Source organism: Eleutherodactylus coqui, chromosome 7, assembly GCF_035609145.1.
Source record: "Eleutherodactylus coqui strain aEleCoq1 chromosome 7, aEleCoq1.hap1, whole genome shotgun sequence".
Taxonomy (NCBI): domain Eukaryota; kingdom Metazoa; phylum Chordata; class Amphibia; order Anura; family Eleutherodactylidae; genus Eleutherodactylus; species Eleutherodactylus coqui.
Genome location: NC_089843.1, coordinates 210,447,391 through 210,519,479, shown reverse-complemented (window position 1 = coordinate 210,519,479; position 72,089 = coordinate 210,447,391).

Here is a 72,089-nt window from a genome sequence, read left to right as displayed (position 1 = left end):
TGTTGCATAGGGCAGTAATGTGATATGTAGGTGACGTTTCAGCAATTGTATACCCTTGTTGCTCTCCATAAGTATTACCCCAACGTTACTATAATTGTATTGTAATAAGTGTTGGTGTTACAGATGTTTACAAACAACTTGCTAATTATAGATAGATATTGGCAGTAGTTCTTCAAACACAAATTACAGTCCAGTCTTAGGTCTGTCACTTCTTGTTGGTATGAGGACTTTCTGACAGCAGCTGCTTTCAGAACTAATCATTTCTTACTTGCTTTCATTAATCTAATGGACAACAAATTATCACATCCGATGGTGTACTTCATAATGTATCTTGGTACAAGTTTTACCGTGCTGAACATTACATAGCTACAGTGTACAGATGTAGCAAAGTTTAAATTGACACTGAATGTGGTAAGAAAAAGCTATGTGCCATAGCTTAATTGCCCTGTTCAATAGCTTTTCAGTGGCTTTCATTGTGTTAAGATAACTTTTTGCAGCAAGTCGCCACATTCAGCTTTTCTACATTGGTAGATATGTACAGATCAAAAGTTTTCAATCCCATAAATAGTCAACTGATCTGTCTGGATAAACAATGACGACACGCACACAGATGGTTTCGGCCAGTGATATGAATGACAAACCAGTACATTTTCAAAATCACTGTTCATCATTTGTTAGCCAATTGGTTTTCACTAGAGATGAGCGAACGTACTCGTTTCGAGTACTTACGCACCCGAGTACCGCCATTTTCGAGTACTTCAGTACTCGGGTGAAAAGATTCGGGGGGCGCCGGGGGGCGGGGAGAGGCGTGGCGGCGCGGGGGGTAGCAGCGGGGAACAGGGGGGAGCCCTCTCTCTCTCCCTCTCCCCCTCACTCCCCACTGCTACCCCCCGTGCCGCCACGGCGCCCCCCGAATTTTTTCGCCCGAGTACGGAAGTACTCGGAAATCGCGGTATTCGGGCGAAAAAGGGGCGTGGCCGAGCACGTTCGCTCATCTCTAGTTTTCACCAGTTCTGACTGACCATAGACTATAAGGCCTCTTTCACTCGGGCGACAATGATATCGCCAGGAGAAAATCGCAGCAATATCGCATCTGTGTTCTGTGTGATTTTGCTGCATTTTCTCATGGTGATATTACAATTTTGTGCATGGTGCTGCAAAGTCATGCCATTTTATAACCGGAATTTTGGGGGGCACTTGAAACATAAGCTCTATCTCGAAAATAAGCCCTAGCTGCAGTAACAAAATTCAAAAAACTCAATATATATTACCTAAGAGGCACTGTGAAACTCGGCCACACATCTCCTTTGCAGTTCTGGCAGACATGCTTGTAGTTTTCACCCAGCACTTCCTGCTTTGGAGGTTCAAAATCCCCACCTCCAGAAAGGGCTGGCTCCGATTGGTTCTCGAGCACCGTGGCTCAGTTTATCACTGCAGCGCTTAATGTACCAATCACAGCCATCACATTGAATGGCTGTGATTGGTTCATCGAACGTTTGCTCTGATTGCTTGAGCTGCAGCATTTGAGAACCAATCACAGCCATCACATTGAATCGCTGTGATTGGTTCATCGAACGCTGGTTCTGATTGCCTAAGCCACGGCGCTCAAGAACCAATCAGAGCCAGCGCTTTTTGGAGGTGGGGATTTTAAACCCTTGACCAGGAAGCGCTGGATAAAAACTACAAGCAAGTCTGCTGGAGCTTCAAGAGAAGACGTGCGGCAGAGCCGGACAGCGGCTCTTATGCGATGCATTGTTGTTTTTTTTATGTATCTGGGGGTTATTTTAGGGACAAACAGTAGAATACCCTACTGTAAAAGTCGCATTACTCCACACGAAAATGGTATTTTCGTGCGATGCAACACATTGGAAGGCTCCATAGGGAAACACGGGCTACAAAATATCACAAATCGTGGCAAAACGCAGCATTTTTTTGTATTGCAATGTAGCAGCCTACAAAACATAGCTAATGTGAAGGAACCCATTGGAAAGCATGGGCTTCACATACATGTGATTTGCAGCGCTGTCGCATCGCGAGAAAATCGTGTGAAATGAAAGCAGCCTAAATGTCCAGGTGGTTCTTGCCTCCTAATGAAAGGAAATGAAGTTTCTTGCAAGAAATGAAAAAAATATATGTATACTGTTTGCACTCAACCCCTTCAATGAGTGCTTGATAACACAGTAACATAATACGTAAGGCCGAAAAAAAGATGTATGTCCATCCAGTGTAGCCTATTTCCCCCTTTAACCCCTTAAGGACCAGGCTGTTTTGTACCTAAAGGACCAGGCACCACTGTGGCGGTTTTACTTCCCTATTTTGTTTCCTTTAGCTACCTGCATTTTTTTCCGTGACATATAGGGCGATTTTTAAAATATCTTTTTCACAGATTTTTTTTTCTGTTTTTTAGTTTTATTGGGGATAAAATGGTAAAGAAAATGATTTCTTTAACATTTATAGTTATTTTTTTAATTTTGTAATATATTTATGCTAAAATAAATTATGGGAACAGGTTCCTCTATTTGTTTCGGACGTTTTGATATATAGTATGTATGGTTTTAGATTACAGGGCGCTTATAGCGACGGTTTTGGTTGACATCGGCTTTGTGTTATTCTCTTTTTTATGTATGTATTGTTGTTTTATTCTGTAATGTTGTTTTACTTATGTATGTAATTGTGTTTTTTACTATCTATGTCCCCCATGATGTCATATAGGACCTCTGGAGAACATTCATTTTTTTTTTGTTTTTTTTATTTGACACTTTCCCACAGTAGCTGGAGCATCCATAGAAGCCCCAGTTACAGGGGAAAGCAACCCCTGCAGTGACATTAGTACCTGGCAGAGCTGTTCAGGGTCTAGTATGACCTTCCAACTCTGCTGTGGCAGGGAACCCCGGTGGTCACATGACCCCCTGGGTCCCTTAGTGAAATCTACACTTATGCTTTCACTTCCTAGTTCAGAGCGCTCAATGAGCGCTGTGTAATCGGGGAAGGAAAAGGCGGGAAAGGTTAAATACCCCCTCCTGCCTTCTCCTCCGGGTTATCAGCTGTCACTAACAGCTGATAACCCGGAGGAGAAGGCAGCTGATAACCCGGAGGACCATGTCCTGCCTATAATTGATTGCAGAGCAGGAGGCTTAAAGCGCCTGGTCCTTAATGGGTTAATAGTGATCCAGAGGTAGTTAAAAAAAAACAATGAGGTAGAAGCCAATTTTCCCTATTTGAGGGGAAAAAATCCAATCTGGCAGATTAGACTCAAGAAGGAAACACCTACTGAACTGCTGCAATACGTTTAATGTGTGTTGCAGCTTCTAGCAGCTCTCCATCATGTTATTTCAGAGTGATTTCCGCCCATTCTCCCCAGCAGGTTACTCAGGTTGTGTGGATGGCACTTGGATTGCAATTTTCAAATAGGAACACAGATTCTCAATTTGTGTTCCTCTGCCACTTCTTTGTTGCTTTGGCCTTATGTTTATTGTCTTGCGGAAAGGTGAAAAATCTACCAAGTTTTGTGGGTTTTTTGTAGACTAAGGCCAGTTTCCCATGCGTATTTATGGGTGCATTTATGTATTCATAATACCAATGAGTGTCTTGGCCCGACCAGAATTTAGAACATCATAGATTGTGGGCATGCCAGGATATAAATGCACTCATAAAATAAATAGATATGACTGTAGACCAAAGATGGCAAAAATGTGATAAATATAATAAAACGTGATAGAAAATAATAAGGAAAGGTAGACTCAACTAGTGTGGGCGACCCATCTGGATGACAGGTCTCCACACCGCTGGTCCAAGTGCACCTTCAATACAATTGCTGCAACAAGTACCACATCCCTGTATTGTTCTAGGAGTACAAGGAGAGCGTCATCGGAATTGCCCAGGGTACAAAACCTCGGTCATGTATGAGACACGGATACAAATGTAGACAAGTGTAAATAAATCTTGCACTACTTGGTAGGCTTGTAGATTAAATAAATCCAACATTATAATGAAAGAACTGGTTACTTACTTTAGAGAGGAGACCATAAAATCCAATAGGTCTCACCTGTATCCCAGTGTGCTAAAAGAAAATCGAAAAAAAGGGTTTGGTACCGTGTTTGCCAGCAGAGCAAAATATGATTGTTCTCAGTAAGAACATCCAAGTAATCTTGTAGATATGACACTTTTTAATGGCTAACAAAAATACATTATGTTATTAGGAGCTTTCGAACCTCTCAGGGTTCTTCCTTAGACATAATGAAACAGATCTGTACAAATGTACACATATGAAATGTCAATAACAATATGATACATCTAGTGGTCCAGTACAACGGGGCGCCTCCATAACTGTATGCATGCATTTGTCTTGTCAGTGTCTTCTGTGTTGCAAGAATGATGTGTATTGCCTAGCAGTAGTACTGAAAGAGTTAACTGTCTGGCATGTGCGCTGACTGTCTGGGAAATGTATCTGTTTGTTTGTCATGTGACCTTGTGAAATATATGGGCTTGCAAGGTATGTGCAAGGGGTTCTGTCTAGGAAACTACTGAGCTATATTTGCTGCTAAAGGTGAGTAAAATGACTAAAGATGAGCGAGCACCAAAATGCTCGAGTGCTCGTTACTCAAGTCGAACTTTCAGTGATGCTCAAGAGTTCGTTTCGAGTAACGAACCCCATTGAAGTCAATGGGCGACTACAGCATTTTTGTATATGACTGGTGCTCCGCTAAGGTTTTCATTTGTGAAAATCTTAGCAAATCACCAAAGTCATGTAAAAAACACAGAAATGGATAGGGCAGGCGAGGAGCAACATGCAGGGCTGCATTTCGGGCTCTGAGGTCTCACTATTAAGCCACAATAGTGGCAAGAGTGAGACCCCCCCCCCCCCTGTCAGCATAACGATCGTTCTCCTCTGCCACAGCTGTAACAGCTGGGCAGAGAAGAACGATGTTAGCCCATTGAATTCAATGGAGCCGGCAATACAGCCGGCTCCATTGAAAGCAATGGGCTGCCAGCGAGCGCGGGATGAATTTTCGGGAAGGGCTTAAAAATATAAGCCCTTACCTGAAAATCATCCTAAAATGTGTAAAAAAAAAAAATATATATTATGTCAGCATTAAGATCGTTCTCCTCTGCCACAGCTGTAACAGCTGTGGCAGAGAAGAATGATGGTAGCCCATTGAAAGCAATGGGCTGCCGGCGAGCGCGGGATGAATTTTCGGGAAGGGCTTAAAAATATAAGCTCTTACCTGAAAAAGAAAGATTTTAGTGTAAAAAAGAATAAAAATGCAGGCATTCTCTTCAATGGAGCCGCTGCTGCTGCCGGCGACTCCATTGAAGACAATGGTCCGCTGGCACACCTGAATTCTTTTTCAGGGAAGGGCTTTACATATAAGCCATTCCCTGGAAATGAATTAAAAGTGATTTAAAAAACAAAAAAGAATAGATACTCCCCTCCCTTCAGCTGCCGAAACACAGCCGCGTCTTCTCCTGCTGTCCCCTGCACTGTGGTGCTGAACTGCCGTCATTCAGCTGAGAGCTGCGCTGAGCCAATCAGAGGCAGCATTCACTCACCCATTCATGAATTCATGAATGGGTGTGAGTGAGATCTGCCTCTGATTGGTCAGGCTGTGACCAATCAGAGGCAGCTCATTCAGCAGGCAGGGATTTTAAATCCCTGGCTGCTGAATACTACAGAGAGCAGTTCAGGAGAACTGCCAGCTGGCCGCAGCTGAACTCCGTCTGCCGGGACTAGGTGAGTATATATATTTTTTTTATTTTTACACATTTCTGGATGAATTGCAGGGAAGGGCTTATATATTTAAGCCCTTCCCGAAAATTCATTGTGCGATCACCGGCAGCCCATTGCTTTCAATGGAGCTGGCTGTATTGCCGGCTCCATTGAATTCAATGGGGTAACATCGTTCTGCTGGGACAAGGTGAGTATATTTTTTTTTTTTACTTTTTACACATTTTAGGATGATTTCCAGGTAAGGGCTTATATTTTTAAGCCCTTTCCGAAAATTCATTGCGCGCTAGCCGGCAGCCCATTGCTTTCAATGGAGCCGGCTGTATTGCCGGCTCCATTGAATTCAATGGTCAGTACTCGTTTAATCAAGACGAGCACCGCGTGGTGCTCGTCTCGAGTAACGAGCATCTTGAGCACCCTAATACTCGAACGAGCATCAAGCTCGGACGAGTATGCTCGCTCATCTCTAAAAACGACCAGTCACCTGTCCGCTTCCAGAGGCCGTGTCTTAAAAAGTCCCAGTGTATGTGTGTGGATTTACTTCAACAACAAGGAATTCCCCCACAGAAGCTGCGAGAGAGAGAATTTACTCCACCATCTAGAAATTCCCCACTGCAGAAGAAACGGTGGCGTCACAGGTGACTAAAAGGACTCAGGTGATCCCTGAGTGGGTTCACTGTTTATTATCCTACACTCGGCCCTGGGATGTGTCACAGGTTAGCTTCTGGGTGGGAGACGATAGAGCCACCATGACAAGGCCCAAATTCTACCTAAGCCATGACCTGCTTCTCGAACGCTGCATAAACAGTGTGACAAAATAATTATGAGATCATAGTGCTTATTGAAGTTTTGATTAATTGGATTCTAAATCAGATTTACTTGCAGTATCTCGCTGCATTTTATACTTTTTACCATCCATAGGCTTTTTTCACACAAGCGCATATACGCTATGTTGTGGGTGAAAAAACTGGTGAAAGAGCACACAAATCAAACGTTCGTGTGCCCGTTCATATGGCCTGGTGAGGCCATCGCAAATGTGCCGAGCTCACCAGGCCATTGCTCACATCCCCCACCTCCTCATCGCAGGCTCACCTCTCCTCCCCGATCGGTCTCTGCAATGGAAAGGGCGGGGTGGGGGTGGATCTAAGTGCTGGTCAGCCCCGCCTTCTCCCATTGATGGCAATGAACAAGGGGTGTGGACAGGGCGTCTGTTTAGCTCCGCCCATGCCCCACCCCTTGTTCATAGCCATCAATGGGAGGAGGTGTGGCAGATCCATTGCAAGAACCGAGCAGGAAGGAGAGCTAAGCCTGCACGGGAAGGGGAGGAGAACAGAGGGAGGTAGTTTAACAGCCACGCTGCTAAACTCCCTCCCACCTACGGCCGCTACCATGGGCTTCCAGAACTATGTTTTGGGCTCGACGTAAAAATGCCTGGCGCTATATTGGCCGGGCGTTTTTACATCTAGCAAATACGCCCATGTGATCTGATGCATTGGAATCCAGTGCATCAGATCACAGCGCATATCGGCCAGCCATGAAATGGCCAGCCGATATGCGCTCATGTGAAAGAAGCCATATAAACCAGTTGTCTCTACTGCTTAAGGTACCCCACAACATGAAGCTGTCACCCACATACTTCACTGTCGGTATGGTACATGTTGAGGAACAGGCAGTGCTAGGTTCATGCTTCACAAAGCATTTTAAACTTTAGCAATGCTAACGAGTTATAGAATAATGAATGAAATTGGTAATTATTGGCAGCTAATGAACTTTGGCCAAAAAGCAAAATGTTGTCTTGATCTGACCATAAAACCTTACGGTGCCTTGGTGCGCAAATGCATTTAATTTTTTTTAAAATGCGCCGGAAGAAGCAAAAGTGAGTATGAACCTATTGAAAACAACGGTCTCTATTCTTCTGCGCATTGCGCACGCAATGGCGCTCATGTGAGCTTTAGTAATAAAAATAAAGGCCAGTACCGTAAGAGAAGAATGATAAAAACTCCACCATGGTGCTCATAAAATGACAATCTTTTGTTCCTGTAATGGTGTCTGCTCATCTTTGCTGGAATTACTGATTAAATTTAAATTTCTAGATGGAATAGAAGAATAAAATATATTTTGTGATGTATCGTTGCAATAACACTACAAAGCACAGTGAAGCATTTAAAGGTACATAAAAACAACCGCAAATTGATAGTAATCCTGTCCTCAGTATGATACACTTGAATAATAAACTTTTAATGCATGGTAATCAGTTCAGCAATTGTATGAATAAGCATTGTGCAATCACTACACTTTATGTAGAGCCATTACATTTTATGTTGTTTAATTAACAGTTTACTTTAATGTGATCATTAAGTAATTAGTTAAGTGATTAGCGGAGAATTAGAGAACTTCTATTCCAACCTCTCTCTTGATAACTTGAAAGTACTATGCCAGATACAATGCGCTAGGCTTCATATATTACATATATATTTCATACGCTGTAGATATGCCTGCTTGATTATTAACTAAATGATTAGTCAAAGAGTACAGAAGAAACTAGGAAACAACAAAGTTGCAAAAGCGCATCTGTTACATATGACCAGAGTATTGAAAAGGGACAATGAGATGGCATGTCCTGCGAATTACTGGTGGCCAAAGCCAGAGGCATAACTTGAAGCTTCTGGGCCCCGGTGCACAATCTGTAACAGGGCCCCCAACTATAATGCTTTTTTCATAGTACTAGGCTCCCTATATGGAGAAGAGAGGTCTTATGGGCCCCCTAAGGCTCCTGGGCCCAGGTGCAACCGCATCCCCTGCACCCCCTATATTTACGCCCTTGGCCAAAGCTACTGTATCTTACTACACAAATGAACACTTCAGACTTTGGAATCAATAGTGGAGTCAATGCATGAAGAGGGGTAGACTTTAATAAGTTTCATAGTTTCACATCTGCGTTTGAACCTGGGAGGTTCCGTCGCAAATCCAGCTCTAAATACTGGAAGAAAACACACTGCATGCAGAACTATTTCTTCCATCCAAAAGCCGGATAGCGGGGCGGAAACCGAATAGACCCCATTATAGTCACTGGGGTCTATTTGGTGTGGTTCGGTTCCGTCTTGAAACAGAGATGTTCGGCTGAGGGGGTTCCCCTTTCTTGCTCCCCGAACAGAGCAGGAAAGCGGAAAGCCGGGTGCAAGTGTGAAAGATTAACACAGCTAGTCCTAAACTTGGCGGAATGAGACACGAATTTTGAAACTGTGGATTCAACTGTCCAAACTATATATTGGGAGTCAGCAGCTGCCTGTTAAAAGGGATTTTGTCATCAGCTTCATGCTGATTGAGACAAGGGCAGTATGAGCCCCGACAGGGACACATGTTGTCCTTGTGGGTGTTTTATTCTACAACTCCGCCCCATTTCAGACTAAATACACTTTGAAGTTTGACTCTGAGTCATGGGGTGGACCGTGTCAGCCTCTTCCCACCTGCTGCATGAAAAGTAAGAGCTCCTCTCCCTGCCTATGCATTGGGAGAGAGCTGTCACTTTGCATGCAGCGGGCAGGGAGAGGCTGGCGCGGCCAACCCCTGTGACTTGAAGCTCAGCTCTGAGTCAAAAGTGTAGGTATTCTGAAATACCACAGTGTTGCAGAAGAAAATACCCTAGGAGGCAACAGGTATCCCTGTCCCAGGTTCATGCCGCCCATGTATTCGGGTCTCAGCTTCTTATTGGGGCCACCGTTGTCTTCGCAATGCTATGGCTGTGCCAAATTCCTCATCTGCTTCTGCCATGGCCTCATGGTCCTCAGAAGTTCAGCTTGGAATGGCTATTCAGAGATAAAGGGAAGGTAGGCTTATCGGCTCTGTGCCTGTCGTGGTACAGTCACTGCTGGAAAGAGCGGCCATTATGTGGAGCTGTGGGTTGGTTTATTAGAAAAAAGATAGTTAAGGGGCGACCAAATAATGATGTATAAATACATTAGGGAACAATACAAGGATCTCTCCCATGATCTGTTTATACCCAGGACTGCGACAATAACAAGAGGGCATCCGCTACATCTAGAGGAAAGAAGGTTTCATCACCAACACAGAAGGGGGTTCTTTACTGTAAGAGCAGTGAGACTGTGGAGCTATTTGCCTGAGGACATGATGATGGCAAAATCCATAGAGGAGTTCAAGATGGGACTAAATGCCTTTTTAGAGTGCTATGATTTTATACGCTATAGACATTAAATAGCCAGAAGGGTGCTTGATCCGGGGATCTTCCGACTGCGGGACTTGGAGTTAGGTAGAAACTTTTCAAATGTTGATCCTGGGATTATTCTGACTGCCATTATGGATTCAGGAAGAATTTTTTTCCCCCAAATTGGGTAAATTGGCTTCTACCTCATTGATTTTTTTTGCCTTCCTCTGGATCAACAGGGGGGCTGAAAACAGGCTAACCTGGGTGGACATTTGTCTTTTTTTTAGCCTAGCATACTATGTTACTAGAGAAGTGACAGCATCAGAAGTTCAGTCCCCTATCCAGGTCAACAGGGTCAGTCAGGAGAGAATGGACCTTAACATCTACTGGGAGGACCAGCCAGGGGTAAAACATGCCCTCTCCACCCCATTCCAGCCAACTCCTGTTGGGAGTTTAGTCACAGTCAACATGCCAGTAATAGAAATAGAAAACTAGGAGAATGTTCACAAGTAGAAGTTGCTGTAACTTTTTACCACACAACAGATTGGTATTTCTAAAACTCTCTTCACATGTTGCAGCAACAATCCCATCTACATGTGTGCAATGAATTTTCAAATCTTTCTGCAACAAATCTGCCTAGTGTGAACAATCACACCACCATTTGCCAGTCTGTCAAGAAAACATTTTCTAAAATATCTAAATATTTAAAATGTGTCTCTAAATATCTACAATATTTTTGAATAAAAATTTAAATCTCAAAGCAAATAACACATTCTACATACAAAGTAGCGCCGCACGTGTTTTTCCATGTGCAAAATTTGCGCAAGCAGCGCATAGAGAATAGAACTAGAGATGAGCGAGCGTACTTGGAAAAGCACTACTCGCTCGAGTAATTTGCTTTATCCGAGTATCGCTGTGCTCGTCCCTGAAGATTCGGGTGCCGCTGCGGCTGACAGGTGAGTCGCAGCGGGGAGCAGGGGAGAGCGGGCGGGAGAGAGGGAGAGAAAGATCTCCCCTCCGTTCCTCCCCGCTCTCCCCTGCAGCTCCCCGCTCCGTGCCGGCACCCGAATCTTCAGGGACGAGCACAGCGATACTCGGATAAAGCACATTACTCGAGCGAGTAGTGCTTTTCCGAGTACGCTCGCTCATCCCTAAATAGAACCCATTGATTACAATGGTTCCATTCACATACGCATAGATTTTGTGCGCACGTTGAAAAGAATGTATAGTAAAATATGTCGATATGAGTGTAAAAAAGGCTTGTTCCTAGCACAAACATGTTTCGTTGAGGTGTGCACAAAAACGCGTGTGAAGGAGCCCTTACTAACAACATGCTATTAGGATTGTTTGACCAAGTCTACACAGGCACTATATGTAGACCTGGTCAGACTATATACTCCCTGTATTGGTGCTATTGGTGCTTGTATAATGGAAATGTGCACTTAGGGCTCTTTCACACGAGCGTATATGTCTTTAAGTTTTCTTGGCTTAACCATAAAATTGCGTGAACGGACGTTTTTCCATGTTTTTCAGTAAAAAAAAATGTCGCACACCGGAAAACCTTCACTCTGCCAAAATCCTCGGGGTGCCTTCCAATGCCTAAATAGAGGCATTTTTGGGGTTTGAAAGGTTAATGAGTAGAGATGAGCAAGTATACTCGCTAAGGCACATTACTCGAGCGAGTAGTGCCTTAGCCGAGTATCTCCCCGCTCGTCTCTAAAGATTCGGGGGCCGGCGCGGGTGACAGGTGAGTTGCGGCGGGGAGCGGGGGGGGGGGAGAGAAAGATCTCCCCTCCGTTCCTCCCCGCTTTCCCCCACTGCTCCCCCCTCCCAGCCAGCCCCCGAATCTTTAGAGGCGAGCGGGGAGATACTCGGCTAAGGCACTACTCGCTCGAGTAATGTGTAGCAAAAAAGTTAACATATCTGTATATAAAGGAGTTTTCCAACAATAAGATATGGCTGGCCTATTCTAAAAGATCATAAATATCATATCGTTGGGGGTCCACCATCCAAGACCTCCACCAATCAGCTGTTTGAAGTGGCTGCACATGAGTGCCACGGCCAATTGTACCATACATTGTATAGTGCCTTTGCCTGGTATAACAGCTCAATGCCATTCACTTGACAGGGACTGAACGGCTCTCAGGGCTTATGACCGATGAACTTCATGTCACATGAGAAGAGTCTATGGCACTCACGTAAGCATTGAGTGCTCTTCAAACAGCTGATCAATGGGGGTTCTGGGCAACAGATCTCCCCTCCTCTGATAGCGATGACCTATCCTAAGAATAGGCCATTAATATGTCCTGGAAAACTCCTTAAACTATTTTTTTATGTTATTCTTATACGGGTAAGGATAAGGATATACTGAGAGTGGTGCCTCCAGCCAAGTGTATCTTTAGGTGTGGCTTGGCGTTGATTCACAGATATTGGGGGTGAGGGCAGTATTATACGTGGACTGGTGCGGTAATTCTGGTCTGACCAGCCCATCCACAAAAAAAAGGTGATTTGTCAGACCAGGCCCCCTTGTCCAATTCCGATGCCCATTGTAAGTGGTTTCTGTGGTTGACAGGGGTCATCATGGGCACTATGAGACTACACAGCCCTATATGCCGCTAGTTGTATTGTACTATGTGTTCTGATACTTTTCTATTGCAGCTAGCAAGAACTTTTTCAGCAACTTGGTATAAAACTTTAATTATACACCAAACTAAGGTAATGCTATTAAAGAAATCACTGAAATGAGTATAGCTTCCATCCTGGATAATTGATTATGATTTGGAAGAAGTGATATCCTGCTGGTTTGCACTCTGTATGATGTCTCGTGGGAGTAAAGTCATTAAATGATTGATGAGTGTAGAAAGCTACTAGCGTAGAAAGAATAACATTCTAATAAATTAGACAACTTTCGAATGTATGTGCCCCCTACTTTATATGATGAGTCTTTCATATTATTTCATCTGTATTGGCTAATATTTAAATTATTACACAGCTCCATTTTCAATAAAATTTGGAACTATTTCTATTCTTTCATTGAAATACTCAACAACCAATAGTCCCCATTAGTACATTGCAGGGGTATAAACAATTAGGTTGCAAGGTACATCCAAATACAACCCCTGCTATTACTAGAGAGTTGATCGTAGATCCTCCTTCATCCGCCCAGACCCCCAAGTATAACCAGTATACATAGGGGGGCCAGAAGGCACAGCTCTTCCTACGGATCATGCAACAAACCAACCCAATTAAAGGGGTTGTCCCGCGAAACAAAGTTGGGGTATACACTTCTGTATGGCCATATTAATGCACTTTGTAATGTACATCGTGCATTAAATATGAGCCATACAGAAGTTATTCACTTACCTGTTCCGTTGCTAGCGTCCCCGTCTCCATGTTGCCGTCTAATTTTCAGCGTCTAATCGCCCGATTAGACGCGCTTGCGCAGTCCGGTCTTCTCCGTGTTGAATGGGGCTGCTCGTGCTGGAGAGCGCTCCTCGTAGCTCCGCCCCGTCACGTGTGCCGATTCCAGCCAATCAGGAGGCTGGAATCGGCAATGGACCGCACAGAAGACCTGCGGTCCACCGAGGGTTAGGATCCCGGCGGCCATCTTCGCAAGGTAAGTAAGAAGTCACCGGAGCGCGGGGATTCGGGTAAGTACTATCCGTTTTTTTCTTTAACCCTTTCCAATCCATTTATTTTTTCTCACCCATTCTCCCCAGCTCCAAATAAATTGGAGCTGGGAGAATGGGTGAGAAAAAATACATTTTCCCTGCACCCTCCTGAACTGACAGAGTTCAGGAGGGTGCAGGGAGGGACCTGCTTACCTGTCCGGCGTCTTCCGCATTCTCCTTCTGCCTCCCGGCTCGGCGATCATGTGACCGCTGGGGTCAGGTGACACCTGGCGGTCACATGATCGCCGGGTCGGGAGACAGAAGGAGAATGCACAAGACGCCGGTCAGGTAAGCAGGTCCTTCCACGGTGCAGGCTCCCGGCTCGGCGTTCATGTGACCGCCGGGGGTCAGGTAACACCGGCGGTCACATGATCGCCGGCTGGAATCTATGCATTACATAGCGCTAATTGAGCGCTATGTAATGTGTAAAGGAGTGGGCAGAAAGGGTTAAAAACCCTTTCTGCCTTCTTCTCGGGGGTCCTCGATGGGGACCAGTGCAGGAATGCATCTGCACCTGATGTGTCTGACGATCGGGTGCAGATCCACTCTTGCACTGCAGTGTCGGGCCTGCCCCGACATCGGAGCTGTGGAGGGAAATTATGATGTCGGGGCAGGCCCGACATTAGACTGGAAAGGGTTAAACCCCTGCATCGGGTTTGTCTCGCGCCGAACGGGGGGGCTATTGAAAAAAAAAAAACAAAACGTTTTGGCGCGGGACAACCCCTTTAAGGTGATAAGATATCCTTACCTTTTCTTTCTTTTTTATTACATTCTAGGAACAAGAATCCTATCATGCAAAGATTGAAGTTGCCATGCCAGAACCATCCAACCAAGGAGCCCACAATTCTTAAACATTTCTTACAAGTCTCTTCATGTAGACAGATTTTTCTATTGTTATGAGTCAATTCATTTTTTCATTGAATTCTCTTTGTGTGGGCGGACCTTCTTGAAGTTATTTACATGCAATGAGTTTATGGGCCATATATAACATTCTGCCCATAATGTACTACCACGTTGTATGCTTCAGAAATTGGCCAGTTGTCAACCTAGCCCAACATGCATGTGTAGGGTGATGGGGCTAAGTTGGCTGCATAAATGATGTTAGTAATATCTATGACAGTGCTCCAAAACGTCTCAAGGTATAAGGCATCCCCATAGCATATGTAATAAGTTAGTTATATTGAGGGATGTTTCATGCACCGCAATACTAAATAGGAACTCACTTGTTTTGTAAACTCTGTGTAGTAGATAAGTGTGAGAGAGTTGATGCGACTCACCAAGTGTTATCCTAGAGGTTAGAGCAAGAATCTCCTGCCACTGTCCCCCTTCAATGGGACCCATGGTCTCCTATTTTTCTTTAACATACCGGGGATGTTTCTCCAGTTCTTCATTTAATAAATATTTATACAGCTTTGAAATAAGACTAGAGATGAGCGAGCGTACTCGCTAAGGCAAATTACTCGAGCGAGTATTGCCATTTTCGAGTACATGCCCGCTCATCTCAAAAGATTCGGGGGCTGGTAGGGGTGAGCGGTGAGTTGCAGGAGTGAGCATGGGGGAGCAGGGGAGAGAGAGAAAGAGATCTCCCCCCGTTCCTCCCCACTCTCCCCTGCCACCCCCGCGCCCTCCGCCAGACCCCGAATCTTTTGAGACGAGCAGGCATCTACTCGAAAATGGCAATACTCGCTCGAGTAATTTGTCTTAGTGAGTATGCTCGCTCATCTCTAAATAAGACCATATATATAACGGTATGTTGGATAACCCTCATACCAACAGCTCCCATAGTAACCATTTCCTGCTGAAATGCATCCTGTAATTGGAGATGTTTATAAAAGTGGCTATTTGGCAAGTCACATTCAGCTTGCATTTTAGAGAACTGCCTAATCTGTCCCTCCACATATACATGCGAAATGCACCGTATGCCCTTAAATTTCCACCTCCCAAAGCCCTCTAGACTGGATAGCTCTGGTAACCATTGTGTGTCCCATATGGCAGTACTTTGGGAACATCCCTTAATATCTAGTAACGGTCTTGCCTTCCACCATACCTTATGTATCAAGCACACTGTGGGCATCTGTCTGCTGTGTATTTTAAGGCCTCCTTCACATGGGCAACATGATATGGACATGAGAAAATGGCAGCAACATCGATATTGCTGCGTTTACTCATGGCGATACTATGATTTTGTTGCGCTACAAAGTTGCAAGTTGTGCTACAAAGTCGCTACTTCGGTAGGGGAGGGACTTAAAATTTAAGCCCTACCCCGAAAATAATCTCTAGCTGCAGAAAAAATAAAATAAAAAAAATACATCACCTAAGAAGTGCTGTCCAGCCCCGCTGCATCTTCTCTATGGTCATTGGCACTGGTCTTCAGCATGTCTTCTGGCCAGGGATTGGAAAATGCCTGCTGTCAGGAAGCACTCTCTCTGATTGGCTGAGTGTTGTGATGCTCAGCCAATCAGAGCCAGCACTCGATGAATCAATCACAGCCATTCATTGGCTGTGATTGATTCATTGAGCACTGGCTGTGATGTGCTGAGTCGCGACCATCAGCCAATCAGAGACAGCGCTTCCTGGAGGCAGGAATTTTCTAATCCCCGGCTTTAAGAGATGCTGAAGACAACTGCCAGGGACCGGGGAGAAAACAGTCCGAGCTGACAGCACTTCTTAGGAGATGTATGTGTTTTTTTTTATTTTTTTCTGCAGCTAGGGCTTAGTTTAGGGCCTTGACAGTAGGATTTTCATGCGATGCAAGCGAGGGGAAGGCTCCATAGGGAAACATGGACTACGAAACCTCACAAGTCGCAGGCATATCGCCGGACCTGCAAGATTTTTGTGTCGGGATGTTGCATGCTACAAAACATTGCAAATGTGAAGGAACCCATAGGAAAGCCCGTGTGGACGAGGCATAAAGCTATGTGCCTCTTAGGACTCACACTGGGCAAATTGAATTGTGGATCCCACGCTTGTCACTGGTGCAGGCGATCCACTGCTCAATTTGCCCATAGATGTGCATGGAGATTCCTCTCTCCATGCACACAAGCAGATATTATTTGTGGACACGATGTGCCTAAAATAATATCGCAGCATCCTCTATTTTAGAGTGGGCTACGCAGTGACGGCTTCTATTGAAGTCAATTGAAGTTGTCCATCCCGCGGCGCTTCCCCAGTGAGCTCTGCTAAGTTATCATGTTAGCGATGGGGAAATCTGTACTGTGCATATGCGCCAGCAGCACATCTGCAATGCAGAAGAAAAGAGGTGACGGGTAAGCAGGGTCGCTGGCAGCGGGCGGATTCCGTGCGGGTTTCTCCACATGGAATCCATGCGTGCCAAGTGCATGAGGTCTAAAGCTTCCGACTCGTATATCGACCAAAAAAATGTAAAAAAAAGATGGTGGTCAGAAGATGGCGGCAGAAAATAATTTTATTTTTTTCCAAAAATATTTTATTTTTTAAAAGTAGTACAGCAAAGAAAAAAGAAAAATCTATATAAATTTGGTATCGTAGTAATCATACTGACCGACAGAATAAAGTTATAGTGTCATTTTTGCTGTACGCTGTAGAAACAAGACCCTCCCAAAGATGGTGTTATTGCGGGGTTTTTTTCTCATTTCACCCCACTTAGAACTTTTTAAAGTTTTTCAGTACAAAAAAACAAGTCCTCAGACATCTACATGGATGGATAAATCAAAAAGTTAGGATTTTTTAAAAATGGGGAGGAAAAATCTAACATGAAAAATAGGGCTGCATCCTTAAAGGGTTAAATCAATACTCATGTGGGTCTTTGTGCCACTACCGATTCTTAAGCTTATATTATTGCATTACGGGTAGAGATGAGCGAACACCAAAATGTTCGGGTGCTCGTTATTCGGAACGAACTTCCCGCGATGCTCGAGGGTTCGTTTCGAACAACGAACCCCATTGAAGTCAATGGGCGACCAGAGCATTTTTGTATTTCGCCGATGCTCGCTAAGGTTTTCATGTGTGAAAATCTGGGCAATTCAAGAAAGTGATGGGAATGACACAGAAACGGATAGGGCAGGCGAGGGGCTACATGTTGGGCTGCATCTCAAGTTCACAGGTCCCACTATTAAGCCACAATATCGGCAAGAGTGGGCCCCCCCCCCCCCCCTCCCAACAACTTTTACTTCTGAAAAGCCCTCATTAGCATGGCATACCTTTGCTAAGCACCACACTAGCTACAACAAAGCACAATCACTGCCTGGATGACACTCCACTGCCACTTCTCCTGGGTTACATGCTGACCAACCGCCCCCCCCCTCCCCCCCACAGCGCACACCAAAGTATCCCTGCGCAGCCTTCAGCTGCCCTCATGCCACGCCACGCTCATGTCTATTTAGAAGTGCGTCTGCCATGAGGAGGAACCGCAGGCACACACTGCAGAGGGTTGGCACGGCTAGGCAGCGACCCTCTTTAAAAGTGGCGGGGCGATAGCCCACAATGCTGTACAGAAGCAATGAGAAATAGAATCCTGTGCCACCGCCATCAGGAGCTGCACACGTAGGCATAGCAATGGGGAACCTATGTGCCACACACTATTCATTCTGTCAAGGTGTCTGCATGCCCCAGTCAGACCGGGCTTTTTAATTCATAGACACAGGCAGGTACAACTCCCTATTGTGAAGTCCCTGTGGACCGACAGCATGGGTGGGTGCCAGGAAGCCACCGGCGGTACATAGAAATATCCCATTGCATTGCCCAACACAGCTGAGGTAGTAATGTCGTGCGTAATACAGGTGGGCTTCGGCCCACACTGCATGCCCCAGTCTGACCGGGGTTCTTTACAAGTGTACAGATGTATTAAAAACTCCGTGTGCACCTACAGCATGGGTGGCTCCCTGGAACCCACCGGCGGTACACAAAAATATCCCATTGCATTGCCCAACACAGCTGAGGTAACGTCAGCTGTAATGCAGGTGGGCTAAAAATTAATTTGATTACACTGTAGGCGAGGGCCCACAAAAATTGCTGTATCAACAGTACTAATGTACATCCCAAAAATTGGCCATGGCCAGCCAAGAGGGCAGGTGAAACCCATTAATCGCTTTGGTTAATGTGGCTTAAGTGGTAACTAGGCCTGGAGGCAGCCCAGTGTAACGAAAAATTGGTTCAAGTTAAAGTTCCAACGCTTTTAAGCGCATTGAAACTTATAAAAATTGTTCAGAAAAATTATTTGAGTGAGCCTTGTGGCCCTAAGAAAAATTGCCCGTTCAGCGTGATTACGTGAGGTTTCAGGAGGAGGAGCAGGAGGAGGAAGAGGAATATTAGACACAGATTGATGAAGCAGAAATGTCCCCGTTTTGGATGGTGAGAGAGAACGTAGCTTCCATCCGCGGGTGCAGCCTACGTATTGCTTACGTATCGCTGCTGTCCGCTGGTGGAGAACAGAAGTCTGGCGAAATCTAGCCTTTGTTCATCTTGATGAGTGTTAGCCTGTCGGCACTGTCGGTTGACAAGCGGCTACGCTTATCTGTGATGATTCCCCCAGCCGCACTAAACACCCTCTCCGACAAGACGCTAGCCGCAGGACAAGCAAGCACCTCCAGGGCATACAGCGCTAGTTCAGGCCACGTGTCCAGCTTTGACACCCAGTAGTTGTAGGGGGCAGAGGCGTCACCAAGGATGGTCGTGCGATCCGCTACGTACTCCCTCACCATCCTTTTACAGTGCTCCCGCCGACTGAGCCGTGACTGGGGAGCGGTGACACAGTCTTGGTGGGGAGCCATAAAGCTGGCCAGGCCCTTAAAGACTGTTGCACTGCCTGGGATGTACATGCTGCTCGATCTCCGCACCTCCCCTGCTACCTTGCCCTCGGTACTGCGCCTTCTGCCACTAGCGCTGTCGGCTGGGAATTTTACCATCAGCTTGTCCGCAAGGGTCCTGTGGTATAGCAACACTCTCGAACCCCTTTCCTCTTCGGGAATCAGAGTGGGCAGGTTCTCCTTATACCGTGGATCGAGCAGTGTGTACACCCAGTAATCCGTCGTGGCCAGAATGCGTGCAACGCGAGGGTCACGAGAAAGGCATCCTAACATGAAGTCAGCCATGTGTGCCAGGGTACCTGTACGCAACACATGGCTGTCTTCACTAGGAAGATCACTTTCAGGATCCTCCTCCTCCTCCTCCTCCTCCTCCTCCTCCTCCTCAGGCCATACACGCTGAAAGGATGACAGGCAATCAGCCGGTGTACCGTCAGCAGCGGCCCAAGCTGTCTCTTCCCCCTCCTCCTCATCCTCCTCATGCTCCTCCTCCTCCTCCTGTACGCGCTGAGAAATAGACAGGAGGGTGCCCTGACTATCCAGCGGCATACTGTCTTCCCCCGCCCCCGTTTCCGAGCGCAAAGCAGCTGCCTTTATGGTTTGCAGGGAATTTCTCAAGATGCATAGCAGAGGAATGGTGACGCTAATGATTGTAGCATCGCCGCTCACCACCTGGGTAGACTCCTCAAAATTACCAAGGACATGGCAGATGTCTGCCAACCAGGCCCACTCTTCTGAAAGGAATTGAGGAGGCTGACTCCCACTGCGCCGCCCATGTTGGAGTTGGTATTCGACTATAGCTCTACGTTGTTCATAGAGCCTGGCCAACATGTGGAGCGTAGAGTTCCACCGTGTGGGCACGTCGCACAGCAGTCGGTGCACTGGCAGCTTAAAGTGATGTTGCAGGGTGCGCAGGGTGGCAGCGTCCGTGTGGGACTTGCGAAAATGTGCGCAGAGCCGGCGCGCCTTTACGAGCAGGTCTGACAAGCGTGGGTAGCTTTTCAGAAAGCGCTGAACCACCAAATTAAAGACGTGGGCCAGGCATGGCACGTGCGTGAGGCTGCCGAGCTGCAGAGCCGCCACCAGGTTACGGCCGTTGTCACACACGACCATGCCCGGTTGGAGGCTCAGCGGTGCAAGCCAGCGGTCGGTCTGCTGTGTCAGACCCTGCAGCAGTTCGTGGGCCGTGTGCCTCTTATCGCCTAAGCTGAGTAGTTTCAGCACGGCCTGCTGACGCTTGCCCACCGCTGTGCTGCCACACCGCGCGACACCGACTGCTGGCGACATGCTGCTGCTAACACATCTTGATTGCGAGACAGAGAAGGAGGAGGAGGAGGAGGGTGCTTTAGTGGAGGAAGCATACACCTCCGCAGATACCACCACCGAGCTGGGGCCCGCAATTCTGGGGGTGGGTAGGACATGAGCGGTCCCAGGCTCTGACTCTGTCCCAGCCTCCACTAAATTCACCCAATGTGCCGTCAGGGAGATGTAGTGGCCCTGCCCGCCTGTGCTTCTCCACGTGTCCGTAGTTAAGTGGACCGTGGCAGTAACCGCGTTGGTGAGGGCGCGTACAATGTTGCGGGAGACGTGGTCGTGCAGGGCTGGGACGGCACATCGGGAAAAGTAGTGGCGACTGGGAACTGAGTAGCTCGGGGCCGCCGCCTCCATGATACTTTTGAAGGACTCCGTTTCCACAACCCTATACGGCAGCATCTCAAGGCTGATGAATTTTGCTATGCGGACGGTTAACGTTTGAGCGTGCGGGTGCGTGGCGGCGTACTTGCGCTTGCGCTCCAACAGTTGCGCAAGCGACGGCTGGACGGTGCGCTGAACTACACTGCTGGATGGGGCCGAGGACAGCGGAGGTGAGGGTGTGGGTGCAGGCCAGGAGACGGTAGTGCCTGTGTCCTGAGAGGGGGGTTGCATCTCAGTGGCAGGTTGGGGCACAGGGGGAGAGGCAGGGGTGCAAACCGGAGGCGCTGAACGGCCTTCGTCCCACCTTGCGGGGTGCTTGGCCATCATATGTCTGCGCATGGTGGTGGTGGTGAGGCTGTTGGTGTTGGCTCCCCGGCTGAGCTTTGCGCGACAAAGGTTGCACACCACTGTTCGTCGGTCGTCAGGCGTCTCTGTGAAAAACTGCCAGACCTTAGAGCACCTCGGCCTCTGCAGGGTGGCATGGCGCGAGGGGGCGCTTTGGGAAACACTTGGTGGATTATTCGGTCTGGCCCTGCCTCTACCCCTGGCCACCGCACTGCCTCTTGCAACCTGCCCTGCTGATGCCCTTGACTCCCCCTCTGAAGACCTGTCCTCCGGAGTAAGCGTTGCACACCAGGTGGGGTCAGTCACCTCATCGTCCTGCTGCTCTTCCTCCGAATCCTCTGTGCGCTGCTCCCTCGGACTTACTGCCCTTACTACTACCTCACTGCAAGACAACTGTGTCTGATCGTCATCGTCCTCCTCACCCACAGAAAGTTGTTGAGACAGTTGGCGGAAGTCCCCAGCCTCTTCCCCCGGACCCCGGGAACTTTCGAATGGTTGGGCATCAGTGACGATAAACTCCTCTGGTGGGAGAGGAACCGCTGCTGCCCAATCTAAGCAGGGGCCCGAGAACAGTTCCTGGGAGTGCTCCCGCTCCTGAGCAGGTGTTATTGTAGTGGAGTGAGGAGGCTGGGAGGAAGGAGGAGCAGCAGACAGAGGATTCGGATTGGCAGCAGTGGACGGCGCAGAACTGCGGGTAGACGATAGGTTGCTCGAAACACTTTCTGCCATCCAGGACAGGACCTGCTCACACTGCTCATTTTCTAATAACCGTCTCCCGCGTGGACCCATTAATTGGGCGATGAATGTGGGGACACCAGAAACGTGCCTCTCTCCTAATCGCGCAGCAGTCGGCTGCGACACACCTGGATCAGGAGCTTGGCCTGTGCCCACACCCTGACTTGGCCCTCCGCGTCCTCGGCCGCGTCCACGTCCTCTAGGCCTACCCCTACCCCTCAGCATGCTGTATTACCAGTGATTTGATTTCACAGGCAGCTAATAAATTGGCGCAAGACTGCAGGCCAAATATAATTTTTTCCCTTTTTTGAAAACGAAAGGCCCCACTGCCTCTAGTGAATGAATAATCTAAGTTTAATAACTGTGCTGTTTTCCTGCTAATGTGTCACAGAACGTGAGGGTAGCAGAGTTATTAACTGTGGCAGAGCAGGTATTTTTTTTCCCAATTAAGGAAAGCAAATGGCGAAGCCAGGAGTAAAACGTAGCTGGGTGCGTCTGATTTTTACAGGTTGCACACGCAGCCGACACGTGTCCACCGCCCTTAGGACGGACAGAGGCAGGACAAATAGAATTATTTTCCGTTTTTTTGCACCAAAAGGCAGCACTGCGTATATTCTATGAACATGAGAAGTTTAATAACTGTGCTGTTTTCCTGCTAATGTGTCACAGAACGTGAGGGTAGCAGAGTTATTAACTGTGGCAGAGCAGGTATTTTTTTTCCCAATTAAGGAAAGCAAATGGCGAAGCCAGGAGTAAAACGTAGCTGGGTGCGTCTGATTTTTACAGGTTGCACACGCAGCCGACACGTGTCCACCGCCCTTAGGACGGACAGAGGCAGGACAAATAGAATTATTTTCCGTTTTTTGCACCAAAAGGCAGCACTGCGTATATTCTATGAACATGAGAAGTTTAATAACTGTGCTGTTTTCCTGCTAATGTGTCACAGAACGTGAGGGTAGCAGAGTTATTAACTGTGGCAGAGCAGGTATTTTTTTTCCCAATTAAGGAAAGCAAATGGCGAAGCCAGGAGTAAAACGTAGCTGGGTGCGTCTGATTTTTACAGGTTGCACACGCAGCCGACACGTGTCCACCGCCCTTAGGACGGACAGAGGCAGGACAAATAGAATTATTTTCCGTTTTTTTGCACCAAAAGGCAGCACTGCGTATATTCTATGAACATGAGAAGTTTAATAACTGTGCTGTTTTCCTGCTAATGTGTCACAGAACGTGAGGGTAGCAGAGTTATTAACTGTGGCAGAGCAGGTATTTTTTTTCCCAATTAAGGAAAGCAAATGGCGAAGCCAGGAGTAAAACGTAGCTGGGTGCGTATGATTTTTACAGGTTGCACACGCAGCCGACACGTGTCCACCGCCCTTAGGACGGACAGAGGCAGGACAAATAGAATTATTTTCCGTTTTTTTGCACCAAAAGGCAGCACTGCGTATATTCTATGAACATGAGAAGTTTAATAACTGTGCTGTTTTCCTGCTAATGTGTCACAGAACGTGAGGGTAGCAGAGTTATTAACTGTGGCAGAGCAGGTATTTTTTTTCCCAATTAAGGAAAGCAAATGGCGAAGCCAGGAGTAAAACGTAGCTGGGTGCGTATGATTTTTACAGGTTGCACACGCAGCCGACACGTGTCCACCGGCGTTAGGACGGACAGAGGCAGGACAAATAGAATTATTTTCCGTTTTTTTGCACCAAAAGGCAGCACTGCGTATATTCTATGAACATGAGAAGTTTAATAACTGTGCTGTTTTCCTGCTAATGTGTCACAGAACGTGAGGGTAGCAGAGTTATTAACTGTGGCAGAGCAGGTATTTTTTTTCCCAATTAAGGAAAGCAAATGGCGAAGCCAGGAGTAAAACGTAGCTGGGTGCGTCTGATTTTTACAGGTTGCACACGCAGCCGACACGTGTCCACCGGCGTTAGGACGGACAGAGGCAGGACAAATAGAATTATTTTCCGTTTTTTTGCACCAAAAGGCAGCACTGCGTATATTCTATGAATAATAACTGTGTTGTGGCCCTGCCTATACAATTCTTTCCCTGCAGTATCAATGGAGGGTGCAATGCTCTGCAGAGGCGATTTTGAGAAGCAAAAAAAAATGCAGCACAGCTAACAGCAGCCTGGACAGTACTGCACACGGATAAATATGGCCCTAGAAAGGACCGTTGAGGTTCTTGAAGGCTACACTCACTCCTAACACTCTCCCTGCCTATGCAGCACTTCTGTCCCTAATGCCGGGTGCAACGCTCTGCAGAGCCGATTTTGAGAAAAAAAAAATTGCCACTGCTAACAGCAGCCAACACACAGCTATCAGTGGCCCTAATAAGGACCTTTGGGGGGTCTTGAAGCCTACACTAACTACCAATTCTTTCCCTACAGCAGCTCCGGTACAAACAGCACTGTCCCTCATCTAACTCACCAGGCATCTGAGGCGAGCCGCGGGAGGGGCCGACTTTTATGTTCGGGTGACACCTGATCTTCCCAGCCACTCACAGCAGGGGGGTGGTATAGGGCTTGAACGTCACAGGGGGAAGTTGTAATGCCTTCCCTGTCTTTCAATTGGCCAAAAAAAGCGCGCTAACGTCTCAGGGAAGGAAGTGAAAGTAACCAGAACACCGCATGGTGTTCGTTACGAATAACGAACATCCCGAACACCCTAATATTCGCACGAATATCAAGCTCGGAAGAACACGTTCGCTCATCTCTAATTACGGGTGATCATATATATATATATGATTCTCATTCCTCCTCAATACCCTGTTTCCCTGAAAATAAGACATGGCACGATTTTCCAGAATTTTCTGAGGATGCAAAATGATTTTTCAGGCTTTTTGAGGATGCTTGAAATATAAGCCCTACTCCAAAATTAAGCCCTGCTAACAGTTAATTTAAAAAGTCAATTTAAATAGTGTCCAGGCAGCTATACATGTAAAAAAGTTCAACCTTTTTGAACAAAAATTAATATAAGACACTGTCTTATTTTCGGGGAAACATGGTAGTTGTTTTATTATCTATCAATGAACTGACTGGTGCAACCCATTGATATTGACTGGTAGAAAGTAATTTTCAAAAACTTTCCTTCTACTCATCATATTGAGCCCAGCTCTAAATGATGTCTGCTTTGAGCGGCTGTGTTACAGTGTTGGATTCACTCTGGATATATTGTAACCTTTTGCTGGTAATATAATACCATGTTTTCTAACTGCACAGGAAATAAAAGGCCAATTTTAGCAATAAAATCAGAGCCTCACAACAATGTCTTGAGAGGCTCATTAGGACTATTAGAAAAACACTCGTAGCGGCTCTTATTGAAAAGCGCAGAAATAAATAACCTTCGTTCCTGTGATCTGAAGTTGCCCTGTGTTGCTGCAGTATCGTTTTCTGTTGATGTATTACAGTCATTAGTATCACCTCTGTAGGACACTGTATACACGAGGCATTGCAGCCTAACCTTGTAGCTCAGGGTATTTCTTAAGATGCAGATACTTTGTCTTTGTCATGATGTGGAAGGTGAAGAATACAAATTTTCTGTAGTACAAAAAAAACTAAGCTAGTGAAATCTAGGTTGAAAATTTAGATGGTCTTGGTTCCTTTCAAAGAACAGCTTGGCTTATGCTTATTGGGTGAAAAGAAGGAAACCATAAACTTAAAGGAGTGTCCTTGAAATCACGGTTAAGGCTTCTTCATCTTATAGTGGACATTTGTTCATGGAGAAAGAGAACCAGATGATGAAAGTCTACAGTGGAACAGCTTGGAAACTGTTCATGTTTTTAATGGTACAAGGCAAGTTTTATAGTTATAAAAGTACAAGGTATTGGTTCGTATATTGGCCAAAATACTTAAGCCCGCAAGCCACGATCAAGGCTCCTCGTTGTCTTGCAGGTCCCTACACTAGCAAGACAACTGACCCCAAGCTGAAGGGAGAATGTCAGGACCCTACCTAATAAGCAAGGCAATCGCCTCAATAAAGGCGGCCCCCGCACTGGGACCTTTATTCAGACTATTCCTCAAGGGTTTATACACGGAACCAGAACAGAGCGGCACACAGAACACAAATCACACAGCAACACACTAGGGTAATCATGCCAAACACACAACGACATAGAACAAGACAGTTCACTCCTCATGTCTAGCCACCTGCACAGACATACAGAACATGACACTGTTCGAACCATATACACAAAACAGGACTATCCACACCTAATGTCTGTCCACCTGCCCAAACACTAGACTAGCCCCTGTTTACACACATAACACATGTAAAGGCATGCAAAACCAACAAACCCTAGGGTGAAGAGAAACCAGCTTCCTCTTGCAGAGGGAGGATATTTAACTGCAACCAGACCGGTGGAGATTGACTAGCAGGAGAACACCACACTCAGCCAGCTCAATCATTCCACACCTGTGAGGCAGTGCTGCTAGAAACCTATGTGGTACAACAGATCCCAGCCAGCACAACCCTAACACTCATTCTGTTTTCTCTCAGAAAGTAGATGGAACATCAACTGATCTTCTCTGTGCTATTGGGGCAATAAAAGAATGCAGGCTATCTGTAAGCAGAGAGATGGTGAGGGAACACTTTAGCTAACTTAAATGAATTGAAGTCTCAAGGTCCAGATGAATTACAACCTAGGATACTAAAGGAAGCAGCAGAGGTAATTGCTGAAACACTCACCATAATTTTTAAATATTCCTCGTGAACAGAAGATTGGGAAAGGGCAAATGTTGTCCCTATCTTTAAAAAAGGGAAGAAGGTTGATTCAGGAAACTACAGGCCTGTGAGCCTGACTTCTATACTGGGAAAGATCATTGAACAAGCAGCATGTATGCAAGTACTTGGATAAAAATTGAGTAATTAACCAGAGCCAGCATGGGTTTGTAACAAACAAGACATGCCAGACGAATCTATGATAGTATATATAATTTGTATAGTCTTGGATTATACTGCGCATATGGTGATGATTTAGGTTGGTGTCTGCTTTGGGACATTTTCCTTTTTATGTATATATTTTCATTTTATTTTCTAATTTTTTTAAAACTTATTTTTGTAACTATTTTTTAAACTCTATGTCCTCCATGACATCATATAAGACCGCCAGGGGTCATTCGCATAGTCTTTTAATTTTTTTTTATTTCACACTTTTCCTTCTGTAGCTGAGGGAATCCATAGGATCCTCAGTTACAGGAGAAAACATCCCCATGTAGTGGCAGTAGTCACTAACAGAAACATTCACTGAAAAAGCCAAAAAAGCAAAAAATGATATTCTGCAGAGCAGGCACAATCGCCACAGCGCAGGCATAGTTGCCAATGGCATAATTACCATAAGCCAGGCAACAATGGCCACAGGCACACTCACCATAGGGCAGGCGCAATCACCGTAAACCCTCGGAGAATGTAGTTTGCTTGACTATGATATAGAGGAGCAAATTGTTCAATGCCGATTAATGTGCACTCACCCACTCAACCCAGCTCAGATTAGTGTGAAGCAACTGCAAACAAACCTAGCCTGGAATGCGAACGATACCAAAGAAGCGAGCCAAAGATGGGTGCACCCCACCATACAGAATAGCAACTCACACTCACAAGCAGGGGGTTGCCCTGTATCTACAAAGTGGGCCACACTGGCTGACATCTTGGGCTCCCCCCAAACCTCCAGCAAACTGCATGCAAAAATACTGATACATACTAATAAATGCAGGTGTTAGTACTGCATTTTGGCCAAAATGAATAGGCTGACGGGCCACGACAAGGTCACCACGCGTCCGTCAGTACCTACACTATCTCACCATTAACTACATTAAAATCACTAAGGTGAAAGAAAAGAAGAAAAAAACATTCACTGAAAAAGATGAAAAATGCAATACCTGATATTCTTTACAGCAGGCAAAATCGCCACAGAGCAGGCACAGTTGCCACTGGCTTCTTTGGTATTGTTCACATTGCAGGCTAGCTTTGCAGTTGCTACTCCCCAATTTGGGCTGGGTTGAGTGGGTGAGTGTACATTAGTTGGCACTGAACAATTTGCTCCTCCATATCATAGTCTAGCGGACCGCATTCTATGAGGGTTAACGGTGATTGTGCCTACCCTATGGCAAGTGTGCCTGTGGCGATTGTTGCCTGCCTCATGGCGATTGTGCCATTGGCAGCTGTGCCTGCTCTGCAGAATATCAGGAATTGCATTTTTTGGCTTTTTCAGTATTTTTCTCTCAACTCTGTGATTTTAGTCACTAACAGAGCTGATCTGGGTCTGCAAGGACCCTTCAGCTCTGCTGTGACAAAGGGCACCCAATGGTCATGTGATCGCCGGGTGACATAGCAGAACAAACATTTCTACTATCACTTTTAGTACACAGCGTTTCGTTGAGCACTGTGTAGCCTGAAAAAGAGAAGGCAGAAGTTGTTAAAAAACACTTCTACCTTCTCCTTTGGATCCTCGACTGTGTCTGACAGCCGAAAACTCGACATGCTCTTGTTTGAGGTTTAAATCCTGCGTCATACATTTTCTATTGGCCAGATTAAAGCCCAGAACCAAGCCCTATATATTTACCGCATTTGGTCATTCAGGGCTTAAAATGTAAGGGTGATTTCACATCTGCATCTCGAGGGTTCCAGTTTCTTGCTCTATCTTATGTTGGAACCAAACAGTGCCGAATGTACCCCATTGACCATAATGGGCTCCGTTCCGCTCAGCTGCCCGGCTTTGTGAAACTACCCTAACTCTAAGAAACCTCCCGAAATGTATCTTTTGCTTCATAATAGCAACTCCCCCCCCCCCCCTTCACATATGAATACTGTATACCTCAGAACCCACATTTAGATGATTTCCAATATTCTTGCTTAGCTACGGATGCAGCAAAGTTTTACATGACTTTTTAAACATATGATAACTTTCTGTGCTACACTTTGTTTACCCTTCTAATTACCTAACGAAGGTTTTGTTGTGTTGAGATAAGAGCTGGTTAATGGCTTAAGATAACTTTCTATATCAAGTTATTAACTCTATGTTGTTTGCAACTGGTGCTGCAACTAATATGTATTATCTGGGGCAATAGTTTTAACTAACCACCTTTCTAACGACCAGAATTGGTGCCAATCCATCTCTCTAAATCCATCAATATTAAATATCCCTACTGTATGAATTAATCGCACTACTATCCAGTGGGATGAAGTGACACACTGACACAGATACATCATATTGTGACACCAGGTTATATTGTTCTATTAGGACAAGGGTGATAAATTGTTGCTCAGTACATCTCAGCATACGTTGACTGGTACCGTCCAGTTATGATTATCAGCTCCTGATAAGCTGCTCATAATTAAGCAGGGAAACGCGTCGAGCTGTCTTTCCTTCTTGGAAGTTCAATGATTCATGTTGGGATTTACACGAATCACTGAGTCGCTATGAGCTGCTATCTTACAAGATAAATTAGTTTGTTGAATCCAGCCGACTCTCGCGATAACATCGCGAGAACCTGGCTAGTTGCTATGGCAACAGGACGCCAGATACCGGCGTCCTGTATTGCCATTGCCTAAGATCGCTATAATAAGCGATAAGGCATGGTCGGAGAGAAGTCCTGCCATGCCTTATCGCAGTGATCATTAGTGCTGTAGTAAAAGTCCCTCAGAGGGGCACAGATGGAGTAAAAAGAAGAGCAAAATAAAGTACAAAAAATAAAAATGTAAAAAAAAATGTTAAAAAACCCTTTTTTTATTCTTTTTCCCATATTAGCATAAAAAAATTTTTAAAAATTAAAAATCCCACATATTTGGTATCGACGCATCCGTAACGATGTGTACAATAAATTGAACATGCTTATTATCCTGCACGGCAAAAAGCGTTAAAAAAAATGCTAAAAAACTGAGGCAAAATGCTAATTTTTAGCATTTTGCCTCCCAAAAAACGCAATAAAAGTGATAAAAAAAAACATGTGTACCCCAAAATGGTACAAATAAAATTTACAGATCGTCTCGCAAAAAATAAGCCCTCAGAGAGCTCTGTCCATGGAAAAATAAAAAAGTTATAGGACTTTAAATGCAGTGCGTTTAGAAAAAAATAATTTCCAAAAAAAGGGTTTTTATTGTGGAAAAGTGGAAAAACCAAAAAAAATTTAAGAATTTTGGTATCGTTGTAAAAGTACCGACCCGCAGAAAAAATGTAGTGTATCATTTATGCTGCATAATTAACGGTTAAAAAAAAAAAAATCTATGGCAGAACGTATGCGTTTTCTTTCCCTACGATCATAAAAAAAGTAATAAAAGTTTTACAATGTAGTCTATGTAACCAAAAATGGTTCCAATAAAAACTACAGCTCGCCACGCAAAAAACAAGCCCTCATACGGCCGCATCAATGGAAAAATAAAAAAGTTATGGCTTTTGAAAAATGGAGATAAAAAAATACCAAAAATCATTTGGTCCTCAACGCCAAAATAGGCCGTGTCCTTAAGGGGTTAAAGGCTATTAATAAAGCATATTTTTTAGTCTATATCTGTGAAGGGCAGATTGAGTTTGACATTGACATGCAGGAATGCTGCCTTCCTATAGGTGGTGCTGCAGAGGGATTGTTCCATCTTCTCCTTTGCGTATTTTCCAGAGGAATATGGGTGACCTTATAAGTCTCCTGACACACCTTCTAGGTGCTCTTCTTTAAGAGAAACGATGCCCCTCCTGACCCACATCACAGGCCTCGCACTAGCCAATCCAGAAAACCTACTGCACACTGATTAAGGGGCAATCACCCCGAAACAGCTGTCTGTGCATGGTTTCTCCTTTTTTTGGTGATGATTTAGTTACCAGAATTATATAACTGTCTTCCAACTCTTGCTACTCCGGTCTTTATGCACACGTCCTGTTGAATTGGTAATTGGCTTGTGCTTCTAAGGGCTCACTCACATGGGCGTATTTTAGCCGTATAACAGGATGAAACAAAACCATTGGTTTCAATGATTTAGTTTCCACTGTCGGGTTATTACTACATGCCAGAAAATATAGGTCCTGCCCTATCTTCCCACTTTTTAGTCAAACTTGCATGCACTGGATGTTGAATATTCCGAAAAAAATAAAACCCCGGGTTCATGCACAGCTACGCTCGTCATGAGCAGGCAGAGCCGCAGCAAGAAAGGACAGGTGGCATGAAAAATTGTGCATGGAAATGTGCGATTTCTACGGACTGTAGCGAATATTGGTGTCATTTTTTGGCGCTGAGGGCGATATTGATAAACTAATAGGTCATCCTTTCTGCTGACACCGAGCGCCCACAAACTGGGTATGTAAGATATTGTATACTGTCTCTGTACATTTTAGTGTATCGTGCGTGTGCGCTCGTATTTCCAGCCCGCTGGCTTGTTTCCCTGGCAATCTCTAGCATTTCATACATCATTTCATGCATTTTCTTTACTCCATTCTGTCCAAGATGGCAAATTGTGTTATGCTTGTCATTAAGGCTCATGTGCCAGGAAAAAAGATTAACTGCAAGACCAGGTTTACCTCTGTTCTCAGTTGGTTTGGATGTGCAATGGACACAGGAGATTGGCAAATAGGTTTTCCTACCTGGTTGTGTTCTACTTATTTACTGAGGTTTTCTATCAATGTCAGGCATTTTGAGACCTGGAAACATCAGTGAATACATTTTCTTTATAGCAGGCAATCTGTTCACTAATTAATTAAAGCAGGGATTTTACACCCCACAAGCTTCCCGATTGTGCTGCCACATTTGTCCTGAGATAAGTCAATTGAACAGCATGTTTTAGTATCATTTCCAACAACTTGTATTTTTTTTTATACACAGAGTTGTATAAAGTTACACTAAGAATTTTAGAATATTTTTGCCCACACCCTGTATGTATAAAGCGGGTCGACAAAAAACTAAAATAAGTATTTATTGAATATAGGAATATTTATAGAAATATTTTAAAATATTCTAAAAATTCTTAGTGTGGATAAAAATGGGGAAACACTGTACGGAATGAACATCTGCCCGAGCAAGAAGGTCCTATTGGTCAGGGGTTTGAGCCACTCAGCTACTGTTACCAGCTGGCTCCCAAAACCACCCAGAGCAGGGCAAGAGGTGAAGTAAACACAAATTTGGTGGGAAAGTTCTTAGCCAATCAGGGGTCAAAGGTTAGGTGCTAATGATTAAAATCCAATGCATTTGATACAGCGTTTCCATATTTTTGTCCACCTCCTGTGCATACATACAATATTTATACTCACAGTAAATTCCAACATATGGAAGACACATTGAAATAATTAAGGGCTTAAATACTACCATAGTATATTTTTCTTATCGCTTATCAAAGCCATTTGGATCCTTTATTTCATTCGTCTTATGGGTTTTGCATGTCAGGAAAACTGCCCCCAAAAATATCAAACGACTGCCTCTCTGACTGCTGAACCAAGGCTGCTAGGCAAATATATTACATGAAAGGCCTGTCACATAAGGTGTATTACCTGTCACTTCTTAACGTTGTCCAGAAAATAAGCAATGTATCTATCAGCATTCGAAGGTACAAGAATTCCTTCAGTTCAGACCTAAACAAGGCAACTTTTTGACTCAGCAATTGAGCCTTTTCAAGCTAAACCTATGGACCTCCCACCCATTATGGTGTCTGGTTTTGCTACCCAATCATGGGGGTCTGGTATTTATTTCCCATTCCATGCTCTTTAAAATGATCCTTGGACCAATTTCTCCCCCTTGCTTGTTAACAATGCAATTCCTCTTTGGAAAAAAGGGATGGCAAAATGAGAGCTGGGGCCCCTCTCTCCAAGGGCCCCATAGCAGTCACATAACCTGCCTCTATGGTTTGTACATCCCTGCTAAGCACCTAACCTAAGAGAAGATTTCAAGATGTGGCACATTGCTGTGTCAAGTCAATTGAGCCCTTGAATGTAGATGCATATTGGAAACCTTTGAGAACATAGCAGCAACGTGCAAAGTCATGTAAAAGACCGTCACTAAAATAAATACAGTGGGTCCAAAACATCTTCAAATCCTTTCACTTTTTTTACACTTTGCTTTGTTGTGGCCTTGTGTAAATAAAAAAGAAGTTTTCACCCATCATTCAGCACCCAGTAACCCATAATGACAAAAAAACAGATGTTTTTAAATAATGGAAAACTACCATTTTGCATTGATATAAGTATTCGGACCTCGTATTTAGTACTTAGTTGCTTGTACTCAGTACTTAGTTGAAGCCCCTCTGGCAGAGATTACAGCCTTCAGTCTTCTTGAGTATGTTGCCAGAAGGTTTGCTCACATGAATTTGGGGATTTTCTGCCTTTCTTGTCTGCAGCTCCTCTCAAGCTCTGTCAGCTTGGATTGGGGCCATCTGTGGACAGCCATTCTCAGGTCTCTTCAGAGATGTTCGAATAGGTTCAAGTCAGGGTTCTGGCTGGGCCACTCAAGGACATTCACAGAGTTGTCCCTAAGTCACTCCTGTGTTGCCTTGGCTTCGTGCTTAGGGTGATTGTCTTGTTGGAAGATGTACCTTTGGCCTAGTATGAGGTCCCTTGCGCTCTTGATCTTTAGGTGCTTTTTGGCAAACTCCAGGTAGACCTTCGTGCGTCTTTTACTAAGGAGAGGCTTCTTTTTTGCCCCTCTGTCACAAAGCCCAGATTGGTGGAGGCTGCAGTGATGGTTGATCTTCTGGAAGTTTCTCCCATCTGCACACAGGATCTTTATAACTCAGCCAGAGTGACCATTGGGTTCTTGTTCACCTCTCTTACCAAGGTCCTTCCCAGATTACTTAGTTTGGTGGGTTGGCAGCACTAGGAAGAGTCTGGTTGTTCCAAACATCTTCCATTTAAGAATTATGGAGACCCCTGTGTTATTTGGAATTTTCAGTGCAACAGAATTTTTTTTCTGTAGCCTTCTCCAGATCTGAGCCTCTACACAATTCTGTCATTGAGCTCTACAGGCAGTTCTTTCCTCCTCATGGCTTGCTTTTGACTCTCATATGTAGTTTGAGCTGTGAGACCTTATATAGACTGGGGTATGTCTTTTAAAAGTACAACCACAGAAAACGGCCATTACTTACTGAGTAAGGAGTGCATATAGATGCATCCTCCTCTCACCATGCAGGTATCTGACTACCAAATGAGGGAGCGAATTACACCTGTGCAGGACACCGATGAGACAGCCACTCACACTGCCTCTTGATATAGACGTGAAGTGGTTAGTGGGCTCATGTATCGTGGCCAAAATCCAACCAATGCCTTGCATTTACTATCTATCATTCACATGCAGCGTGGCTTTAAGACTCAGGGGGAGCCCAGGGTGGTAGTACCAATGTGGTTCACTGATGGAAGTGCAGCGCAACCCACCGAACTATTATGGCGTAATTAATAGGTGGCTGGTCTGCATGGTGAACTACATATATCAGAATGGTCTGCCACTTTGTATCCACTATGTGTGGGAGTATACGCCCAGCAGCCACCCCTCTCTATATCAAGAGGCAGTGTGAGTGGCTGTCTCATCGGTGTCCTGCACAGGCATAATTCACTCCTCCATTTGGTAGTCAGCTACCTACATGGTGAGAGGATGCATCTATATGCACTCCTTACCCAGTAGGTAATGGCCGTTTTCTTTGATTGTTTTTCATTTTTTTATATTTCCCCGTCTGTGATGCGTCTTTTAAAAGTATATCCAATCAATGGAATTTACCATAGATGGAACCCAACAAAAGTGTAGAAAAATCTCAAAGATGATCTTGGAGAAATGGGTGGCCTTCACAACCAAAGACTATGAATACTTATGTCAAGTGTTAGTTTTTAATTTTCAAAAATACAAAGATTTCTAACATTCTGTTTTCACTTTGTCATTATTGGGTATTGAATGCTGAATGAAAGAGAAAATACTTGAAATTTTTTTAATTTGCACAAGTCCACAACATAACAAATGTAAAAAAAAGTGAAAGGGTTTGAAGACTTTCGAGAACTACTGTAAATTGACTTATTATTGTCCCTCTGTGGATTCAATGTTACTCTCTGGGAAAAGTCTGCAATGAGGAAAGCTCTGTTTGCTCCAGATCTATCAGGGGAAATTTTTTTTTTTCTACAAAATATCTAAGCCCAGGGCCATGTGCTTTCAAAGGAGACAACCAAGCAGTAAGATGAAGCCAAGTGGCAAATTTCTTTTCTATTTTCTCTATTTTCCCCCCTTTTTTGCTGATCATGTTTTTATTAGATTTTTGCTCCCTTATAAAACAGAGATGGTGTGTAATAAATTTAATTAACACCCCCAGCAATCTTCACAAGTGAACTCACTGGAGACCCTTCAGAAAGCAGAGAATTATTACGCTGTATACAAGAATAAAACCCAATGCTGATGGCAATAGTTGATTAGTTTTACAGAAAGTAGGTGAAAGAAGTCTGAATTTCATAGAACAATTAGCCTAATAGCATCATCAAGTGACACAAGCCCTCTTATAAGTGTGACATATCCTAAAGGAACATCCATCTTTACTTACAGATCAGTTGCTAATACTTCATTAGCTTTAGTTATTGGTTTAAGCCCTTCTTCTATCATAAGACATTACTACAGTGTCATTATTACACCAGTGGAATATGAGAAGGAAAATTAATTATAAAATAGTCAAATTAAGTCTAAACAAGGAAAATGTTCTAGAAAATGTTTCAAATGCTCCTTCTATAAGGCTGTTCATGTTTGAATATATTCGACCACCATTTTCTTTTGCTCTGTATTTCCCTGTTGTACTTAAGTGGGGGTGGTACCACAGATATATCAAACAATGGTAGACTCCTTCAGCCAAACTACCAACAATGAACCATATTGTTATGTCCTTATAAATACATGAGGGGACAATACAAGGATCTCTCCCAGGATCTGTTTAGACCCAGGACTGCAACGGTAACAAGAGGGCATCAGCTACGTTTAGAGGAAAGCAGGTTTCATCACCAACATAGAAAAGGGTTCTTTACTGTAAGAGCAGTTAGACAGTGGAACTCTCTGCCTGAGGAAGTAGTGATGGCAAAATCCAGAGAGGAGTTTAAAAGGGGACTAGATGTCTATCTGGAGAGGAAGGATGTTATAGGATATAAATCTTAGGTCAATTGCTAATCTGGGTATACAGGCAGGTATGAACTATTAGGGGTTGATCCAGGGAACAGTCTGATTGCCGTTAGGGAGTCGGGAAGGACTTTTTCCCCCAAAAGGGCTAATTGGCTTCTGCTCTTGGGGTTTTTTGCCTTCCTCTGGATCAACACAGGAGGATAGACAGGCTGGACTAGATGGACATGGTCTTCATTCGGCCTTACGAACTATGTTACTATGTTATGTTATGTTACGGCACTAGAGCACTGCCCCTAAGCACGGACACAGGGCGGCGTCCTAACAAAACCGCAAAAACACTTTGATGAGTTCTGTTACTTTTTCCTATGGTTTAATGTATGGGCATTTTACATGGAGCACCATAAGATCCCAAAAATACCTGCAGTGGTTTATGGTAACAATAACAGAAAATGCCAGCCTAACTTATATTTATCTGCAAAATAAGCAAGTGAAGAAAGAAACCTACTGCACACTGATGAGGGGCAAACACCCTGAAACAGCTGTCTGTGTATGGTTTTTTGGCTTGACTTGTTTTAAAAAAAGATTTTTATTTAAAGAGTCGTACATTGATTTGAAGAAATGCTGCCATCCAATAGGTGACACTACCGAAATATTGTTCCTCTTCCTTAATTGCCATGTTGATGTAACAGCCTATAGGGTTATCTAAGACCTCTTCATGGTATTTATTTTTTAAACAATCTCTTTTTATTGAAAAACAGCCGAGACAGTAGGGAGGGTAACCCCCTCCCTGGGAAACCATCTACATAAGTGGACACACAGGTCCTTGCAGCTTACTTGCAGCACATGAATAACAAAAAGGAATAGAAAACCTTGTGTCCAGTTAGAGAAATGATTGCATGAACCGGTTGATATACTGTACCTAAGAAAAAATTTAAATTGTGTCTTCGTATCTAGTACAACCTAGCACCACTGAAATAGAAAGCAACTCAAAGAGATGGGAGGGGGGAAGAGAAGGGAGGAAGTAGGGATGTAGGGTATGGGTGTATTGGGGTAGGGGGAGGAAACTGCGAAAGGTCTATTAGCATTTCAAGCCAAACTGAAGTGCACATTACTAAAAAAGACAAGAATATATACATATTAGATACTATACTTTTCAAAGTTAACCCCTTAGTGACCGGGCTTTTTTGCTTTTTTCCATTCTTGTTTTTTCCTACTCCCTTTTAAAAAATCGTAGCTCCTTTATTTATCCATCGTCGTCACTGTATGAGGGCTTGTTTTTTGCGGGACGAGTTGTATTTTTCAATGGCACTATTTATTGTACCATATAATGTACTGAAAAACTTTTTAAAAATTCTTAGCGGAGAGAAATGGAAAAAAAACGACATTCCACCATATTTCGGTGCATCCTGTTTCTACGACGCACAAACTGCAACAAAAACGACCTGATATTTTTATTCTATGGGTCAGTACGATTACTACGATACCAAACTTATATAGTATTGTTTTTGCTGTAGTACTTGTATTTTTTTTTTAAGATATTAAATTTTTTTCAATTATTTTCTGCGGTCATATTGTGCGCGCGATAACTTTTTTATTTTTCTGTCAACGTAGTTGAGCAAGGGCTCATTTTTTGCGGGATGTCCTGTAGTTTCCGATAGTATCAATTTGGAATACATACGACTTTTTGATCACTTTTTATTGCGTTTTTTCTGGGAGACAGGGTAACTAAAAAAAATGCATTTCTGGCGTTCTTTATTTTTTTTTTCGGACGACGTTCACCGTGCAGAAAAAATAATGCACTACTTTGATAGATCGGATTTTACGTACACGGCGATATCAAATACATATTTTTATTTTATGATTTAGATTTTTTTAATAATAGATATGGCAAAAGGGGGGGATTTAAACTTTTATAACTTTTTTTTTTTTACAATTTAAAAAACTTTATTGATCTTTTTTTTTACTTTACTTTGAAGTCCCCCTGGGGGACTTTAACATGCGATGCTTTGATCGCTCCTGCAGTATGACGTAATGCTGCTTTTTTACAGGCAGTCTTTCAAGCCACCCTGCGTGGATGGCTTGATAGGCAGTCTGCTAAGGCAGCCCTGAGGCCATTCATTAGGCCCCCGGCTGCCATGACACCTGCACGGATCCCCCGATCTCACCACGGGGGGGGGGGGCGTGCGGGACCCCCAAACAGCGTTCGGGGGATTTAAATGCCGCTATTGCCCGCGGGTGTCAGCTGTAATAAACAGCTGACGCCCGCGCTGTATGGAGGGAGATAGCGGCGCTACCTCCCTCCATACACGTCCTGCAGCTGCAGGACGTAAAAACACTATGGCCCGGTCGTTAAGAGGTTAATTTTAAAATTAGATAGTTTACCAAAACGGTCAAAAATGTTTATCCTTGTCAGGAAGGCCTTCTCAGTGTTGGAAACCAATATGAGGAGGTAATCTGCAAAAGCTGCCATGGTGTGAGTGGTGTTACCTACTCTCAGACCCTCTATGTCTTTGTTTTGTCTTATTCCTTGCAGCAGTGTTTCTATCACCAGTATAAATGGCATTGGGGACAGTGGGCATCCCTGCCTGATCCCATTTTTAATGCTAATGGGGCAGGAACCAAAAATGGCAACAGCACGCAAAATCAATTTACTATCAGAGGTATAAATACCTATAATCTATACTCTAACCACATTAAATATTGCAAGGTTCTTGGTATATAATTCGATCGAATTACATTGGACCATCTACCAACGTCCAGGTGACCAAGCTCTCAGATGGGTCCTAACTAGAGATGAGCGAGCGTACTCGGAAAAGCACTACTCGCTCGAGTAATTTGCTTTATCCGAGTATCGCTGTGCTCGTCCCTGAAGATTCGGGTGCCGGCACGGAGCGGGGAGCTGTAGGGGAGAGCGGGGAGGAACGGAGGTAAGATCTCTCTCTCCCGCTCGCTCTCCCCTGCTCCCCGCTGCGACTCACCTGTCAGCCGCAGCGGCACCCGAATCTTCAGGGACGAGCACAGCGATACTCGGATAAAGCACATTACTCGAGCGAGTAGTGCTTTTCCGAGTACGCTCGCTCATCCCTAGTCCTAACACTAATACCAGGTGGTAAATCTCAACCTAGGAAAGGAACCCAAAGTGACATCTAGAACATCTAAGTGGATTGTAATAATCTATTTATTTGACAGAATTAACAATGGTTTCTTTTCTTTGTAAATACATAGACCCATTTGAGCCATTTTAAAACGTTGGTTTGGAATGACCGCTTGTTAAAGTAACATCGTTATTACAGCCTTATGTACTGCATTCATTCATTGCGATGTTTTATTTCCCCTGTTGTTTCAATGATTACATTAGTAAGTCAACAAGATGTTTTCTGAAATCCAAAGTAGTAAAATGTATCTTAAAATTACTGCAATCAGCAAACCACACAGAAAACTCAACTGAATGTAGAAAGTACTAAACAAAGCTATAATTCATTTATAAATATCTGCGTTTTACTGTGTGGATAATCTAAGTGTAATAGACCTCAGAGTACTAATATAGTAATTATGTGCGCATAAAAGGTTGGTATATCAAATGAGAATGCTTGGTCTGGGTGAGAATGAGTGTAAGTGGGGAAGTAACTGGTCAGTGGTAGAAAGCAGATGGGTTATTAACCCGTTAAGGACCAAGCAGAGTAAATTTACAGCACTTGGTCCTGGGCTTTAACCCCAGCCGATAGTAAAAATACGGCATGGAATTAAAGCCTCTTCTTCTGCGATCAATCAGAAGCAGGTCTGGTTGTCAGCTGTTAGTCACAGCTGAGAACCGGAAGGAGAAGGCAGGAGGGGTTTTCAAGCAATGAGCACTATGTACTAAAAAGTGAAAGTGGAAATGTTTCTCCCACTACGTGAGCTGGCGGTCACGTGACCGCCGGGATCCCCAGGCATAGCAGAGCTACAGGGTCCTAGCAGACCCTGATCAGCTCTGCCAGTGACTATTGTCACTACAAGAGATGTTTTCTCCTGTAACTGAAGCTCCTGTGGATGCCCCAGCTACAGTGAAAAAAAACATGTGAATGTCCCTCAGAAGTCTTTAATGACATCATGGGGGGCATAGATAGTAAAAAGAGCTAATTACATAAATAAGTAAAACAGAATTACAGACTAAAATAAAAATATACACATAAGAAAGAAATTAACCCAAAGCTGACGCCAACCAAAACCGTCGCCGTATGCGCCCTGTAATCCACAAAAATACATACTATATATCAAAACATTCGAAAAAAATGAGGAACCCGTTCCTATACTTTATTTTAGCGTAAATATATTAATATTAAAAAAAACTATAAATGTTAAGAAATCATTTTTTAGCTTTCTTGCCCGTTTAATAAAACAAAGAAAATGGGAAAAAAGTCAGTGCAAAAATAGCTCTACATATCATGGAAAAGTTATACCAACACATGGGTAGAATCCCTGAAAAGTGTCTGGTCCTTAACCCCCTAAGGACACGGCCTATTTTGGCGTTGAGGACCAAACGATTTTTGGTATTTTTTCATCTCCATTTTTCAAAAGCCATAACTTTTTTATTTTTCTGTGCCCGCGGACGTATGAGGGCTTGTTTTTTCCGTGGCGACCTGTAGTTTTTATTGGTACCATTTTTGGGTACATGGACTACATTGTAAAACTTTTATTATTTCTTTTTATGATCGTAGGGAGAGAAAACTCATCAATTCTGCCATATATTTTTTTTTTTAAGCGTTAATTATGCAGCATAAATGACACACTACATTTTTTTTCTGCGCCACGGCTATTATTACCCTATCAACAGGGAATAATATATTGACATACAGAAGTTAAATAGTAATATCTTAATACAGGACTGATTTTTGTCATGCTACAATATCGAAGGAATCTTCTCTACAGATGGTTACGGGCACCAAGCAACATCAATTTAAAGGCAAAAAAACTCTTAGGCTGTGCTCCCGCAAAAAAATGCTTGTGGCTGAAACTCCATCCAGCTGCAGCTGCCAATAGCTACATGATCTTGCTAACATAGGCGTACCATCAGGGGTCACCAGGGTCGCAATGGCAACCCGGCCCCTGCGCTGCAGGGGGCCCAGAGACTGCCCTTTGCCAAATTCAAGTGTACATGCATGGCATTCCCGGCTGGTCGCACGGCCGGACGGCTGTGTGATTGCTGTGGTGCGGCAGACAGAGCGACTAGCAGAATCAGAGAGGAAGGAGGGGGCACGGCAGGGAGCTGAACAGGGTGATGTCATCATCCTGCCGCTAGTAGAGACATAGTGTATGGCTGCCCCAGCCCTGCTGCTCTCCTCACACAGAGAAGTGGTCCGGGGTATGTATGTATCTGTCTATCCCTTTCATCTTTCTCTCTATCTACCTCTCTCATCATTGTCTGTCTATCTTATCTATCTATCTATCTATCTATCTATCTCATAGCTATCTTTTCGGCCATGCATTTTTCGACCATGGTGTGACTGGCCAAAAAAACGCATCACCTGTGTGAAAGAGGCCTTATTGATAGACTAATTAAGTGTTGTGTCAGTTTGAGCTTAACTGTGCATTTGGTCTTCTTTGACTCTAATGGTTGTGTTAGCTGTTGATACACCTGAGAGCAATTAGGGAGGGTTTTTGGTTCCCTCTTGGCCTAGGTTCTGGCCTGGTCAATTCCAGTGCAGTCTCCTTCTGCTGTGGAGTGAGGACATCTCTGGATCTGGTTTCTGTGGTTCTTTCAGCGAGTATCTAGATAAGTTCAGATATTTATTACTGAGATTTATTCTTTGAAGTTTTGGTTTACTTTTCTGGTGGTTTTGCCAATTATCAGTGTTAGTGAGTGGCACAGGCACAAGAGTGGATGCATCCTTATCAGGGCAGGTCATCCACTAGTAGCTAGGGGTTATTATCCCCTAATTCCCCTTAGGGAAAATTTCCCTCCTTTGTATATATTTTTTCATACTGCAGGGGGTTCCAGGTATTGTGGAGTGAACATTGTCAGAGAGTTTAGATTTTGGTTTGCAGTTATTGCATGCACGAATAAGACGTAACATTAAGGCTTTACTCTCCAAGCTCATTCTGTGTTTTCTTCAAGTCCAGAAACTTTGGTCAAAGGGGAGTATGGTTTCTCTTTGAGGAGACTGCCTACAGTTTATGTACAAGAAAAAGCCCTACCCTTCCTGAACCACATCATAGCAATCACCGTCAGCAAGCCAGAATCCTGCTGTGCACTGATGGGACGCTAAAACTCTGAAACATCTGCTGTATATTGTTATATTTTCCTTCTAAAGAAGACTCCAGTTCTGGTTTTTAATCCCAGTCATGTTGCAAGGTCTGTTAATAGATCAGATGTTGACTTAGGGAGACTACCCTCTAATAGGTGATGCTTGCAACATCTGCCATTTGTATTTCCCTTTGTTATATCCGGCTGATGAACAGAGCTACGAAGTCTCAAAAGCTTGCTGTTTAACATCATTTCCTTCATCTTTAAAAAATGTCATGACTGTGAGAATTTTGAATGGTTTTAATCGGGTAACACAGTATGGAACATTCTTAGTTTTACCAATGGAATTAAAAGATCACTAAACACAAAAGATACACAATTTTTCTTTTAAAACACTTTCTTTTCCACTTCATCCCCTCCTTTTCTTTAATTATATTTTGTCTCATATTACAATTTAAACTGTGAAATATATAAAGTAATCTCTGTGTCCCAGAAGCTCAGCCATGCCCCCACCTCCTCCTCACTGCTCTGTGTCTGACTTTAAGGCAACTGGATCAACAAGAAGCCTCCGCCTCTCTGCCCTTGCCTGCAGTAGGACAAAAAGATCATTAAGCCTCGCCTCTTAAAGGGGTTGTCCCGCAGCAGCAAGTGGGTCTATCTATACACTTCTGTATGGCCATATTAATGCACTTTGTAATGTACATTGTGCATTAATTATGAGCCATACAGAAGTTATAAGAAGTTTTTCACTTACCTGCTCCGTTGCTAGCGTCCTCGTTCCCATGGAGACGACTAATTTTCGCCGTCTAATGGCCAAATTAGCCGCGCTTGCGCAGTCCGGGTCTTCTTCTGTTCTCAATGGGGCTCCGTGTAGCTCCGTGTAGCTCCGCCCTGTCACGTGCCGATTCCAGCCAATCAGGAGGCTGGAATCGGCAATGGACCGCACAGAAGCCCTGCGGTCCACGGAGGGAGAAGATGCCGGCGGCCATCTTCAGCCGGTAAGTAAGAAATCACCGGAGCGCGGGGATTCAGGTAAGCGCTGTGCGGATTTTTCTTTAGGTCCCTGCATTGGGGGTGGCTCGCGCCGAACGGGGGGGGGGGGGGGGGGCGGGGGTTGAAAAAAAAAAAAAACGTTTCGGCGCGGGACAACCCCTTTAATGCACTTTGTAATGTACATTGTGCATTAAATATGAGCCATACAGAAGTTATTCACTTACCTTTCCTGCGCTGGCGTCCCCGTCTCCATGGCTCCGTCTAACTTCAGCGTCTAATCGCCCGATTAGATGCGCTTGCGCAGAAGGGTCTTCTGCCTTTGGGTCTGTCCGGCAACAGCGGCGTTTTGGCTCCGCCCCCTTCTACGTGTCATCGCGTAGCTCCGCCCCGTCCTGTGTGCCGATTCCAGCCAATCAGGAGGCTGGAGTCGGCACACGTGACGGGGCGGAGCTACGCGGGTTCTTTACTGTAAGGCTACCTTCACACACAATGTCTATGCTGCAGAAATTCTGTATCTTTTCTGCTGATGGCCAGAGTTAATGAGCTTTGTGGAATTTGCTGCAGTTTGTGTTGCAGATTTTGCATATGTACTTGTGTTTTTGTGTCCAGATATTCAACCGTGGAATGGGTTGATTTTTTGAGATATGGTCGTGATAGTTCCTGCGCTGAGTTCACACTGGTAAACTTAATTTTCAGACATGAACAAATGCAGATGTCCAAGGAGATTCACTGCGTTTTCACAACGGAAATGCTTGAAAATCCACAACAAAAGTGTATTTGCTGATTATGGTGCAGTTTTAGGTTCTCCATTTATCTCTATGGTCAAAATCAGCTGCATTTCCCTGCAGTTTCCACAACATAAATAGACCTGCTGCGGATTCGTAATCTGCAGCATTTTTCAAATTTCTTGCATATTCGCAGTAGAAAAATTCCACTAATTTGTAAAATCTCCTTCACTTGGTTCGAACTGTAAATGATGCGGCGTTTCCGCAACAATTCCACTAGCAGAAATTCTGCAGTGAATCCTGCACGTGTCAAGGTGGCCTAACAGCAGTGAAACTACAGAAATATCTGCCTGAGGCTTCTTTCACATGAGCGTATATCGGCCGGCCGTTTTCACCGCTGGTGGATATGCGCTACGTTGGGGAAGAAAAAGCTGGTGAACGGGCACGCAAATTAAATGTCTGTACACCCGCTCATTTGGCCTCGTAAGGCCTGTGCAAATGCGCCGACCTCACCAGGCCACGCCCATTTCCCTTTCCTCCCCATCACAGGCTCACCTCTCTTCCTCCCCTCCTCCTTTTGTGCAATGGGAGGGGGCGGGATGGGGGTGGAGCTAAGCACCTCCTCCCATTGATGGCTATGCACAAGGGGCAGGGAAAGGGCGGGCACTTCGCCCCACTCATGTCCTGCCCCTTGTCCATAGCATGAATAGGAGGAGGCGGAGCGGACCGGCGCTTGGCTACATCCTCTGTCCTGCCCCCTCCCATTGCACAGAACGAGCAGGGAGGAAGAGAGGTGAGAATGCACGGGGGGTGGAGAACAGAGGGAGAAAGTTTAGCAGCCACGCTGCTAAACTCCCTCCCACCTATGGCCTGTGCCATGGGCTCCCATAGGAGCCCATGCAGCGGCCAATGTATTCTGGCCGAAAGATAGTTCCAGGACTATGTTTTGGGTCCGACATAAAAATGCCCACGCTATATTGCTGGCCGGACGCTTTTATGTCTCGCAAATACGCCCATGTGATCTGATGCATTGGAATCCAATGCATCAGATCACAGCACATATCGGCCGGCCGTGAAATGGCCAGCCGATATGCACCATGTGAAAGAACCCTGAGGGAATGGTTACAGAGAAGTCACTGAAAGAGAGCCCTGGTTGCCTTTCTTGAGCATAATATTAACAGGTATTGTCACTAATTACAGAAGGGTCGGGATTTATTCTGTCTGCCAGATTTGGAGTGAAGAAGTTGGGTCTTTTACCTTATTTTTTTTGCCTTCCTCTGGATCAACATTGCAGGACAATAGGCCGAATAGGATGGATGTATGCCTATTTTACTGTGTTGGAGTAACCTCTTTATTTATGTGATACTCAAAGAGTATCGTAGCCTTATTAATCAGATATGCCTAATTATATATAGACAATGTATCAGGGAAGAATACAATGAGAAACAACACTGCTGTGTTTATAGCAATTCTTCTGTTTTATTGTTCCAATGCAAGCGCTTATTTGGTGTGGCAACAAAGTTAATAATTGAAAGTCTACAGCATGTATTATACTTCTCTCTTAAGGCCCTTTTACATGCAAAGATAATCTTTGAAATTACTGAAAGATTGAAAGATTTAGCGATGTATTTCAATAAAGCGTTGATGGCCATTAACACTTTATCATCTTCATTTGCATTTACAAGGGCCTGCAGGAGTTGTTTGCAGAGCCCAGCATGTGTTTAAACACATGCCCAACTGTGCAAACAGCTGCAGACGCAATCTTTGTTCTCTCATGGCTGCTGGCAAATTGCATTGTTCTCCTCGTGGCTAGTGTAAGCATGCCATGAGGAGAACAGCATGCAATCTATTGAAAGATAAATGTGTTTGCTTTATCTTTAAGTGGCTGAATGACAGATTTTAATTTAAAGGGGTTGTCCCGCGAAACAAAGTGGGGGTATACACTTCTGTATGGCCATATTAATGCACTTTGTAATGTACATTGTGCATTAATTATGAGCCATACAGAAGTTATTCACTTACCTGCTCCGTTGCTAGCGTCCCCGTCTCCATGGTGCCGTCTAATCTTCAGCGTCTAATCGCCCGATTAGACGCGCTTGCGCAGTCCGGTCTCCTCCCTTCTGAATGGGGCCGCTCGTGCCAGAGAGCGGCTCCTCGTAGCTCCGCCCCGTCACGTGTGCCGATTCCAGCCAATCAGGAGGCTGGGATCGGCAATGGACCGCACAGAAGACCTGCGGTCCACCGACGGTGAAGATCCCGGCGGCCATCTTCACAAGGTAAGTAAGAAGTCACTGGAGCGCGGGGATTCGGGTAAGTACTACCCGTTTTGTTTTTTTTTTATCCCTGCATCGGGTTTGTCTCGCGCCGAACGGGGGGGCTATTGAAAAAAAAAAACCCCGTTTCGGCGCGGGACAACCCCTTTAAGCTTAAAATTCTTGTTCCAATGAAAAGTGCATGAGGCCGGCGTTTACATGTAACGACTATTGGCCGTTTGAACAAATTTTGAGTAATAATAATCATTGCATGTAAAAGGGCCTTTAGTAAATCCTTACAAAGGTTAATTATAACAAAGCTGCATGCTCACCGTATGATACTGATACCCTGTTAGTAAAACTTCACCACAATGCGTATCTTTTGCCCACATACTTCTTGCTATGCACATGGCACAAATATTATATCTAAACGCTACTGTTTAAAATATATTTCAAAACTTTCACAACTGTGTACTACATTATTACTTTGAAATTGCATTTTTAAGCCTAAGCAAGTCTTTGTAAAAAAAACCCTGTTCCTCTGTCCCTTATAGTCAACCTTGCAAGAGTTTACAGATGAGAAACAGTATTTATATTCCATTTGCTTTGCACACTTCACACTGAGTAAAAGAAGTGATGACAACAAATGAATAGAATCCCTAAAAATGTATCTCAGAGCACAAAATAATCCTCAAAACATCAACATCCTGATGAAAAACAAGTGAAGTAAACAACACAACTGCCAAGCCCAGCCCATGCCTTCTATTGAATTCCAATAGAAAAACTAAATCAAGGTAGATTAAAATTAATGTTTTCTCCAAATGTATCTGACAACGGATCCTGTTTCTGCACAAGAGTAATAATGTTTTATAGGAAGGAAATTATGGCTATTGATATAAACATACGGTATAGCGGTCTAATTAACCGCACTCATATTCTCTTCAGGGCTCTAAGAATATGTCTGCTCCCTAATACAGCAAATTAATTCCATTCCATTCAGCGTCTTCTTACTTACTCTTCGCTTTATTAGTTTTTCTTTGCAGGGTCACTTATTTTGTACATTAAAGTAGAATGGACCCCCAGATGATGCTAATTAATTTGATAGAAGGGTTTAAATTTAGAGATGAGCGAGTATACTCGCTAAGGCACATTACTCGAGCGAGTAGTGCCTTAGCCGAGTATCTCCCCGCTCGTCTCTAAAGATTCGGGGGCTGGCGGGGGGTGGGGAGCGGGGGGGGAACGGAGGGGAGATCTCCCTCTCTCCCGCCCACTCCCCCCCCGCTCCCCGCTGCAACTCACCTAGCACCCACGCCGGCCCCAGAATCTTTAAAGACGAGCGGGGAGATACTCGGCTAAGGCACTACTCGCTCGAGTAATGTGCCTTAGCGAGTATACTCGCTCATCTCTAATTTATATTATTTATGTTCGAATGGAAATTCACTTTTCAGGATTTTTTACAAATATTTTCTTCACTTGAGATGAAGTTCATACTTTTTCATTGAAAGAGAAAGATAAGAGTAGAGATAAAGCTCAGCTTGTTATGTATTCCAATAATGGGAATGAGAAAGTCATTTAAAGGGGTTGTCCCGCGCCGAAACGGGTTTTTTTTTTTTCAATAGCCCCCCCCCCCCCCCCCGTTCGGCGCGAGACAAACCCGATGCAGGCATAAAAAAAACAAACCGTCCAGTACTTACCCGAATCCCCGCGCTCCGGCGACTTCTGACTTACCTTGTGAAGATGGCCGCCGGGATCTTCACCTTCGGTGGATCGCAGGTCTTCTGTGCGGTCCATTGCCGATTCCAGCCTCCTGATTGGCTGGAATCGGCACACGTGACAGGGCGGAGCTACGAGGAGCCGCTCTCCGGCACGAGCGGCCCCATTCAGAAGGGAGAAGACCGGACTGCGCAAGCGGGTCTAATCGGGCGATTAGACGCTGAAGATTAGACGGCACCATGGAGACGGGGACGCTAGCAACGGAGCAGGTAAGTGAATAACTTCTGTATGGCTAATAATTAATGCACAATGTATATTACAAAGTGCATTAATATGGCCATACAGAAGTGTATACCCCCACTTTGTTTCGCGGGACAACCCCTTTAAATACAGACTGAAAAACTAATTTTTTTCCATCCCGAAAATGATTCCAATATGTGTCAAAATGTTATGAAAGGTAGCTGTATGGGCCACAATGAAGGGTCATATAGATATACATAGTAACATAGTTCGTAAGGCTGAATGAAGACAATGTCCATCTAGTCCAGCCTGTCTATCCTCCTGTGTTGTTGTTGATCCAGAGGAAGGCAAAAAACTCTAAGAGCAGAAGCCAATTAGCCCTTTTGGGGAAGAAATTCCTTCCCGACTCCCTAATGGCAATCAGACTATCCCTGGATCAACCCCTAATAGTTCCTACCTGCCTATATACCAGGATTAACAAATAACCTAAGATTTATATCCTGTAATATCCTTCCGCTCCAGAAAGACATCAAGTCCCCTTTTAAACTCCTCTATGGATTTTGCCATCACCACGTCCTCAGGCAGAGAGTTCCACAGTCTAACTGCTCTTACAGTAAAGAACCCTTTTCTATGTTGGTGATGAAACCTGCTTTCCTCTATATGTAAGGGTGCCTGCACACGAGCAGAATTTCAAGCGCGTGATTTTAGGCACATAATCCGCCCCAGACCCCAGCCAATATACTCCTATGAGGATCCGCAGTTGTCCCCAGACGGACGGATGTGTATCGCGTTTTTTCACGCGAGTGAAAAAATCTGCGACCTGTTCTAATTTTGGTCGGATCATGCGCGTGAAGCCTCCAATACAAGTGAATGGGTGCGTTTTTTCACGCAGTACATCCGGAGTGCAGCTGCGGATGGAGTCACTGGTTGCTATGACTACAGGAAGTAGGCATGGTAGGAGGCGTCCCAGCACACAGCACAGAGCTTCACAGGCACATTTCAACTGCAGATCTGTCCTTTCAGTCCCCTCATCTACCAGAGAGCAGCCAGCAGACACCAGCCAGGGTGCACCCAGTACCTCCTTTTTTTCCTGGGGGGCTCTTCCTCCTCCGTTACCGCAGTACGTCCGAAAAAAGTGACATGGATCAACCATGCCCACAAAGACATCTGCTCACCGGGTGAAAGCATGTTGCCAGAATAATTTAACGGTGCTCACACAAGCAAGAGGGACAAAACGGAGTCTGGGTGTTGGTTTTTAAGCTGTTTTCCAGGGAATGGGCAGTTCTCTAGGGGTTGGGTTTACAATAAGGCCTCCTTCCCACGAACGGATTTCCGCCGCGTAATTCGCGGCGAAAATCCGCTGCGTTGCACGCAGCTATTAGGTTCTATTGAACCTAATAGCTCCATGCTCACGATGCGTAATTCCACCGCGGAATTACGCACCGCGATTTCTCCCGTCCTCACCCGCAGCATGCTCTATTTTCTGCGGGTGAGGACGGGCTGTACGCACTGACGGCTTCCATTGCAGTCAATGGAAGCCGTCCGTTCACGCTATCTCCCGCTGTAACCAGCGGGAGATAGCGTGAAAAAACGCTTTCCCGCCCACCGCCGAGCGTCATATGACGCCAAATGACGCGGTCCGGCCGCGTCACGTGACACGGCTGGTGACGCGAGAGCGGTGGGCGGTGACGAGCGGTGACGAGCGGTGACGCGGCGGTGGTGGGCGGGGAAGCGATTTCACGCTATCTCCCGCAGGTAAGTATAGGGGCTCTGGGGGGCGCCGTGACGGGCTTCACAGCGGAATATTACGCTGCGGAGCCCGTCACGCTCGTGGGAAGGAGGCCTTAGGGTGTCTTCCGGATTTTTCTGCGCGTTTTTTTCCGCAACACATCCGCGTATATCCGCGCGTGATTTTTCACGCATCCGCACCTATCCGCAAGCACATTTAGGTACCATACGCGCGTGAAAATCCGCGAGTGGAATCCGGAACGCTCGTGTGCAGGCGGCCTAAGTATAGTAATTGTGATGCACATTGTAAATATTGAATGTTTCTGTTTCTTTCTGTAGTCATTAACATGCATTTTTCAGTTGCTTTTTTTTTTCTCCAAATTTCAACATATTTAAAGAGTTGTCCCAAATTACATTTTTTTTGACAAGTCAATCATAGCTTGTGCCAAACAGAAATCAAAATGGAAAGGTGATCACAGTCAGTCTCTAGTGAAATTGTGCACATTAAATAAAATCAAATGGCACTTGCTTAATTGAACCTTTAGGACAAAAGGATTCTAATGCTTCATCTCTGTGGCAATCACAGGTAAGCATGTATGACTGTCATGGCAAATGGGTAGCAGCTACACCTCCTCCATTCACTTGGAGCAGGCTTATGGATAGGACTGAATAAAATATTATACATTTAATGAGAATGAAGTGGAGTTCTTGTTATAGATTAGATTTCGTTATTGAAATGAATGTATGCTAGTAAAAGCTGAAGTTCTACTTATATGCCGTTCGAGGCAAATATAAAAGTTTTACCTCTTTATAGAAAATTGAGCTCTGGAGAACAAGTAAAGTTAGACACCCCTGTTTTACACAATTTTAGCTTGTGAAATACATACAATGCCATGATAAGACTGCCATATACAGCCCACATTCTGAACTATATAATGTCGAATTAATACTTAGTGTTTAAATAATACCTCAGGGCTTAGCCACAGGGGCGCGTTAGCGCCCGTGTTACTGCACTAAAAGACGGCCGCACTGCAGATGCGGACGAATCTCCGCAGCGCCGGAAGAAAGAACATGTGACCGGCTCCATTGTTGGTCATGTGTTCTTTCTTCCGACGCTGCGGAGAGACGTCCATCCTGAAGTGCGGCCGTCTTATTCTTGCAGGAGCACGGGCGCCGATGCGCCCATGTAACGAAGCCCTTAAACAGAATTCTAAATGGGAATGCTAGGCAATTACCTCATCTTCTATTCCTTAAAGGGGTATTCTGGCTACTTTACTATTGATAAAGAATTCTCCAGAACAGTGAAAGGGTCTGTTAAGTCACCCTATGTAAAATGTGTAATGTAATACATGTAGAGAACTTGGAACCATTGTTCTACTTTTAACCCTTTCCAATCCACTGTCTGACGTCTGAAGACATTATGATTTATGGCTGTACAGCTCCGATATTGGAAGACATCCATCAGGGTTCTCTTACTGTATATTGTCAGCCTCTCTGATGTCGGAGCCTATCCACCGGATACCCTCATGCAGTACTGGTTTTACCCACTGTGCTAACCACGGTAAAATGCTTCCATTGATTTCAATGGGATTACTCAGACCTGAGCTCGAATACGGTGATTCCAACGCTGTGATTTTCTAGAGCGTTCCGTTCTATTGTTGTGTTTTCGCGTTTTTTAACATTAAAAAGCGCTGTACCATGCGTTCAAAACACAGCCCGACGTTGCGGTAAAAATGTCACAATTTCGAGCTGTGTTTTCTGAACACATGTGTGAGAGTAGCCTTAGGGTGTGTTCATGTTTTTTGTGTACTTTTGAACCGCATTAAAGAAAAACACATAAAAATCCTGCATGTGGTATTCAAAGACCACAAATGTTTTTAAGAAACTGCATACACTATAAAAACCGCATTTGTTTATGATATGCTTCTTAATTGTGCAATTAAGTGTGCAATTATATACAGTAAATACAGGGAGATGTATAACTTATACTAGCTGCAGATAGATAGATAGATAGATATGAGATACAAATCCTGTAACAGGGCCTCCAACTATAATCCTTTATTCATAGTACTGGGCTCCCTATATGGAGAAGAGAGGCCTTAAGGGCCCCCTAAGGATCATGGGCCCGGGTGCAACTGCATCCCCTATAGTTACGCAAGTGGATAGATAGATAGATATGAGATAGATAGATAGATAGATAGATAGATAGATAGACCAATATGAGAGGGATAGATAGACAGTAAGATAGATGGACGGACATACAAATATACAGACAGACAAGTAGATTGACAGAAGCATGCCCCGGGGCCCGGACCACTTCTCTATGTGAGGAGAGCAGCTGTACACGGTGTCAGCAGCAGGGGAGCAGCAGGAAGATGACATCATTATCCCTGCTCCACTCCATGCCGTGCCGTGCATCTGTTTCTGCGTCCCTCCTCCTCCTCCATCCTCCCTCCTCTTCCCTCCCCCTTTCTGCTCCTCTCTGGCTCAAACTGTCAGCTGGACCACACTAATCACGAGGCCGACAGTGCCACCTGAATTTACATTTATTTATGTCAGAGAGCGGCCTCTGGGCCTTCTTAAGTGCAGGGGCCTGGTCGTCTTTGCGCCCCCTGAGAATCTTGACGGTATACCTATGGTCAGAGCAGAATCAGTGGAAGTCTTTGCTCCGACCTACGTGTAGTGGCCGGCACTTGTAACTACAGACACGGCTCCCATTGATTTCAGTGAGAGCTGCACTTGAACTGTTACAAGCGCTGGACACTGCACAGAGGTTGGAGCAGAGAATTCTGCTGTGTAATTGCGGCGCAAAGTGAGCTGACCGGTCGGGGGCCAAAGCGACAGACCCCAGTCGTTCAACCATTGATGACGTATCCTGAGGATAGTATATTAGTATTAGTAAATAGTATTCTCCCTGGAAAAACCCTTTGAGCATATAAGCTTAAGTGCACAATAAAAGATCGCTCAAAAATGTAGTGAGCAAACGAACATCTGTTAGAGTTCTTGTTCCTACCAAGTACAAAATTCTTTGGCTTCAGCTCTTCAATAAAGGGATGCTATCCGAAGTTCATAGCAAGCAGAATATGTTCACCCACTGAGCCCTATTTGGAATATTGACCATGAATATCCCTGCTGTACATTATACCCAATCGTATACTAATACACTAAACCTTTGAATGACCTGGCCATCTTGAGAAATGAGTGAAGGTTTGCAACCAGCAATAGTTAATAAGTGTAAAAAGTTCACTAACTTGCCCTTTAGGAGGTCCCCAATGCAGCAAAAGCCCCCCAGATTGTGGTGTAGGGGTCAACTGTAGTGCACAGGCGTCACTGAAAACAAAAGAAGGCCAACATAGAGTTTCCTAGATCAAAAATGATGCCAAGGAAGACAGCAGGTGTGCTTTAAAAGCAATGTCATAAATTTTACAAGGTCAAATAATACCACGTGAACAGACGCAAAGACTAAGCGAACTATAACAAATTCATTCCCATATGCCTGGAATGAAAACTCCATACCCTATTTAGATATTAGCATAACATGCCATAGCTCCTTCACCTTTTGAAAATTTACTATTATTTACTATTCCTTAAATATAACCCTTATATACCAAAGAACTACAACAAGCCATTTATTTCCTGGGCCAGGAGGATAGCAGCAGTCAAGACGATGATTCTGCCGCACATCTTGTACAGAACAGTAGCGATCCCTATTCCAACAGTGGTGGGTGGCCCCGACGCAGAAAAAATGAGAGGCTGCGGCCCTAGGTGCCCCCCTAATATCCCTTACTGAGTTGAAGCCCTCCCACTGCCGCCTAATGCCCTTCTGAGCTTACGAATCTCAACATACATCTAGAAGCAACTGGTCTTCAAGTCTCCCAAGTAGGTTCCGGCCTCGGACCTCCCCCTGCGCTTCCTCTCTTATTTAGTTTGATTTTGGAGTTTGGGAAACAACAGGCATTAAAAAAATTGGCGACCTTTTTAGGGGCAATGTCCCCACACTAAACCAATTGTTGCAGCTACCAAGCAATCTAGGATTTGCCCACCTGAGGTTGAGATACGCCTTACAGTCTCTAGATGTGCTGAAACTAGTGTTCCCCATGAGGACACCTTTGCTTTGGACTCTTAAAACAAATCCCCACAGATGAAATTGTGGGAACTGGACCTCAAGCAAAAATTCAGCATTAAACGCTGGAGGCGAGCCCTCACTTGGACTAAGAAAGTCTCACATGGAGTTGCACATTGGGAATTCTCACAGAAACTATATCTACGCTGGTACCTGACACCGGCATGGCTGGCTAGAATAATGAAGATATCTCTGAGGTGTACTGGAGGGGTGCGGGGAGAAGGGCATGTGCCTACACGTGTGGTGGGTGTGCCTGGCTATCTGTTCCTTCTGGAATGCGATATTCGACCTCAATCATTCTGTGACATGTCAGTTTGTGTCCTCAGACCCAGCGCTGGCCCTCTGTTTCCTAAACACTAACAGAATGTCCCCTTTTTACTCAGTTCTCACTTCTCATGTTATCCTGACATTGTGGTTAATGATTGCCAGACACTGGAATCAAACATTCCACTTGGAGAAGTTCTACTCCTGCAGTTACATCAAGAATCCTTCCTGGATGGCTTCATGGGCACCATGGATAGACTTTATAACCTTCAATCCCACTTAGCCATTGTTCGCGAGGTTGGTGGACGAATGGACAGCTAGGAACCCCAAGTGCTGGGTCTGCTAAACACAAGCTTGGCGGGGCTCTTTTGCACCCACCCTAGCCCACCAGCAATATAGCAATGATCCCACCCCCCCCTCTTTGTAGAATGCCGTTTATACATCTGACAAAAAAAATGTATGAAAACTTGAACTGTATACTCAGCCCTGGAAATGTGCCTCTTTTGTTTATTTGATGTTCTCCTCACTTTTTTTTTCTTCTCTTTTCTCCTTTCTCTTTTTCTCTCTCCCTGTGTAACCCTCTCTTCTTTTTTTGTATGGAAAAAAATCCCTTTAATAAAGATAGAATTATTTTTTTAAAAAAATCTCCCTCCCCCTCCCTTTTTTTGCAGCTCCTATAGGAGCCTGTGGGAGCCGTCGGTGTAAATCGGTCGAAAAACAGGTCAAGACCTATCTGTTGCAGCAGTGCTGGGATCGCTGCCGGGTTAACGGAGTCTGGTGTGGGTTTTAGACATGGTTCTGCACCTTCTAGCTTAGTAGGGCAAGGAATGATGTGTTGGAGTCACAAAGCAGGGTACCCAAATACCTCAATGCATAGAGTTAAAAGAATTCCATCTTTATTGAAGCCGCACAAGGGCTTGATGCCAACGTTTCGGCTGTCGCCGCAGCCTTTGTCAAGTCACTTTGGCATCAAGCCCTTGTATGGCTTCAATAAAGATAGAATTCTTTTAACTCTATGCAATGAGGTACTTGATTACTCTGTTTTGCGGCTCCAACACATCACTTCTTGCTGGACTTTATAGGGGTCATGGATCCAGACTCATTTTGGGAGCTCGCAACACACAACCAAAGGAGCCGCCCTTATGTGATAAGGTACGCACAAGTGCTGTTGTGTTTGCGTTTTTTGGTTCTAGCTTAGTAGGTGTGACGCAATGTGCTCACATCTCTGGGATAAGTGTGATACATATTGCAATTATTGGATGTTTCAACTTTTTTCTGTAGTCATTAACATGCATTTTTCAGTTGCTTTTTTCAAAATTTCAACGTTTTAAAGAGTTGTCCCAAATTACATTTTTTTGACAAGTCAATCATAGCTTGTGCCAATCATAAATCAAAATGGAAAGGTGATCACAGTCAGTCTCTAGTGAAATTGTACACATTAAATAAAATCAAATGGCACTTGCTTCATTGAACCTTTAGGACAAAAGGATTCTAATGCTTCAGCTCTGTTGCAATCACCGGCAAAGCATGTACAAGTGTCATGGCAAATGGGTAGCAGCTACACCTCCTCCATTCACTTGGAGCAGGCTTATGGATAGGACTGAATAAAATATTATACATTTATTAAGAATGCTTTAGTAAAAGCTGAACTTCTACTTATATGCCGTTCGAGACAAATGTAAAAGTTTCACCCTTTTCTAGAAAAGGACAAAATATACCAGGTGAATAGAAAACCTAAGCATGGACCTTCTCCAAGGAATAGCTATGGAGCTACCAAAAGTTATGCCAAGTTGTGCTGCTTATTTTAAATTGAATGTCATACATTTTGCAACCGACAATTCCTACCAGGTGAACAGAACAGCCAAGCACGGACCTTCTCCAAGGAAAAGCTGGAGAACTACAGATGTTTCCTGTACTTTGCAAAATTCTCATTTTGGGGAAAGGAGGAGAAAACATGGTGGAATCAAGTGAGAGACAGCAGCACTTACACCACCAGAAACAGCACCCTGAGAGTACAGTGTGCTCATTGTGGAAACATGAGCGCTATAGCTTCATATTTCCAAATATGAAGCTTAGACAGCCAGAAGTCAAAGGGCCCAACACCATATCTGAGTACATATAGGTGGGAGCTGACATATGAAATGTGCTATTCCACTGTTCAGGCATGTCACATATGAGACAGTTGAGTGGTAGCCTGAACTGTCATTGTACCTCCACCAAATGAGAGGCAACCAGGTGTGAATGCCGAAAGTGTGAGCACAGTTTTAATGGCCTTTTCCAGCAGTCAATGTAAACCTGGGTAATTATTTAGGAAGCACTGCACTACCTCGGTTCATCACATGGGCCAGATACTGCTCTATAATGTACTCTTCTGATTGGAGATGTTCACTTTCTCATTTATTTTTCCAATCACCTTGGAACACTATGACGATTTCTCCCAGCCACAACTTACCTCCATTGAATTTAATGCACAGATATCTTTGGCTTCTTGCTTTTCTAGCACCTTCCCCACCCTTTCCCCACCTTCACACACATGCCATCTGTAATGTGAGCTGGTCATGTTCCAGCTTGAACACAAGTTCGAATAACTTTTGAACCTTCCAGCCTACACACTGGAGGTGGCGATGATACTGGCACTGGGATCATTTAGGCAGTAATTCCCCTCTACTTGGTCTCACTGCTTGCCACACTGCCTGCTTCTACTTGTCTCCAGGCATACCCTCTGGCAATTTTATAGACACCAACCTTTTGTCTTTTGATGCCTCTAGGTTACGCAGTGTAGTAACTTTGTCACCCACTACTTACTTCATTTTCACTCAGCTATCAACACAGTAGCAGGACTACTGTATATATTGTCCTTTGGGACACATTGGTAGCATAATCTTCAGCATCATCTGTGTTCCAACGATGCCGCTACCACTTTGGAAACTCATGCAAACCTGGCCATACTCCATTCCACCTACAGATACCCCCATTTGTTATGCAGATTTGACTTGTATTACCTGTAAATCACACACGTATGAATAAAATATACAGTTCACATATTATACAGGAAGTTTCTTTCCCACCTTTCGATCCATAGTGCCACAAATGGCAATAGCGTCACCATACAGTGCCAAGAGAATATCAGCATACAGTGACCAATTAACACCTTCATGCATGAGGTATGATAATAGTGCTATACAATGACTAAATAAGGTTCTGGTCAGACTTCCGATCAGGGATTCCCTTTAGGCCTTAGTCAGACGGGCGTTTTTAGCCGCGATTTGCGCATGCGTCCGGCGATTTTATAAAACCATTGCTTTGCAATGGTATCGGACACATGAGCGCTTTTTATACGCTCGTCCGATAAATTATAGAACAGAAATCGCAGATCGCACCTATCTGCGATCTGCGATTCCTGTTCTCTTCTCTATATGCGCTCAATGGGGCTGGCGGCAGCAGCGCCGACCCCATTGAGAACATATACTAGACAAATCATTCTTCTCTGCCACAGCTGGAACAGCTGTGGCTGAGAAGAACGATGTTTGCCCATTGAATTCAATGGAGCCGGCAATACAGCCGGCTCCATTGAAAACAAAGGGCTGCCGTCGATCGCACAATGAATTTTCGGGAAGGGCTTAAATATATAAGCCCTTCCCTGCAATTCATCCAGAAATGTGTAAAAATAAAAAATATATATATACTCACCTTGTCCCGGCAGACGGAGTTCAGCGCGGCCGGCCGGCAGTGGGTGTGAGTGAGAGCTGCCCCTGATTGGTCCCTGCGCTGAGCCAATCAGAGGCAGCTCTCACTCATACCCATTCATGAGTTCATGAATGGGTGTGAGTGAGAGCTGCCTCTGATTGGCTCAGCGCAGGGACCAATCAGGGGCAGCTCTCACTCACACCCACTCACACCCACTGCCGGCCGGCCATGCTGAACTCCGTCTGCCGGGACAAGGTGAGTTTATATATATATTTTTTTGTTTTTACACATTTCTGGATGAATTGCAGGGAAGGGCTTATATATTTAAGCCCTTCCCAACAATTCATCGTGAGATCGCCCGCAGCGCATTGCTTTCGATGGACCCGGCTGTATTGCCGGCTCCATTGAATTCAATGCGCTGGACAGCTCCGGCCCGTTTCTATTGAAACGCGGCTAGGAGCAGTTTTTTTGGGCGATTTTTCGGTCCCGGTCATGCGATTTGCGGATGCGCATCCGTCATGCGATCCGCAAATTGCGGCAAAAAACACCCGTGTGACTAAGGCCTTAGGGGTTCGGTCATAGATGCAGGGAAAATAGTGCAGCATGGTATTTTTTTTACCTGTGAACTTACAGAAACCAGACGAAAACCAGATGGAACCCATTATAGTCAATATTGTTACTGTACGTGGTCAAACACCTAAAGCTGAACCTGTGGTTTCCAATGGAGTCATTTTTTAAAATTCTTTAATTAGATACTGTTCTACTTTATAGATATATGCAGTATTTAATTTTCCGGCTACGTCGTCCCTATTCTGCATCCCAGCTATAACACTGATATATGAGAATATTCCATAATTTTAACAATATGTACTTTATAAATCATTTCATTGCTTTGTTCCTTTTATCTTCTAGACGCTCCAAAGACTTCTGTTTTATAAAGCACACAACTGTTTTGTAATAAAACCAGCATTCAAGGGATTTTCTTGGGCTTCCTCCTGTTTTCAAAACCTTCTCGAAGAAATCTAGACCTTATTAATATATGTGTCCTGTCAGCCGCTGTCACTGAGAGCAATCTGCGGTAGCCTGAGGACGGAGCTGGCTCACCAGGAAGCCATATTATCCTTTTCAAGTAATTTGAAGGACTTTGCGAGTTCTTCTGCCGTGTTGTCACCGTCTAATTATAACGTGCTTAATAGAGTCATCATTTTACTTCTTCGGAAAGACACTTTCAACAATCTTTTCAAAGTTAGCCAACCCAATGACAAACATCTACAATACGATTTAATATGATAGCCTAATATCTTAAATGCATGCTCTATACATAAGATCACAACGAACACATTTGTAACCCCTTAAAGGGGTTGTCCCGCGAAAGCAAGTGGGTCTATACACTTCTGTATGGCCATATTAATGCACTTTGTAATGTACATTGTGCATTAATTATGAGCCATACAGAAGTTATCAGAAGTTATTCACTTACCTGCTCCGTTGCTAGCGTCCTCGTCTCCATGGAGCCGTCTAATTTTCAGCGTCTAATCGCCGGATTAGACGCGCTTGCGCAGTCCGGTCTTCTTGTTTTCTCAATGGGGCCGCTCGTGCCGGAGACCGGCTCCTGGTAGCTCCGCCCCGTCACGTGCCGATTCCAGCCAATCAGGAGGCTGGAATCGGCAATGGACCGCACAGAAGCCCTGCGGTCCACGGAGGGAGAAGATGCCGGCGGCCATCTTCACCGGGTAAGTAAGAAGTCACCGGAGCACGGGGATTCAGGTAAGCGCTGTGCGGTGTTCTTTTTTAACCCCTGCATCGGGGTTGTCTCGCGCCGAACGGGGGGGGGGGGGGGGTTTGAAAAAAAAAACAACCCGTTTCGGCGCGGGACAACCCCTTTAAGAACTGGGATGTTTTGGTCGTAAAGGACCAGACACTTTTTAGGGATTTTACCCATGTGGTGGTCTTACGACCCAATTTTTAAAAAATTTTTGCTCTATTTTTCCCCCGTGACGTATTAGCTATTTTTTACATATTTTTTCTCACTAAATGAGTACATTTATGCTAAAATAAAGTACAGGAATGGGTGGGTTTATCATTTTGTTTTGGATGTTTTGATATGTTGTTTGTATAGTCTCGGATTATAGGGCACATATGGCGATGGTTTCGGTTGGTGTCGGCGGTGGGTCGTTTTCTTTTTTACATATATATTACTTTATTCTGTAATATTTTTTTTACTTTTTTTGTAACAATTTTTTTATGTTTGTAGAACTTCATATAAGACCTCTGGGGGTCAATCAAATTTCTTTGTTTTTTTTATTTCCCATTTTCCAACTGTAACAGTCAAATCCATAGGAACCCCAATTACAGGGGAAAACATCCTCTTGTGGTGACAGTAGTCACTAACAGAGCTGATCTTGGTAGGGAGCACCCAGTGGTCACGAGATCGCTGGGTTGAAGAGTGGAAGTGACACTTCCACTTACTCTCTTCACTACATAGTGCTCATTGAGTGGTATGTAGCCTGCAAGAGAGAAGGCAGTTAAAAACCACTTCTGCCTTCTCCTCTGGGTCCTCAGCTGTGACCCAGAGGAGAAGGCAGCTTCTGTTTGAAGACTTCTATTGAAGGAGAACTCACCACCTCCCGTGGTAACCTGTTCCACTCATTGATCACCCTCACTCTCAGAAGGTTTTTCTAATATCTAATCTGTCTCCTTCCTTTCAGTTTAACCCATTGCTTCCAGTGTTTCCTTGTGCTACTGAGAATATCCATTTGCACTGTGACAACTAGAGATGAGCGGGCACACTTGCTAAGGGCAAATACTCGATGAAGTATTGTCCTTAGTGAGTACCTGCCTGCTCGGAAGAAAACATTCGGGTGCCGGCGTGGGTGAGTAGTGAGTTGCAGGAGTGAGCAGGGGGGATAGAGGGAGAGAGAGATGTCCCCTCCGTCCCCCCCCCCCCCGCTCTCCCCCGCGCCCCGCCGACACCCAAATCTTTTCTTCCAAGCGGGCAGGTACTCGCTCGAGTAATTGCCCTTAGTGAGTATGCTCGCTCATCTCTAGTGACAACTTTTCAGTTTTCTTCTTATCTACTTGCCTGAAGACTCCTTCATGCCACAACTAGTCTCTGTCATGCCATGCACGTGCAAATACGCTTGTACTTGTGTGAAGCAGGCCTTAGTGGTCACTGCAGTTACGGATCCTTTAGATGACGGTATGCGCAAATTCAAACTCTTCAGTGCAACGTATTTGTGTTATGGACAGTGCATTTTAATATACTTTTTGCGCACGCAGGGCAGGTTTTTTTGCGCACAGGGCACTACTATGCCCAGATTTAGTAGGCTATTTAGCTTAAAGGGGAACAGATGTGCTCTTTGCTCCACAGTTTAGTCCACTCTATTGTGTATTGCCTGCACATTTGCGCACCTCCCATAGACTTTCATGGGGACATTTGGTACAGATACAGTTACAGGCTCTATTTTTTTTACTCATGTGAGAAATGTGCATACAAAAAAAGGACGTGTAAATGAGCCCCGTGATATCAATGGGTTCAACTCTCTGTGCATTGCAAGTGCAAATATTACATGGGAAAATCTGTGTGAAAACACGCCCATATGAAAAAGCCTTCAGTCAGCATGTTTTCAATTATTTAAGTCTATGTCTGTGTGGGAAGAAGAATATCAGAGCTTTGTGCCAAAAAATGATATGTCAATCACTATAAGGCCTTAGTCACACGGGCGTTTTTTCACGCGATTTGCGCATCGCATGACGGATGCGCATGCGCAAATCGCGTGACCGGCGCCGAAAAATCGCCCGAAAATCTGCTCCTAGCCGCGTTTCATTAGAAACGGGCCGGAGCTGTCCAGCGCATTGCATTCAATGGAGCCGGCAATACAGCCGCCTCCATTGAATGCAAGCGCTGCGGGCGAGTGTGGGATGAATTGTCGGGAAGGGGTTAAATATATAACCCCTTCCCTGCAATGCATCCTGAAAAGTGAAAAAATAAAAAAAATGTATGTACTTACCTGCTCCTGGCAGCCGGAGATCCCCGCGGCCGTCCTGCAGTGGGTGTGAAGGGGGTGTGACTCAGGCTTGCCCCTGATTGGCTCAGCGCTGAGCCAATCAGAGGCAAGTCTCAGTCACACCCATTCATGAATTCATGAATGGGTGTGACTGAGATCAGCCTCTGATTGGCTCAGGCTGAGCCAATCAAAGGCAAGCCTGAGTCACACCCCCTTCACACCCACTGCAGGACGGCCGCTGGGATCTCAGGCTGCCGGGAGCAGGTGAATACATCCCTTTTTTTTATTTTTTCACTTTTCAGGATGCATTGCAGGGAAGGGGTTATATATTTAACCCCTTCCCGACAATTAACCCCGCGCACGCCGGCAGCCCATTGCTTTCAATGGAGCGGCTGTATTGCCGCTCCATTGAATTCAATGGGCAAACATCGTTCTTCTCTGCCACAGCTGTTCCAGCTGTGGCAGAGAAGAATGATTTGTCTTCTATATGTTCTCAATGGGGTCGGCGCTGCTGCCGCCGGCCCTATTGAGCGCATATAGAGAAGAGAACAGGAATCGCAGATCGCAGATAGGTGCGATCTGCGATTTCTGTTCTCTAATTTATCGGACGAGCGCATAAAAAGCGCTCATGTGTCCGATACCATTGCAAAGCAATGGTTTTAAAAAATCGCCGGACGCATGCGCATGCGCAAATCGCGGCAATAAACGCCCGTGTGACTGAGCCCTAAAGCTATATTAATAAATTAATCAGCATACGATTAAGTCCTAAAAGGTGTAGATTCAATTAAAGGTAAAATATGCAAGACTAGAAGAAATGTGTAGAAATAAGTAAAATTATTGGATGTGCTGCTTCTATATCGAGAGAAGCCTGGGTGAAATATTGTATATCTAGGATGGGCCTTAACTGTTTTGCATTATTTTTGAAGACTTCCGGTTGTACCTCTAAGGCATGTATGGTTTTACATGAGATGCATTAGTTTCTACTAGTAAGGCTGGTTTCACACGGGCGACAAGGTCGCCTGATTTTCTCGCGATGTGACACTACTACAAATCGCATGTATGTGAAGCCCATGCTTTCCAGTGGGTTCCTTAACATTAGCAATGTTTTGTAGGTTGCTACATTGCAGGAATACAAAATCGTGGCATGCTTTATACAGATGCGATTTGCGATGTTTTGTAGCCCATGTTTGCCTGTGGGGCCTTCCTTTCTGTTGCATCGCATTGAACGAAAACCCTGTTTTCAGGCGGTGCGATGCAACTTTTACAGTAGGAAATCCTACTTTTTCACCTAAAATAAGCCCTGGCTGCATGAAAAACAAACAATACATCACCTAAAAAGCGTTGTCCGCTGGCACTTGTTTCTAGTCTTCAGGGAAGCTCTGCCTCTGATTGGTTCCCAAGCACTGTGGCTCAGCTAATCACTGCATTGATGAACCATTCATAGCCATCACATTGAATGACTGTCATTGGTGCATGGAGCGCTGCAGTGATTGGCTGAGCCACGCCGCTCTAGAACCAATCAGAGCCAGCGCTTCCTGGAGGCGAGGTTTTTGAACCTCCAAACCAAAACGCATTGGCTGAAGACTACAGACAAGTACTAGAGCCGCACATCTCCTCTGCAGCTCCGGGACTTGTTTCTAGTCTTCAGGGAGCACTTCCTGGTCAGGGGATCAAAAACACCACCTCCAGGAAGCTCTGCATCTGATTGGTCCTCAAGCTCCATGCCTTAGCCTATCTCTGCATTGATGAACCAATCATAGCCATCACATTGAATGACTGTGATTGGAGCATAGCGCACTGCAATGATTGGCTGAGCCATGCCGCTCGAAAACCAATCAGAGCCAACGCTTCCTGGAGGCAGAGTGTTTAAACCTCCAAACCAAGAAGCACTGGCTGAAGACTACAGACAAGTGCTGGAGTTGAAGAGGAGAAGTGCGGCAGAGCGTACTGCACCAGTTAGGTGATGTATTGTGTTGTTTGTTTTTTATGCAGGTAGGGCTTATTTTCGGGGTAGGGCTTATATTTCAAGCCCCCTATAAATCCCAGCAAAAGAATGCTACAAAGTCACGCGACTTTGTAACAACACAAAATCGCAATATCGCCACAAGAAAACACAGCCATATCTCATAGAACATCGATGCGATATCGCTGTGAGTTTCTCGCACTGATATTGCTGTCACCCATGTGAAATAGTCCTAAATGTACTATACAGTAGCACCTACTATACATGTCTGACTGAGGAGCAAGTATGTAACCCCCATAAAGCATAGTTTAAGTTTCCATATTCATATTCTTCTCTTCGGTTTATTGTCACTAAAGGTCAACACAAAACTGACATTTACTTTAAAGCTAAAAGTTCAAGGGTTCCCAAAGATCTTTTATCGTTCGGAAAGGCCTAACATAAATGTTTAATATCTTATACACACAGCTATTAGAATGTGATTTGTAAGTTTAGATCCTGTTGATAATTTATGAATTGGTGACTTTTATATAAAACTCTTGCTATTGTTAAAACAGAGGCTATTTCTCCCTAGAGTCATGTATCTTGAGGATGAAGTGTCTGTCTTATCGAGACAATGTGGAGAAGACTCCTATCACAGAATAACTCATCCTGTAACAAGAAAAGTATGAAGCTGTCACTAACATTGGGATAGTATTTAATATAAGGATGATTAATACATTGAATATGTTACAGACACATATATTACTTCAGTATTCTATGCAAAAGGCAATGTAACCACCACAAAAATGGAAGAATTGGACACTGTAAGACAGAGAGAGACATATTGCTGAGAGAAGGCCAAGATACTATATTAAGCTGAGTGACATAGGGGTTGAGGATAGGCTGGCCATTTTTCAAGCTTTCCAGTTAATGTTGCATGGTTCTGAAAAATATATTCAGTTCTACAACTTGGTCTTCTATTCTTTTAAAAATATAGAACATATTTATTAAAGGGGTTGTCCCGCGCCGAAACGGGTTTTTGTTTTTTCAACAGCCCCCCCGTTCGGCGCGAGACAAACCCGATGCAGGGACTTAAAAAAAAAAAAACGCACAGCGCTTACCTGAATCCCCGTGCTCCGGTGACTTCTTACTTACCTGGTGAAGATGGCCGCCGGGATCTTCTCCCTCGCAGGGCTTCTGTGCGGTCCATTGCCGATTCCAGCCTCCTGATTGGCTGGAATCGGCACGTGACGGGGCGGAGCTACACGGAGCCCCTCTCCGGCACGAGCGGCCCCATTCATAAAAGATGAAGACCGGGACTGCGCAAGCGCGTCTAATCCGGCGATTAGACGCTGAAAATTAGACGGCACCATGGAGACGAGGACGCCAGCAACGGAGCAGGTAAGTGAATAACTTCTGATAACTTCTGTATGGCTCATAATTAATGCACAATGTACATTACAAAGTGCATTGATATGGCCATACAGAAGTGTATAGACCCACTTGCTTTCGCGGGACAACCCCTTTAAGAACTTGCACTCGCAGAAATGGATAAAACTTGCCCCATCAAAAAGAGGTTAGCCTGTCGTGGCAGATGGGCTCACATATTTTGATCAAAATGGGTGCTAAGAACCTCACATTTGAAGTGGTTAGTAATTATAACTGTTATACCATTTTATTCACATATTAGATTCTTGTAGTGTGTTGTAGCCACTTGTTTTTGCTTGTACTGTATTATTGCAGGTGTAGTATGTGCATTCGGGCATTTAGTTTATGTGCAGAAAGTGTTGAGTGAATTTATTTCTTTTAGGTACTTCATGTTTAGAGTGAATAGGTAAAGTACAGAAAATTAACCAGCGCTCCAGTGTTTGGAAAGTAATAAGCAGAGGGTATAACGATGTATTGTGAGATCTGGTTGTACAATATATATCACTTACTTCACAGGGGTGCTTATTGAAAATCACCCCTGGATCCAGGAAAGCAGGCAGAATTCAAACGATGTAATCGGAAATCTTTTTATTTTGTACTGATCAGCTTGAGAAGGGCCGACAGCTCGGCCGAAACGCGTCGCAAATAAAGATTTCCGATTACATTGTTTGAATTCTGCCTGCTTTCCTGGATCCAGGGGTGCTTTTCAATAAGCATCCCTGTGAAGTAAGTGGTATATATTGTACAACCAGATCTCACAATACATCATTATACCCTCTGCTTATTACTTTCCAAACACTGGAGCGCTGGTTAATTTTCTGTACTTTACCTATTTGCTTTGTCTATCCTGTGGTGTGCTTTTTCGCTTCTGGGATCCACCATGATGCTCTCTTCGAGATGTCTCCTATGACCAGTGCAAGGAAGCCTTTCTATATTGTGGGTTGATGCGCAATTCCGGATCTTGACGTACCGGAGCCCATTAAACAGGCCCGGCGTCATGGGGTGAGTCTTCTCTCCACAGTATCCTATACCTTTTATTCAATACCATACTCTCTATCCATTTCTTGGAGTGCTACCCATTTTTTCCTTCTTCAAGTTTAGAGTGGTTACTGTTTCCATTCTAGTTTTGCATCCTTTCAACCCACCTGTCTCATTAGAATTTATAGCTGTATCCACCCATTCAGATGGCAGTATTTGATCCATATTTTGCATCAGTATTTGCAAACCTAGCAGAACCTACAGAAAGATTTGCATCTATTCCATATTGTGGATCAACGCCTTTTTTTAAAATAAATACTGATGCAAAATACTGACCAAATACATTTGAGTCCTTAGGCCCAAAGAGATGTGAGACTGTCAGTAAAGGCTCCCATTTACAAGAGGTCACCTTTTTGCAGCAGATGGGCTCACATAATTTGATCAAAATGCAAGCTAAGAACTGACACTTTTAGTTGGTTAGTAAATATAGCAATTATGCCATTTTAATTCATACATTAGATATTTGTAAAATACTTGTTTTAGAATGTATTATATAATGTATGGAGAAACTTCAAAACTTTTTTTTGAGGGAGTGAAATGGGGAAAAAGACCAAAAACTTTTGGGATTGTTTCTAGGGTTTCCATTTCACATTATTCACTGTGCAGTTAAAATGATATGTTAACTTTATTCTGCTGGTCAGTACAAAATAAAAATCCTTAAAAAAAATTGCCTTATGTCATCATATTCCCATAACTTTTGATTTTTCCATCAATGGAGCCGTGTGAGGGCTTGTACTTTGTGGGGTGAACTATAATTTTTATTGGTACCATTTTAAGTTACAACTTACATACTGTACAATTTTGATCAATTTTTACTCCAGGTTTAGTGGACCCCCAAAGACAAAAGATTACGTCAATTCTGGCATTAAGCTTATTTTTTTCTTCACATTGTGGGATAAATAACATGAAATTTCAATAGTTTGGACTTTTATGCACATGGCAATAGCAATTCTAAAAACATTTTTATTCTATAGATTTTTTAATGCAATCAATAGAAAAATTTGGGGTTGAACTTTACATTTTTTATCTTCTAATAGTTTTAAGTATTAAAGTTTTTTTTACAGATTTTATTTGCCGCACTAGAGGATTTGAACATGCACGATCACTTGTATAATCCACTGCAGTGTTTCTGTATTGCAGTGTATTGTGGTGTCAATGTTACCCAATGACGCCCTACTTCTGGCTTGCTTCAGGAGGAATATAAGGCCTTGCTTAGTCAAGTCTTGAGCTTGGAAATTAATTTGTCTATGTTATTTATGTAATAAAATGGCTGTTATGAACACTAAAATCTACTCACGGTGTTGTCATTATATTATAGAGAAGTGTGGAAGAAATAGATTGGAGGAACAAGTTGACAATACCTGCAGCATGATAACGTATTAATGGCACTAGTCTTGTTCGGTAACGTCTAAACACAAATATCAAATTCTCTGTTCCATTGCCTCGAGGAGATAAAGGACTGAACATAATGGTTTGTAACACTTGTCTCCTGAGCTGTAAATTCATTCCAATATCTGAATAGCAGTCATTGAGGCATGGTTGGCATTTAAGCTGTTAATTTTAGGAGTAAATGATTGCTCCTACATTTGGAGAGTAGATGAAATTACTATACTAATTACATTTTTTTAGCATACAAACTCCGGTCACATCCCTTTATTAGACATTTATTGCAAATGATGAATTTGCATAGCATAAAAGCCTCTAGTGATCACACATTGACCACAGAGACTCCATAATCATATTGACAGTGAATGGATTAGAGCTTTCATAATGGCCTTCATAGGAGTGTTTCATTCATTGCTTTTGTGACCACTTCCTCCCAAAGAGGATATCCCATATTCCATGGTTATTGACTCCTTAGAATATAATCGGTGTTTATTTGTCATGCTAACACTAAAGTATGCCAAATCTGGTTCTACGATATTCTTTGCAATATCATTGTTTTAACGGTTTTTGAAGACGCTCCATTTATAGAGTTGGATTACAGTCGCAGCTCCGGCTGGGAATAGCAGGGTAACGTCTATTCTGACTTCTATGCTTTAGTCTTAAGTTTCGTCAGAGATAAGCAAGCTGTCATTCTGTTGAACACAATGGGGTTCATGGATTAAACAATACAGAAGAGTCGAAACGAAAAAAAGGAATAATCCTTAGAAATACTCTTCATCTAAGATGAAAGTGCCAAGAAAATAGTTTGGTTTTAATTTCCTGAGTTGGTTTTAGTAATTCTTGCATTTCTTTCATTATTAAGTTATTTTTCTGCTTCCTGCTGCAATAATTCATCTGAAATATCTTCCCAGCGTGTATTCCCACAAATAACAAAAAATATTAAGTACCCCAGGATCAAGCCAGGCAATACAGGAAGCATCAGCAAAAATAGCTTCCCGGGGCAAGGAATAAGCTCATGATCCCACGATAGAGTGCAAAGCTATCTTTATATTAACTCTGTCCAATCCAACTTGTATCCTGGTTTTCCTAAGGGGCTTACTCTTTTTTTGCCATTATACAATGGCGCTATCTGCTGGCTAAAGCCAGTACTGCATCAGGGGACACATTGGATAGGCTCCGACAGCAGAGAGGCTGGCAATATACAGTAAGAGGACCCTGATGGATGTCTTCCAACATCAGAGCTGTACAGCCTTAAATCATATTGTCTTCAGACGTCAGACAGTGGATTGGAGAGGGTTAAATTACCTAAAACATCAGTACTTGTATAAAACATACAGGAAGGACGCTGCCATAAATCAGAGCCACACAAGCAAATGTGTATTAGGCCTCCTTCACACGACTGCGTGTTTATACGTTCGTCCGTACGCACTGTATAATTGCAAGAAAGAAGATTGTCATGATCGAGTCCTGATCTTTATTCACGTATTTTCAGCCATTCACAGGGGCTGGTGCCGCTAACTGGCAAAAAATACCGAGAAGTAATGAAAACCATTGATCGCTGTAAAATGCTTGGAATGACTAACAATGGTTAATTTTTCCAGTTTCCTATTTTCCCAATTCCATTGAAGTCTATGGCAGCTTCCTGCATGTTTCGGCAAGACCTATCTTTTCAGCTGGTGTATAAAATTGGCCACCGAACACGGTCGCCTTTGTGCTATTTTTCCCAGCACAATTTTTTCACGTGTCCAAAAATCATTCCTCTGAAAGAATACATTGGAATCCAATGTTCGCATGGTAGTGATTTTTGGGCAATTTTTAAATGCATCTTAATACCTGTGTAAATACGGTCATCTGAATAAGCCCTCAGACAAAGGTCTCAGAACGTCCCTAAATACACAGAGGACACTCAACACCAGGGGAACGAGCTGCAGGCAGAATCCCTAGGTAAAGTGTTAGAGTCATCGCCCAACCTAAAGCTAGAAGACAAGACACAATAGTCCCCCCCCCCCCCCCCCCAATATGTTTCACTTTCCCAGGCTTCTTCAGGGAAGAACTAGGGCTATATGTTAGATATATGATAGACATATTGCCCAAGTTCTTCCTTGAAGAAGGCTGTGAAGGCAAAACATGTCAGGGGAGTGGAGGGGTGTCTTGTCCTGTTGTGTCTTGTCTTTTAGCTTTAAGGTCCATTTACACGGGATGAGTATCTGGCAAATGATGCAGGACAGTTGTCTTCGTGTATCCTCACTTCTGTGCTGTTACAGAGGAGGGAGTATCGCTGGATCGCTCACAGTGCGGCCAGCAGGGAGGCGGGGCGGCTGGAGGGGAGTTCTCTCCCCGCTATCCCCCGCCCCTCTCCATTCACTACTGAACGGCTGCTGTTCACACTGAACGATGGTCGTCTGGGATTTTAAGCATGCTTAAACCCTTAGTGACCAGCCCATTGCCTTTTTACATCCTGGCCTGCTGGGCTTAATTCCCAGAGGACGTAAAAACCTGCATCCTCTGGGAATGACATTCCTGCAGGCTCAGGACGTGACTGCTCCATGCTGCTGGTTACTGGAGGTAGCTGACAGCATGGAGCTGTCTTCCCGGGCTGCTGGGCCCCACTCCTGGTCACGCGATCGCCGGTATCCACCGGATACCGGTGATCGCGTTAAAGTCTATGGGCGTTTAAAGAAAAGCAAAGTTTCAGCTCCCCTTATCGATCGGATCCGTAAGGGGAGCTGTGAATACACACCCCCATTCTCTGCGCCGTCCGGCGTCTTCCTTCTCCTGCCGGGACCCGCCACCGGTGTCTGCGCATGCGCGCCAGATGCATTACGTCACACGCATGCGCAGAGGACCGGGAGGCCTGGGAAATTTAAAAACTCCCTGCTCCCGGCTAGTATAACTGGCTGAGAGCAGGAAGCTGTCACCAGAGCCGCTGTATGCGGTTCCCGGTCACATGATCGTTGCTATCCAATGGATAACGACAATCATGCAAAAGTTTTAAAAAGTTTTTAAAAAGTGTTAAAAAAAAGAAAAGAAAGATTGTTTCATCCCCCCTCATGGTTCATATCCTTGAGGGGAGATGACATTAAGTACATCACGGTCCCAGATTTATTCGCAGACCTTACCCCAGCTTCTGCGCACGCTTGTGTTGACAAAATGGCGGATGCAGGCGCAAAAGCTGCAGATTGCCCAGAAAATTTAAAATCTCCATGCACCTGACTATTAAATGTAGCCAAGAGCCTGTACATTTCATGGGGGGTGACATTATGTGGTTCCCAGTCACGTGATCGCCGTTATCCAGTGGACAACGGCGATCACGTAAAAGTAAAAAAAAAGCTAAAGTTTCACCTCCCGTCACGGTTCCAATCCGTGAGGGGAGGTGAAATTACTGAATTAAGGCCACCGACGATGTTCCCCGACAGGATCCTTATCAGTGGACCTCCACCCAGCTTTGGCGCATGCGCCTGTCGCCAAAATAGCGGACGCAAGCGCAGAAGCTGGGGAGGGCAGAGGGAAATTTAAAATCTCCTTGCTCCTGGCTACTAAAGATAGCCGAAAGCTTGGAGATGTCACAGGGGGGCGCAGTGAGTGTTCCTTGGTCACATGCTCGCCCTTATCCATGGATAATGGTGATCACGTAAAAAATTAAAAGACAGTTAAAATTTGATGTGCCGTTCAGTTTGGGCCCCGTTGTGCATCCAGACAGAAGATTAGGGCCACAATGGATGTGTCTCTGAACACAGGACAAACGGGGGTATCCATTTTGGGGTGAAAGTCTTCATTCCTATGTATGCTGTACAAAAAAACTATTTTTACAATGAGAACCATTGCCAAAAAAACTAAAATCTTAATTTTTTTCCTTCTGCTTTGCTTCGATTCATTCAATAACGGTGAGGTCAAAATAAGCAGTACACCCCTAGATGAATGCGTTAAGGGGTCTAGTTTTCAAAATGGAGTTACTTGTGGGGGTTCTCTGTCGTTTTGGCCTCTCAAGGGCTCTATAAGTGGACAATGGGGCCTAAATCACCTTCAACCAAATGTCTGTTCTGAAAACCACCGGCTGCTCCTTTTGGTTTGGGCCCCGTTGTGCTTACGGACAGAAGATTAGGACCACAATAGGTATGTCTCTGTACACGGGACAAACAGGGGGATACATTTTGGGGTAAAATTCTTCATTCATATGTGTGCTGT